Source organism: Amblyraja radiata, chromosome 29, assembly GCF_010909765.2.
Source record: "Amblyraja radiata isolate CabotCenter1 chromosome 29, sAmbRad1.1.pri, whole genome shotgun sequence".
Taxonomy (NCBI): domain Eukaryota; kingdom Metazoa; phylum Chordata; class Chondrichthyes; order Rajiformes; family Rajidae; genus Amblyraja; species Amblyraja radiata.
Genome location: NC_045984.1, coordinates 24,103,506 through 24,175,594, shown reverse-complemented (window position 1 = coordinate 24,175,594; position 72,089 = coordinate 24,103,506). Strand labels below are relative to the sequence as shown.

Sequence of the window (72,089 nt, the reverse complement as noted above, 5' to 3'; positions counted from 1 at the left end):
TCTTCCCTAAATAAAGGTAAAAATGAACAGATTATTACTGACCTTTGAATTTTGAAGACGCAAGATGCTGGTATATTGCATAGAATAGATCGCTGGTGCAACACAGTTGTTCAGGCAGTATCTTTATAGTCTGAAGAAAGGTGGCACAGTGGCGTAGCTGATAGAGCTGCTGCCTCACAGCGCCAAAGACCCAGGTTCGATCCTTCACCTGTCTGCGTGGAGTTTGCACGTTCTCCCTGTGATGGTGTGGGTTTCTTCCAAGTGCTCTGACTTCCTCCCAAGGCGTGCAGGCCTGTCAGTTTAATTGGCCTCTGTAATTTGCCCCATGTGTAGGGATTGATGTGAAAGTAGGATAACATAGAACCAGTGTGAATGGATGGTCAGCGTGGACTTGGTGGGCTGAAGGGCCCATTTCCATGCTGTATCTTTAGGAGAGCTCCCCCTCCCCCTCCCCTCCCCCCCACTCACCATCAACAACACCACAATCACATCTGTGGAGTCATTTAAGTTTCTTGGAACCATCATCTCCAGGGACCTTAAATGGGAGGCCACCATCAACTCCACAGTGAAAAAGGCACAACAGAGGATGTACTTCCTGCGGCAGCTGAAGAAACACAATCTGCCACAGGCAATGATGGTCCAGTTCTATACGGCCATCATAGAGTCTGTCCTCACCTTCTCCATCATGGTCTGGTTTAGCTCAGCCGCCAAGCACGACATCCGGAGGCTGCAGCGCATCATTCGATCAGCCGAGAAGGTTGTTGGCTGCAACCTTCCCCCCCCCCCCCCATTGACGAACTGTACACTGCAAGGGCCAGGAAGCGAGCGGGTAAGATCATCTCTGACCCCTCTCACCCTGGCCACAAACTCTTCGAAGCACTTCCCTCTGGAAGGCGACTCCGGACTGTCAAAGCTGCCACAGCCGGACATAAAAACAGCTTTTTCCCCCCACGAGCAGTAGCTCTACTCAACAGCCAAAAGTCTGTAGCCTCTTGCCCTGGTATTTCATTTCATTCTTCACATGTTTAAATTATAATATTTTATTTTTAATTGTCTACTGTATATCATGTTGTTACTTGCGAGCAAAGCATCAAGGCAAATTCCTTGTATGTACTGTATACATATTTGGCTAATAAAATGTATTCAACTCAAATCAATTCAATCTCTAAACTAAAATGAAAGGGTCCCGAACCAAAACGCTACCTATCCATGTCCTCTAGAAATGCTGCCTGACTCACTGAGTTACCCCTGCACTTTGTGTGTGTTTTTTTAATCTTTATTTTCTCAGGCACTCAACCTTCTTTTGAGATATTTATATCTATTGCTCCCGGTATCTTTTCCCAAGCCGCTGTTACGTTAGGGAGCAGCTGCTGTGGATTTATTTATAGCTCCCATCCAGGCTACCATGCAGCCTGCATTCGGAATGTAGTCCACACTCCAGATATTATTTTTAAATCTCATTTAATTCACTTGCATTCAATCCAGATTTGAATTGCCTTTCACTATAGGGGGAATAAGGTCACAAATCCCATCTGGTTTATTATACTAAGCCACAAAGCTGTAACTTCAAACAGAAATAAACCATGCGTCTCAAATGTCTTTTAGTTACCAACGGGGAGAGAAAGTCGCACATTTTGATATTACTGTCATCTCACTGCCGTCTTTATTTTCTTATTAACGCCTTGTGGAAAACGATATAATTTGTCCCCTGTACAAATGTTAGAATCAGATGGTGACACAAGAAACTACAGATGCTGGAAACTTGAGTAAAACACAAAGTGCTGGAGGAATTCGGCAGGTCAGACAACATCTGCAGAGGGAATAGACAGGCTGCGTTTCTGGTCGGGACCCTTCTTCACACCAACTGGAGTGGAGGGGAGAGAGCTGGAAATGAGAGGTGGGGGGTCAAAGCCTGGCGAGTGATGGGTGGATACAGGTGAGGAGGGTTTGACTATCAGTTTGGTGGAGTAAGTGACAAAGGCTTGAAATGAAAAGAAGACAAAAGGGTATCAGGTAAGGAGAGCAGAGGAGTGAGATGCAAAGCCAGAGGGATGAGGAGGGAGATGGGGTTAGGAGGGAGAGATAGATCAGCCATGATTGAATGGTGGAGTCAACTTGAATGGCCGAATGGCCTAATTCTGCTCCTATCACATGACCTTATGACCGAAAATGGAGGTGGAAGGGGACACGGGTCAGTGAACTGAAAATGTAATGCATGAGTGGGTGGCACAGCTGGGCAGTAGTAGAGTTGCTCCCTCTCACTGCCAGAGACCTGTCTATGCTTGCCCTACCTGCCTGCTTTTGGCCCATATCCATCTAAACCTTTCCTCTCCATGTACCTGTCCAAATATCTTTTAAATGCTGTTGTAGTACACGCCTCAACTATCCCATCTGGCACCTCGTTCCATATACCCACAAAATGTGAACAAAATTGCCTCTTGGGTTCCTATTGAATCTATGTCCTCTGGGGAAAAGACTCTGTGCATTCACCCTATGTATTCCCCTTATGATTTTATGTACCTTGATAAGATTACTCCTCAACCTCCTACACTCTAAGGGATAAAGTCCGACCCTGTAGCTCAGGCCCTCAAGTCCTTTCAACCCTGTAATAAATCCTGTAATTAACTCTTCATTCCAAATGCAAAATAGGCATCATTTGCTTTGCACATGAACAATTACAGAGCAGTGATGAAGATTAGAAGATAGCTTTTAGTTTAGTTTGAATATGCAGGCCCTTTGGCCCACCGAGCCCACGCTGCCCATCCATTCCCCCATTCTGTGTTATCCCACTTTTGTTGGAACTCCCTACACACTGGGGTCATTTTACAGAGGCCAATTAATCTGAAAACGCGCACGTCTTTGGGAAGTGGGAGGTAAATAGAGCAAACATAAGCTGTCAGAGAGAGAACGTGAAAACTCCACGTAGACAACACCTGAGGTCGGGATCGAACCCGGGTTTCTGGCACTATGAGGCAGCAGCACTACCAGCTGCGCAACTGTGCCGCTCTTAATTCTTGTCTCTTGATTTTTTTGGACTTTTTTTCTGCTTTATATTAATTCTTTGCTGTCAATATTGCCTATGTCTTAACAATGGCTTTACAGAACCAATTCAATTATATGATGTTATGACATTTGGGGTGAATATTGGGAAGAATGTACTCTAGCTGAGCCATAACATTGAATTTGCCTGTTTCAGTCTGTTTGCTTTAATGAAGAGACAAAATACGTCATTCTGAGCATTCGAGGAGCGGCTGGCAAATGTGAAGAAGGGCTGCTGTGTATTGATGTATCTCTGAACATCAGACGTCACTCAAATGGTGAGTTATTTGTTTCTGCCAACCCATTGTTATTTTTAATGCTCCAATAATTTGAACGTTTCTTCACAGCTGTTATCAGGCAACATAACCATCCTCTCACCAACTAGATAGCGGTCCTGACCTACCAGCTACCTCACTGGAGATCTTCAAACTATCTGTAATCAGTCTACTGGACTCCATCTTGCACGAAACGTTATTCCCTTTATCCTGTAATCTGTACATCTGTGGATGGCTTGATTGTAATCATGTATAGTCTTCCTGCCAACTGGATAGCACGCATCGAAATAGCTTTTCACTGTACCTCCGTACACGTGATAATAAGCTAAATTAACATTAGTTGAATAAAACTAATGCCCAAAAATTCTTGCATGATATAATGTAACAAAAAAAACAATAAAATTAAATAAAGCAACAAAATAAAAATAATAAAAGAGAATATTAAAAAAAACTCATTCAGAGGGTGGTGGAGTATATGGTGGTGGAGTAGGTGAGGCAGGTACTATAGAGGACACTTGGACAGGTACGTAGGTAGGAAAGGTTATGGGCCAAATGCAGGGAGTTGGGACCAGCTTAGATGGGGCATCGTGGTCATTGTGGGTACGTTGGGCTGAAGTACCTGTTTTTTGAGTGTGTGACTATGACTCTCGACCCTCTGTCCAGACCCTCTATCTAGACCCTCTGTCTAGACCCTCTATCTAGACCCTCTATCTACATCTTGATCAGATCTGCGTTGATTTCTTTATTAACTACAGCTTCAATTTCAGATCTGGCATAATGTTATAATTGCTTTCCTAAGAAACTTTGTGTTATAGAAAATCATTTTAGAAAAACACCTGTGGTCATTAAGGAAAAGGGGGTTAGGGGTAAGACACACACCACCAGATTCATGGACAGTTTCTTCCCAGCTGTTATCAGGCAACTGTATCCATCCTACCACAACCAGAGAGCAGTGCCGAACTACTAATTACCTCTGATGTCCCTTGGACTATCCTTGCTGGATTAACCTTGCACTAAACGTTATTCCCTTATCATGTATCTATACCCTGTAAACGGATCGATGGTGATCATGTATTGTCTTTCTGCTGACTGGTTAGCACGCAACAACAAGCTTTTTACTGTACCTCTGTACACGTGACAATAAACTAAACTGAACTGAGTGTTTTGGACTTACAATAACAGTTAGTTTTCCTTGCAAGACTTTCAGAAATTAAGGTCCTTTTAATAACTGTAATGTTACGTTTGTTACGGCAAGCTAAAAGAACAGAGGTTATATGTTACATTATTTAGTAGAGTAGCATAATAGGTGATCAGCCTTGAGGTGAGATTGATAAAGTTTAAAGGAGATCAGTGGGGCAAGTTCTTTGCACAGAGGGTGATGGGTGCCTGGAATGGGCTGTCAGGGGTAGTGGTGGAGGCAGATACGATGGTGGTGTTTAAGAGGTTTAGATAGGTGCATGGAAATGCAGAGAATGGAAGGATATGGATTATGTGCCGGCTGAGGAGATCAGTGTAATTTGGCATCACATTTGATATTGGATGTTGTGGGCCAAATGTCCCTACGCTGCACTGTTCTATGTTCTGTTAAGTGTCAATAGAAGCAATTGCAAGGGGCACCCATGCAGAAAGTGGCAGCTGCGTTCTTCAGAGGCTGAATACTGCAGGAATGCAACATGGAAGCAGTTTTTTCTTGAACAGCTTTTTTTCTGCCTGTCAATTTCCAAAGTTCTCTAGTTTCAGATTGAAAATACGTTATAACCAATTAGTAATGCAACTAGTGTTCCCCAATTCATCGAGTGCATCATATCTAATTGTGCATCAGTTCCCTCTGCCCTCCATTTTATCCAATAATCTCTTCTCTATACCCTCAATATAGTGGTGCAGAGGTAGAATTGCTGCCTTACAGCGCCAGAGATCCAGGTTCGATCCTGACTAAGAGTGCTGTCTGTATGGAGTTTGTACGTTCTCCCTGTGACTGCATGGATTTACTCCCGGTGTTCCGGTTTCCTGCCACATTCCAAAGACGTACAGATCTGTAGGTTAATTGGCCTCTGCAAATTGCCCTAAGTGTGTAGAATAGACTAGTGTACAGGTGATCATGATCTATGCAGACTTGGTTGGCCGAAGGGTCTGTTTTCACAGTAACTCTAATCTAAACTCTCTCCCAATCTAACGGCCATTCGCATCCACCTGTCCAACCAAAATGGTTCCTCATCTCCTCTGCACTTAATTAAAATACTCGTCTTGCTGTTTAACATCCATTGCACCATTCCCCTCTCAAATGTGTGAGATCCCTCGCTTTGTTCTGGCCAGAACGCCTACAGACGTTTCAGATTTAGTTCCACAGCGGTGTCTGGTGTTATCAGCAGCTGTGGAGAGTGCCTGAACAGTTTATTCTGGGTATTAATAGAAAACAAACCCAAAGTAACGTTGTTCTTTGATATATTTTGAACGCAATCCATTTGGCATACAGTTATCTTTGAAAAATGATGTGACACTTATCGCTGTTTGTGCTCAGTGCCCCGTGTATCAAACTTTGAAATGACTTTTCGCAGACAAAACAACAGATGTGCAATGAGATCTCTTATAGTGGTTTGCCAGGGCTACGTATGACATGGGACTGCAAGTCAAAGGTATCTATAGGAGGTGCTGCCTCAAAAAGGCAGCCAGAATCATCAAAGACCCAGACCACCTTGGCTACACTCCCTATTTCACTCCTACCATCGGGAAGAAGGGACAGGAGTTTGAAAACTCTGACCACCAGCTTCAAGGATAGCTTCATTAATTTAGTTTATTATCACGTGTGCCGAGGTACAATGAAAATATTGTTTTGTTGAATGCTACCCAGTCAGCAGAAAGATTATACATGATTACGATTAAGCCGCCCACAGTGTACAGATACAGGATAAAGGGAATAGAGGTTTAAATGAGTGGAGCGAGTGTAATGAATGATTGCAAATCCACTTCTGGGACTAGCATGCAGAGAGTCGCCTGACCGGGGTGACTTCTTCCCAACCACCATCAGGTTCTTGAACACCACACAACACTAACCTCAACAATACACTTCCATGGGCTATCTTTGGTTGCACAAAGGACTGGGGGCATTTTATTTTGTTGCAAGTTTCATGGTTATTATTTTATTACAAGTTTGTTTATTATATATTACCACTTACACTACCAAGGTCTTGTCTTTCTGATTGCGTTTAGCACTCATGTCTTTCCTTGAACATTTTTTTTCTTTTAACTGTGCGCAGAATATATACAGAATTTAGGGGAATCACGAACCAGAGGACATACTGTAGGTTTAAGGTGAGGGGGGAAAGATTTAATTGGAACTTGAGGGGCAACTTTTGTATACAAAGGGTGGTGGGTGTATGGAACGAGCAGCCGGTGGAAGTAGTTGAGGCAGGTACTATCGCAACATTTAAAAAAACATTTAGACAGGTACATGGTTAAGGTAGGTTTGGAGTGATATGGGCCAATTGCAGGCAGGTGGGACTAGTGTAGATGAAGCATGTTAGTCGTCATGAACAAGTTGGTCCGCAGGGCCTGTTTTCACGCTGCATGACTCGATGATTCTTCTGACATGGTCAAGTTGGGCTGTAGGGCCTGTTTCCACAATGTATAACTCTATGCCTCTATGTTTTTGTGTGTTGACTGAGTCTATGTGCTGCTGAATAATATTTTCATCGTATCTGTACCTCACTGCATTTGAGCACTTGCACTTGCCACAGAAGGTAGTTGAGGCCAGTTCATTGGCTATATTTAAGACGGAGTTAGATGTGGCCCTTGTGGCTAAAGGGATCAGGGGGTATGGAGAGAAGGCAGGTACAGGATACTGAGTTGGATGATCAGCCATGATCATATTGAATGGCGGTGCAGGCTCGAAGTGCCGAATGGCCTACACCTGCACCTATTTTCTCTGTGCACTTGCGCTTAAATCTCACCCACCCCCCCTCACCTTTAACCTATGACCTCTGGTTCTTGATTCCCCCAAATTCCCAGTACTTGTGCATATGACCATAACCTTGACTTGAACAGGAGTCACGAAAACTGGCAGAAAACTGGCAGGAAAGTGTCCAGGTCTCTTCCTGGACTGGGCACAAATCTGCAAATGCATCCGATCAATGTTGTTTTACCTTTAGCGATTCCTGTAATAAATTGCATGGGTTATGACATGGTGAAAATGGTGTGATGTGATGCATCCTACATAGTCCATATTAATGAATTTTCCAATTTAAGTAACAGCCCCCCTGTTTCCCCACCCCCCAACCACTCCCCTCCTTTCTGTGCCCCTCCCCCCAACCCACCCCAGGCAATCCAAATTGTTCCATACAAATTAGAGACTAAAGCCAAAATAATCCCAGTCCTTGGATACAGAAGGTGGATTTATCCATCCAAACATTTGGAGCTCATTCTTCATTTCCTCTTGAAATATTAAATATTTACAGCGCTTGGTGGCAGTCTCACGCAAAAGCTGACAAACAGCACGCGTCTGTTTTAAGCGAACCTTATCATTAGTGCTTTGCTGGAAGTGCATTCACACGATATGATCATATACCATTGATTTTAATCATTTATCATGCAAAAAAAATGCTTGTTGTTCCCTCGATATTAACATCTCGCACAGAAAAAGTGGTCAAGCTGTGGCTAAGAAGGAAAGTTCAGAATATTATCAGATGAAAGCTGAGGCTTGCGATGTTGAAACTAGGAACTGCAGATGCTGGCTTACAAAAAAAGGAGCTGGAGTAAATCAGGTCAGGCAACGTCTCTGGAGAAGATGAAGAGTTGACGTTGTCAGCATTGAGGATTGGAATAATTTTAGAATATAGCCAAGGATTGCAAGAAATTGATGGAAATGGAGAAAGATAGATGTGAGAGTAATATATTAGTTACAAAACAGCTTATAAATGTTGCAGGTAGACACAAAATGCTGAAGGAACTCAGAGGAACAGGCTGCATCTCTGGAGAGAAGGAATGGGTGATGAAGATTGAAGAAGGTTCCCGCATTCCTTCTCCCCAGAGCTGCTGCCTGTCCTGCTGAGTTACTCCAGCATTTTGTGTCTACCTTAGATTTAAACCAGCATCTGCAGTTCTTTCCTACACATCACAAATGTTGTAGCCTGGATAGATTGTGGACACGTTGATTTTGATCTACCAGGATTTAAGGCTATTCGCTATAAGGAGAGGCTGGACAAAGTTGGATTGCTTTTTCTGGAACATCGGAGGCTGAAGGGAGGCCTGATAGAAGTATATAAAATTAGTAGACCCATAGATAGGATAGACAATCAGAACCTTGTTTCCCAGGGTGGAAGAGTCAAAAACACGAGGGTTTAGCTTGAAGGTGGGAGGTTTTTAGGTGAGAAATCTAAAGTTTAGAGGCAATGTGCAGGGCAAGTGTTTTACACAGAGGGTGGAGGGTGCCTGGAACATGCTGCCAGGGATAATGAATAGTGAACATCTCAGATGCTTTTAGATGGGTGTGTGGAAATTACAGGAAATGGAGTGATGTACATCAGAGGAGAGGTGATTTAATTAACTTGGCATCGTGTTCGATACGGACATTGTGGGCCGAAGGATCTGTCCCTGTGCTGTACAGTTCTATGTCCTATGTAATATTAACAGTGAAACAAGTACAGGCACCTCCCGTTCTAGTCTTGAAAAGCAGTGCTTAATTCAAATACGTGTAAATTAAACATATACTCGACTTCTTCTCTTCTTGAGTATGGCATGCACAGGCTAAAATTGGTAAGACAGCTTGTTCTGTTTGATCTTCTGTTTGTGCACGCCAGGTTGATTCCATTTGTCGAAACAGGGTGGACCATGTGAAGGTTGCAATCTTCCACCCCATATACTCGACTAAGCTGCCAGGTGTAAATTTGAGCACATTATTTCAAAAATAAGAGCGCGTAAATCAGTCTTTAGTATTAAATGAACAGGTGCGTTATTTCAAAAACACAAACGTCATAAATCAAACTGTAGAGGGCATAAAATATATTTTACCCGAAGGGCCTGTTAACAGGCTGTATTCTTCTACGTAATGATTCTCCTCCTAATTACTTAAGCCCCTGTCCCACTGTACGAGGTAATTCAAGAGTTTTCCCGAGTTTTCCCCTGATCTGAACTCGGTGAATGTCCGTAGCGGGTCCATAGGAGTTTGTGGATGTCTCGTAGCGGCTCGTAATGCCAACGGTAGGTACTCGGGACATCCGTAAACTCGTGACATTTTTTCATCCCTGCAAAAATTGTCCACGAGTAAAAAAATACTTGTGATGAAGAAAAGTGTTGCTTTTTACTTGTACGAGCCGCTACGAGACATCCACAAATCTTTTGTTGCGTGCTATCCAGTCAGCGGACAGACGACACGTGATTTCATTCGAGCCATAATTTACAGTGTATAGATACACGATAAGGGAATAACGTTTAGTGCAAAGTAAACCCAGCAAATCACCGACTCTTTCCTTTCCTCCACATTTGCTGCCTAAATTGCTGAATGTTTTCTTTATTTTTTTGATGGTTACCATAAAATGTTCTGTTAGCAGATGCTGACCAGTGGAGTGCAGCAAAGATCAGTGCTTGGGGCCTCAGCTGTTTACAATAGCTTATGGGGAGGACACCAAGGATAATGTTTCCTTTGCTAAAGAATGTCAAATGAGTTGGGAAGAAAATGCAAAGAGTTACCCGAGAGAGGCAGGCCGTGAGTTGGCAAAGATGTGAGAAGCGGAAAATAGCACGAATTATAATCTGGAGACACAACGAACTGCAAATCGAAGGGCCGAATGGCCTCCTCCTGCACCTATTTTCTATGTTGCAATCGTGAGCGAAACACAAAGTGCTGGAGGAGCTCAACAGGACGGGCAACATCTGTGGAGGGAACGGACAGGTGACGTGAGGGGACATGGTGATTGCCAGATGGGCGGAGTAAGTGGAAAGTAGACAAAAGAGTCAAGAGTGTTTTGTTGTCATATGTCCCAGATAGAACATTGGAATTCTTACTTGCTGCAGCACAACAGAATATGTAAACATAGTACACTGTGAACAATATGATAAATGAGAGGGGGGAAAAAAGTTCAGTGTGTATATATACACGTATACTCATAAGCACACACACATATATACTTATCCTGTGTATATATATATATATATATATATATATATTCTTATAGATTCTTGATTAGTATGGGTGTCGGGGGTTATGGGGAGAAGACAGGAGAATGGAGATGAGAGGAAAAGATAGACCAGCCATGATTGAATGGCGCAGTATGTGATAGGAACAGAATAAGGCCATTCGGCCCATCAAGTCGGCTGCGGCAGCCGACTTGATGGGCCGAATGGCCTTATTCTGTTCCTATCACATATATATATACACACACACACATACACACATACTCAAAAAACAAACAATAATAATAGTCCATTGTAATTCAGAGTTTATATGAGGTTGTAGTGTTTAATAGCCATACGGCTGCAGGGAAGAATTCAGATAAGGAGAGGAGAGGTGTGAAAGCCCTGCCAGTCTACTCTATCTATGCCTCTATCGGGTCACTCCACAACGTCCATCCAGAGAAAACAATCCAATGTTGTCCAGCCTCTCCTTGTAGCTAATACCTTCTAATCCAGGCAGCAGTCTGGTGAATCTCTTCCGAACCGTCTCCAAAGCCTCTGTAATTCTTCCAATCTAAGGTCCTGCATTCAACGCTCACAATGCGGTTTTCTCTATGTCGGAGAAAACAAATGCAGATTGATGGGGCATAGGCACTCCGTCAACAGCAACGACTCTGAGCTTCTGATTGCCTTCTCCATTCTATTCCCATTCCCACTATCTGTCCACAACCTCCAATGCAGTTACAATAAGGGGGCAACATAAACTTGAGAACAACACCTCAATAGTGAAAGGCCTGGATAGAGTGGATGTGGGGAGGATGTTTCCACTACTGGGAGAGTCCAGGACCACAGGTCAGAGCCTGCGAAGAAAAGGACGTACCTTTGTAAAGCAATTGAGGAGGAATTTCTTTAGTCAGAGGGTGGTGAATCTGTGGAATTCATTGCAGGCTGTGGAGGCCAAGTCAATGGATATTATAAAGTCAGAGGTAGATAGATTCTTGATTAGTATGGGTGTCGGGGGTTATGGGGAGGAGACAGGAGAATGGAGATGAGAGGAAAAGATAGACCAGCCATGATTGAATGGCGCAGTATGTGATAGGAACAGAATAAGGCCATTCGGCCCATCAAGTCGGCTGCCGCAGCCGACTTGATGGGCCGAATGGCCTTATTCTGTTCCTATCACATATGAACTTATGAACCTTGTCTTCTGGGTACATTGTGGCCATTGGAACTTAATACTGAACCAAACAACTGTTGGCAATTGAAGTTTCTCTGCCGAGTTTTCCCAAAGTGGGAATGTCAAAGAGGGAGTTAGATGTGGCCCTTGTGGCTAAAGGGATCAGGGGGTACGGAGAGAAGGCAGGTACAGGATACTGAGTTGGATGATCAGCCATGATCATATTGAATGGCGGTGCAGGCTCGAAGGGCCGAATGGCCTACTCCTGCACCTATTTTCTATGTTTCTATGTTAGAGTGGAGTGCATAGCTCTAAGGTGAGAGGAAGGAAATTTTAAAGAGATGTGCGGAGCATGTATTTTTACACAGCGTGGTGGGTGCCAAGGGTGGTAGAGAAGGCAGATACAATAGTGGCGTTTAAGACTTTTTAGATTGGCACATGGATACGCCGGGAATGGAGCGATATGGATCACGTGCAGGCAGAGAGATGAGTTCAAGTTCAAGTGAGTTTATTGTCATGTGTCCCTGTATAGGACAATGAAATTCTTGCTTTGCTTAAGCACACAGAAAATAGTAGGCATTTACTACAAAACAGATAAATGTGTCCATATACCATGATATAAATATATACACACATGAATAAATAAACTGATAGTGCAAATAACAGAAAGTGGTTGGTAATAATCAGAGTTTTGTCCGAGCCAGGTTTAATAGCCTGATGGCTGAGGGGAAGTAACTATTCCTGAACCTGGTTGTTGCAGTCTTCAGGCTCCTGTACCTTCTACCTAAAGGTAGCAGGGAGATGAGTGTGTGGCCAGGATGGTGTGGGTCTTTGATGATACTGCCAGCCTTTTTGAGGCAGCGACTGCGATAAATCCCCTCGATGGAAGGAAGGTCAGAGCCGATGATGGACTGGGCAGTGTTTACTACTTTTTGTAGTCTTTTCCTTTCCAGGGCGCTCAAATTGCCGAACCAAGCCACGATGCAACCGGTCAGCATGCTCTCGACTGTGCACCTGTAGAAGTTAGAGAGAGTCTTCCTTGACAATCCGACTCTCCGTAATCTTCTCAGGAAGTAGAGGCGCTGATGTGCTTTTTTGATGATTGCATTAGTGTTCTCGGACCAGGAAAGATCTTCAGAGATGTGCACGCCCAGGAATTTGAAGCTCTTGACCCTTTCAACCATCGACCCGTTGATATAAATGGGGCTGTGGGTCCCCCTCCTACTCCTTCCAAAGTCCACAATCAGTTCCTTGGTTTTGCTGGTGTTGAGGGCCAGGTAACTTGACACTATGGTTCTACACAGACGTTGTGGACCTAAGGACCAGTTCCTGTTTTGTACAACAGTACAACATAGGAACTGGTCCTTAGATCCACAATGTTCTGTGAATTCCTCCAGCACCTATGTTCAGGCAACCTGCTTCCTCTCTCTGACTCAGAGCTGGCTATTTCTGCTGTCACTAATCCATCTGCGATACTTTTCTCTCTCCTTTAGCACAGTCTGATGTGCTGGCCATTTCCCACATCTCCACCCTTACCACAGGTTCCTCCGCCTGTGCGTTCCCACAGCCCTTGTTAATTTATTTGAAGCAGATGGCTTCACCAAAGGCCCGTTACCACGGCAACCACGGGCCACACCTCAAAGATATAAATTTAAAAAAAATATTCCCTTTGTCTCATCCAACCCTCCCCACCCCCTCTGCAACTTAAAACGTACATGTTTGTCTCACTTATCCTGTTCCAATAGAAGTTGTTGCAAGATCACATCAAGGTGATCTGCTTGCCAATGCATGCAGCCACAGAGTGGAAACTTGCCGAATATGTTCTTACATGGAGATCTGAGTACTTTGTGAATATGTGAGATGTCCTAGCCAGCCTTTAACTTAAGGTTTAGGTTTTTTGTTATCACTTGGACTGAGAAGCAGTGAAAATCTTTTGTTTGCATGTTATCCCATCAAAGACAAGGGCCCTGATCTTAAAGAAAGGTCAAGCCAAGTCACTTTTATTTCTATAGCATATTTAAAAAACAACTCTCGTTGACCAAAGTGCTTTACATTGGTGGAGGTACTACCGTTATACAACAGTGGTTCATAGATTAAGTACATACATAAATACATACATATAGCCCTCCCTCAGAGGACGTCAAGAAAGGCTGGAGAGTAAAGAGTAAAGATGAGTTTTAAGTCACGACTTAAAAGAGTCGATGCAGGGGCCAGTTCTGATGGGAAGAGGGCTGCTGTTCCACGGTCTCGGAGCTACAACAGCAAAGGTGACTTTGATGGTATGAGACGGGAATTGGCTAGGATAGACTGGCATATTGTACTTAAAGGGTTGACGGTGGATATGCAATGGCAGAGATTTAAAGATCCCATGGATAAATTACAACAATTGTTCATCACTGTCTGGCGTAAAAATAAAACGGGGAAGGAGGCTCAACCGGCTAACGAGGGAAATTAGGGATAGTGTTAAATCCAAGGAAGATGCAGATAAATTGGCCAGAGGAAGCAGCAAACTGGAGGACTGGGAGAAATTTGGAATTCAACAGAGGAGGACAAAGGGGTTATTTACGAGAGGGGAAAATAGAACATGAAAGACAGCTTGTGGGGAATTTACAAACTGACTGTAAAAGCTTCTTTAGATATGTGAAGAGGAAAAGATTAGTGAAGGCAAATGTAGGTCCCTTACAGTCAGAAACAGGTGACCAATTAAACAACTTCTTTGGTTCTGTCTTCACTGAGGAAGACACAAACAATCTCCCAGAAATACTAGGGGACTGAGGATCTAGCGTGAGGGAGGAACTGAAGGAAATTCACATTAGTCAGGAATGGTGTAAGGTAAACTGTAGGGACTGAAGACAGATAAATCCCCAGGGCCTGATGGTTTGCATCCCTAAGTACTCAAGGAGGTGGTCCAATAAATCGTGGATGCATTGGTGATCATTTTCCAATCTTCTATGGACTCTGGTTCAGTTCCTGTGGGTTTCTGGTTTCCTCCCACACTCCAAAGACGTACAGGTTTGTAGGTTAATTGACTAGGTATAAATGTAAATTGTCCCTACTGTGTGTAGGATAGTGTTAGTGTGCGGGGAACGTTGGTCGGCGCGGACTTGGTGGGCCGAAGGGCCTGTTTCCGACTGTTTCTCGAAACTAAGTTAACTTAGACTGAGGTCAGGCAGTCAAGAAGTTTAGAAGCCAGTTGTAGATGTAGACCCCAAGGCCCAGACCCACAGATTTATAGATGTGCTCATTCAGTGTTATTGTTCATTAGTAAATAATTATTCATGCTGATAATGAAGTGAATATGCTCTCATTTAATGAGTTACGCAGGTGCTCTAACGAGGAGAGATGAGCTCCAGTCGTTGCTGTTTGGCTTTGATGAGAAACGCTTCACAAGGATGACTCCAGCCTTGTTTTTTCTGATCAAAGAGTTGAAGAACAAACTGATGGAGCCAAGCTGCACCTCAGTCCAGGAAGCAGAGTCACCTCCAGCCATCACCGAGTAAGTATCAAAGTGCTGGAGTAACTCAGCAGGGTCAGGCAGCATCTCTGGAAAACATGGATAGGAGACATTTCGGGCCGGGATCCTTCTTCTGTCTGAAAAAGGGTCCCTCCCTGAAATTTCACTTATCCATGTTCTCCACAGATGCTGCCTGACCCGCTGAGTTTTCAAGCTTCCATTTTTGCTGCCCGACAGGAGTGGGGAGAAGGAGGAATGACTGGGGTGGGACATGTTTTTGATTTATTTGACTGCTTTTCTGAGGCAGTGCGAAGTGTAGATGGAGCCAATGCTGGGTAGTCTGGGCTGTGTGATGGATTGTGTTGTTGGCATGAGTTAAAACAGACTTTCTTATGGGGCTTGAGACAAAATGGAGAATATTAAATGGAGTTGTGGGCTGACGCTCGCATGCAGACAATAAGAGGCAAAAGTCTGAGGCAGTCAAGATTTGAGTATGGGAGTCAAACAGAAATAGTTGCAATGATGTATACAATACAATACCAATACCATTTATTTGTCATTTGAACCTCACACTTTGTGTGTGACCAATGAAATTCATATCAAGTGGTATATATAGAGATACTTTTTGAATATATGAAGCCTAATGCAGTCAATTGTGCTTCTAGTGAAACCTCCAAGATGGTTAAAAGATCGGAGAGTGATTATTTGGAAACGTTGGACGTTCCAATTCATTCAACATCTTCAAGCCATGGGTCCCCACGCGCATTCTTGCAACAACTCAACAGATTTCTGAATGTAGTATTAGATTACTCCACCGACCAAAATTCCCGATCTGTGCTTCACCTGGACAAAGAAACCATCGAAAGCCTTCCCCATCACTCACTGAATATTTCAAACGCCTACGTCCTGGAGCTGTTGGTTCAGTCAGAAGAACCTCTGGTATTTCTGTTGCCGGAGAATGCGGAGAACTTTCTCCAGCAGATCATAGAACACGGAAACGTCGGGGAAACCGAGGAAAAGATACAGCAGCTTTTCCTCACCAAACTGAAAAACACCGTCAGAAAAGTGTTGGAAATACCCATTTTCCAGAATGAGAAGGTCCTGAAAAAGCTGATTCATCTTCTGAACGAGTGCAACTATCCCTTTCCACTTCCCGAGTTCCCTCAAGTCAGCATCTTGCCACAAGATGACCAAAAGAATGGAAATCGCAGGCAAAAGACCTACTATACCTTCTTGTTGCTGAAGACTTTGCAAACAGTGAAGACCTTTTGGGAGAAGAGGCAGAAAATTTTTCGGCAAAATAGGAGTGCGACCAACCGATCCATCTGCAAATTGGAGGAACTCAGCATTGACTTTGAGCGTCTGTCATACGACTGGATCTTGGTCCCGAAGTTGTACAATATACATAATTGTGTTGGCTCTTGCAGGATTCCCTTAACAGGGAATGTATCTAATCATGTTGTCTTACTTATTAAAATGCAGGAACAAGGGCTTCCGACAAAACGGGAACCATGTTGCGTTCCGGTGGAGTATTCTGAACTTCTGCTGGCTGTGGTCAATGATCAAAGTAGCATGATCACTGTGTATAAGAACATGGTGGCAGAGGAATGTAAGTGTAGATGACCCAGGCGTGTAGCCATCTCAGGAGTCAAATATCGTCAGGAAGGACCAACATACAACTTAGAACAAAAAACAGTGCAGCACAGGAACAGGCCCTTCAGCACACAATGTCCATGCCCAACATGATGCCAAGTTAAACTAATCTCCCATGCCTGCACGTGATCCATTTCCTTACATTGCCTGCCATATCCATGCGCCTACTTAAAAACATTACTCTGACATAGAAGGGTCTCGACCCAAAACGTCATCTGTCTACAGTATGTTCTCCAGAGATGCTTGCTGCCTGGCCTGCTGAGTTACTCCAGGACTTTGTGTCCTTCTGCCTACTTAAAAGTCTCTTAAATGCCACAATTGTATATGCCTCCACCACCACCCCTGGCAGCACGTTCCAGGCACGTACCACTCTCTGTGCAAAAATTCTTGGCCCGCACATATCCTTTAAATTTTCCCCTTCCACCTAACAGCTATGCTAGTCGTGATATTTCCACCCTGGGGAAAAAGGTTCTGACTACCCTATCTATGCCCCTCATAATTTTAGATACTTCTATCAGGTCTCCCTCTATCAGGTCTCCCCTCAGCGTCCGTCGCTCCAGAATAAACAATGGAGTTTGTCGAACCTCTCCTTATAGTTAATACTCTCTAATCCATGAATATTTGTGGTTACACATTTCGTAGCAAAATCATGTCAGCATGAACAGATTCTGTAACCGATTCGATTTACTTCATCTGTTTTCAAATGACCCAGAAATGGAAAATTTCCAACATAATATCCAACATAGTATCTTTAATGTTGGATTGAACCTGACTGCCTGAGTGGAAAGTTGATAACAATGAAAATTGTTGGAGTAAGCGAATTTGTCTCTCATTTGGTTTAGTTATTTTTTTAAACAAAATACTTATATATTCTCTTTGGAAAGTAAGCTGCAACAATCTGTTACATACAACATGCTAGTGAGAAGTTTTTAATTACTACTTGAGCCATAATCAAACCAATACAATGATGATCAGAATTCCCAAAACCAATGAGAATCAATCAATTTATTTCCATTTGCTGAAAAGTACATGACTAGTCTGAAGAAAGGTCCCAACCAGGAACTCCACCTATTCATGTCCTCCAGAGATGATGCTTGCCCCGCTGAGTTACTCGAGTACTTTGTGTTTTACTCAAGGGTGCATGACTAGTTGCAGGCAAGAACGTTTCAATTCCTAAGAAAATTTGCGTGTGTGTGTGTGTGTGTGTGTGTGTCTAATTCACATACAATAAGGCTCAACTGAATACTCTAATAAATGGCATGTTGAAACGTACAAAAATCAAAGGAGAATTTTGCTCGATTAGAATAATATCCTTAATGTTGGATTGAACCTGACTGCCTGAGTGGAAAGTTGATAGCAGTTGGTGTCACCTTGCATGCAATCCATTAAGAAGTAGCTCAGAGCAAAGGATTTGAATATATGACGATCTTTTAACTGAAAATACAGATTAGCAATCAGTTATGGGCTAAATGTATTTTATGTACTTGTATATCATGTAATCGCTCTGCAATTTCATGGCGTATTTATTGGCGTATGAATTGCGGAACAATTTATTTTAAATTAAGTATTCATATTAATCAGCTTTCTTTTCTGGACTAGCCCGTGGATTCTCTTCCAATAAGGTGTCATTTAAGAGAACGCCTTTGAATCTATGAGATGCTATTCAATAGTATCCTTGAAATAGAATGAAGGTGGAAAACTATAATACGAGTTTGTGATCTTGTCACCCACTTCATGAGAAGGCAACTTAATGAGATGCCTTCTGTCAGGAGAGAAAGTGTTGCTCTTTGCTGCTCTCCAGTGATCATCTCAGGATGAGCAATTACAGACATTACTCAAGAAAGGAAGAGAACAATAGTTTAAGTTGGGAAAAGTTTCTTAAATATTCTACGGAAGACAATATGACCTTCTGCTAATGATACCAGACACTCTCTTATTCTCTGTTGTTATATTTGCCTTGTATTTTACATTATCATCCAATAATTAATAATAAAACTTTACTTGTATAAATCTCACTGCCTTCTGGAGTTTTTGTATGGTCACACTAAACATACTGCAATAGATTAACGTGCGAACATTTAAAATGAACAAACTTTGCATAATAATATACTTAATCTTAAAAGTTGGGGGGAGTCCAGAACCAGGGGCCACAGTTTAAGAATAAGGGGTAAGACATTTAGAACGGAGATGAGGAAAAACCTTTTCACACAGAGGGTTGTGAATCTGTGGAATTCTCTGCCTCAGAGGGCAGTGGAGGCCAATTCTTTGGATGCTTTCAAGAGAGAGTTAGATAGAGCTCTTAAAGGAAGCTGAGTCAGGGGATATGGGGAGAAGGCAGGAACAGGGTACTGATTCTGGATGATCAGCCATGATCACAGTGCATGGCGGTGCTGGCTCGAGGGGCCAAATGGCCTAATCCTGCACCTATTGTCTATTGTAAGCAAAGCTAAAAACAGAAAATATCTATGATTCAATGACTTACATGCCCTTATTTGCTCTTCTGATTTCCATTTGATAATGGTTGAAACATTCAGCAGGTCAGGCAGCATGTGTGGAATATGAAACCGTGTTTATGTTTCAGATTGAAGACACTTATGGATCTGCAGAATATTTCCAGCATTATCTGATTTTATTTCAGATTCCCAGATTTTGCATCATTTTGATATTCATTAAACCTTTAAAACTATTCTTTTAAACTTTTAGCAAGATAAATTCATAGCTTTGTCCTTCATTAATACATCGCTTGTCATAGTGTCACCATAGCACGTTGCTCATCATTCAGTGACACGATACTGGGCCGGCACAGTGGCGCAGCTGGTAGAGCTGCTGCCTCACAGCCCTGTGCTTGATCCTGTCCTCGGGTGCTGTCTGTATGGAGTTTGCACATTCTCCCTGTGACCATGTGGGTTTCCTCCGGGTGCTCTGGTTATCTCCCACATCCCACTGACTGTGGTTTTGTAGGTTTAAGAAAGAACTGCAGATGCTGGCAAAATCAAAGGTAGACAAAAATGCTGGGGAAACTCAGCGGGTGAGGCAGCATCTATGGATCGAAGGAATAGGTGACGTTTTGGGTCGAGACCCTTCTTCAGACTGGTTTTGTAGGTTAATTGGCCTATATAAATTACCCCTAGTGTATAGGGTGTGGATGTGAAAGTGGGATAACATAGAACTAGTGTGAATGGGTGATCGATGCTCAGCATGGACTCGCCGAAGGGCCCGTTTCTATGCTATATCTCTAAACTAGAGTATTCACAGAAAATTATGATAGTAATCTGGTTGCCATGATTAAAAAATGTTGATGCCTTGACATTAAAGTACGTAGTGATAATCTTCATAGAGAGGGGGATATTTAACCTGAATACATGGGCAGGAAATCTAATAATAAGACTGACAAATGGCCCTTTTCAATTCACCCACTGACCCAATAGTTGAAAAGTTGTGACTAGTTTTGAATCAGTTTGGAATTGATGCAAATGTACATTGCTTTCGCCTGTATAGAAATTTACCACTCAGATCATTAGGGTTCAGGTGATTGTTGGGTGAGAGAGAAGCAGGTCCCCGAAGTCCAGCAGTGGACATCTTTATTAGGGAGGGCCAGATTGACAATCCCATCTAGAAGCCCCACGCAAGCTTGAAAAACAGTACATTGTCTCCCAAATGCTTCCTTCTGAACTCAAGTTTGAATGTTACAACTTCAGGTGAATTGGTTTCTTGGTCTGTATCATTTCCAAGGTTATGGAAATCAGTGTTCAGTGCAGAAAGCTGCAAGGTGAAACCAAGAGCTGCAGATTCTGGTTAATACTCAAAAGGATACAAAGTGCTGAAGGAGGTCAGGCAGCATTTCTGGAGAACATGGATAGGTGACGTTTCAGGCCAAGTCCCTTCTTCAGACTGGCGAAGGCTGCAATGTTCTCAGTGCAGGTGAGCTGCTATTTCATAAGTTTGAATTGGGGCTTCATTGTAACAGTGCTGGAGGTCACCGACTGATAGATCAGAGTTGGAGTGGGATGGAGAATTAAAGTGGCATCAAAAGGACACCTGTGGTCAGACCCACAAAGTGTTTACCCAATCTGCATTTGGTTTCTCCAGTGTGGGCACACACCAGATTGGAAGAAATGTAATTGAAAGAATCACTACTTCCCCTTGGGACTCTGGATTATGGGAAGAGAAGAGGTAAAAGGACAACAGTTGCAGGGGGAAAGTGGGGTGGTTGGAGGGAACAGAACTGTGGACTGCAAAGTTGTGAAGAGAACACGAATGCTGAGAGGGGAAGATGTATCTGGTGATGGAATCGCTTTGAAGATGGCGGAAATTGTGGAATAGGATCTTTTGAATGAGGAAGCAGGTGAGAACCAAGCAACGTTTTTTTAACTTTGTTAGTTAACTATAGATTGGTGTTATTTCTCATTGGACTACACTGAATATCTGCTACTGCATTCCAATCACCTGTTCCCTTAACCATGACCCTCCAGGTTCAGGATCAGCTTCTTCCCAACAACCATCAGGCTCTTGGAGACTACAAACCATGCATGTTCTTGGTTGCACATCTGACTTAAGGCTTTTGTTAATTTATTGAACTTTCTATTGTGTTATCTAGGAGTACTGTATTTACTGACCTGTTTTGCTGCTGCTTCTACTTTTGGTACACATGGCAAACACTCTTCACTTTCTTGATCTTAACCCAATTTTCCCGTTCACTTAAGCCACCTGTTTTCAGGCTCTTGTCAGTGTCCTTATTTAGCTTTCTCTCCTTTATATTGAATGTAAAATCCAATCATCTTATGACTGCTACCACTAAAGAGTATCTTCATGTTGAGATCATTAATTAAAACACTATTTCCGTACAATACTAGGTCTAATATAGCCTGCCCACTGATTGTATCAGGATCAGCTGTTCTAAGAAACTATTCTGGGAACACTCTATAGACTCTTAATCTAGATTTATTTGTCTAACAATTAATCTGATATTTTTAGTCCATACATAGACTAAAATCTTCATGATTATTAAATTAAATATATTTGTTTTAACTCTGTGATGGTTTCTGTTAGGGGTCCCATATTTTACCCCAAAGTGCCTTTATTACTCCCCATCTCATAGTCAATGAATCATAGAGAAGATACAGTTGGGCAAGAGGTCCTTTGATTCCTACGCCAGGCCTTTTTATTGTCCCCGTATTCCCATCGCCTCCCCAAGATTCCATCACTCACCCACCCACTTGAGGCAATTCACTTACTCAGAATATTTATGTTGAAAAGTACAACACAGGGGTGGACCCTTCGGCCCACGATGTTCAGTTAAACTAATCTCCTCCACCTACATGGGATCCATATCTCTCCATATCCATATGGCTATCTAAAAGCCTCTTAAACACCGCCATTATATCTGCCTCCACTATCGCAGCACGTTCCAGGCACCCACCACCCTCTGTGCAAAACAACTTGTCCCATTCTTTTCTTTTAAACGTTCTCCCTCTCAACTTAAATCTATGGCCTCTAGTCTTTGATATTCCCACCCTGGAAAAAAATCAACAGAGCCCCTCTTATCTTAAAGCTATGGCCGCTAGTCTTTGATATTTCCACTCTGGGGAAAAAATGTTCAGACTGTCCACCCTATCTATGCCACTCTCATATATATTATCCCTACATTTTCCCCTGGTGTAAAACAGTTGCCAGAGACACACAGCATTGACGGACATAAAGTGCTGGAGTAACTCAGCAGGTCAGGCACTTGAGAACTTGGATGGGTGAAGCTTTGGGTCGAGGCCTTTCTTCACCCCTGACCCAAAACGTCACTTATTCATGTTCTCCAGAGAAGCTGCCTGTCCTGCTGAGTTACTCCAGCACTTTGTGTCTGTTGGTGTATAAAGCAGCATCTGCATTTCCTTGTTCTACACACAGCACAGAGTTATTGCTACTCATTCTGATTTTGCAGTGCACCAAATACTATGCCACCCTGTGAACTTATTCTATGAGACCCAGTCTGAGTGTAAAAGAAAAAGGGCATTACTCAGAATATTTACTTTGTTTAATCCACCAAAGAAAATACGAGAACACAAAAACACATAGTATAATCTATTATACTATAGTTTGGTAAACAGGGATTCAATCATTTCCTTGCGATCTTTCTTCATTCCTTATTCCACGTCGGAGATTCCCAAGTTAGGCAATGTTTTCCATCCCCGTCTAACTTATTTTCCAAATGACTTAAAAACACCTTTGTGGCAACATTTTATTAAAAACAGTTTCACTTCATATTCCAGCAAATCTATTTTTTTCTTATAAGGAGATTTTAATTTAGTGCACCAATAACTACTTTTATTTAGAAATGTTACACTTCACTGATATAAATAAGCATTACTGCTTGGAAGGTTTACTGGAAATACTTCTAGACATCGCGGGGTCGTAATTACTGCGTTCAATTTGACCTTGAACCTAATTATTCGTGTTTTCGACTCTCTTTGAATTTATTTTTACCAAAGTGTTTTCCCATCCCACTCTTTTTAAAGATTTTTTCGATTCCATAGTGTTTACCACGCTTGCCCACTCTGTACTTGGAATATTCTTTATGAACTTTGTAATCGTGTTTTTTGTTGTCGTTTTGCTTGAAGTAATGCTTGTGCTTTTCAAAGTCTTTGTACCGGCCTTGGTGTTTGCTGTGTGTTTCTTGTTTAACATTTTTATCTGGTCGTCTTGGAAAATGGTGCTGATTAAATTTACTCCCCTTATCGCATCCCTCTTCTTTGCCCTTGGACAACTTCTTGCTGTCTCCTCCTTTGAAGTGCTGCTCAAGGTGGCCCCTGTGTTTATCCTCCTTTTTGAAGTGCTTATCATCTTTCTTTTCAACTTCGATCTTGTGATCTTTCCTGTCCTTGCCCGATCTGGGTTCTGAGTCTTTATCTCTTGGCTTATAGCTACTTTTAATGCTTTTGATCTCTTTAATGTGAGGAGAGATCTGCTTTTTGTTGGCCATCTCAGCATTGCAGCCTCCTGTCTTTCCCTTCAGTGTAATACATGGCTTTTTCAATTCAGTCCAGGCAGGAGTCCCAATAACAAACTTCTCAAGTTCACTGATGGCTTCCTCGGCATCTGAAGTCAGATCTGGATTCTCGACCATTGTTCTTTCTGCCTAATGAAAGTAAATATATGCCAATGTTATTATGCTTTGATCTGGAGAGTTTGTATTTATTATTAAAAGTCTCTTAAGCAGGTTATTGCTGTTTGTGAAAGCTTGCTGTTCAAAACCTGATTGCCACGTTTCATGTAGTCAAAAAACAGAGAAACAGGCCTTTCACCCCCAACTCATCAATGCCGACCAAGATACTGCATAAGGGGGTCCCATTTGCCCACATCTGGCCCATATCCCTCTGAACCTTTCCTCCTCATCTACCTGTGATACCATGCCACACATTTAGTGCAGTGCCAGGAAGGCAGCAAGTTTTCTCGTGGAGTTTTATCCTGCTGTGTCCTGCAAGAGTTCAACAAACAAGCAAGCTTCATCACTATCTCCTTTCTTCCTATTTGACAGCAGAGATTCCCATCTCTGACAGCAGGGATGGGAATCATGCCGCTTCCTATTTGACAGCAGAGGAACGATGGGGTTGAAACCCTAATCTTATCCCCCTTCATTGTTCCCTTCAAATTAATTCCTCTATCTATTCAAACTTTACTTTCCACAGTTATTGATCTCAACCTTGCACTGATGTCTTGTCTTTTTTTAACAGTCTACTTCATTTTAGGAATTTTACATGTAATTTGTTTTGTGTGTTTATCTGCATCTGTGCCTGTGATGCTGCTGCAAGTAAGGTTTCCACTGCACCTGTCCTTATGACAATAACCTTGACCTGACTTAACAATTAGCCACCAGTTTTACTAAGCAAAAAACCACTCTGTTTCCTCCTTGACCAGCTGCAAACATGACCCTCCACCATTTTAAACTTATTTCATATGGTTTTTCCCAATGTCGCTCGAACAATCTCTGCTTTTGCCACTGCCAGTCTGTGCCTTATCGCCATGAGATACACGTCTCTCTCATATCAACTCTCCTTGTTCTCTGTCCATTTTAATGTTATAGTTTGCCAGCCACTCAAAAGATAATTGTCAACTGATCAACTCCATCTGTACTTCATGCTATCTCAGGAGATCAACCAACATGATCAAGGACACTTATACCCCAGTTAGTATATTTTCTTCCTTCACCTGTCTGGCTGAAGATACAAAAACTTGAAAGCACATACTACCAGACTAGGTACAGATTCATTCCCACTGTTGAATGTACCTCTCATATGCTAAAGATGAATTCTTAATCTTCCAATCTACCTCGTGCACTTTTTTGTTGCCTGCACTTTCTCTGTAGCCATAACACTATCGTCTATACTCTGTTCCTTTTCCCTTTTGTACTACCTGATGTACTCATGTGTGAGAAAACTTGTCTGGATTAATGCAAACCAAGATTTTGTTTGTTCTTAATCAGCAAGAAAATGGAATTTAATAGCTAAATTCTGAAAAAGAATTAAAATTTTGAATCAGCAAATATACTTTTTGTTTAATTAATGTGTTGATGATTCAACAGATGCTAAAATTATTATTTTTTTAAGCTATTGACAGTGCTAAGATATAATTTAATTCTAATTAATAGCATAGTATTGTTGGTTATTACAAAGTTCAAAGATATTTACTAAGAAATATCATTTGGGACGACAGATGGCACAATGGGCTAAGTGTTCGGCTGGCAACCGGAAGGTAGCCGGTTCGAATCCCGCTTGGAGTACATACTGTCGTTGTGTCCTTGGGCAAGACACTTCACCCACCTTTGCCTGTGTGTGAATGTGTGTGAGTGATTGGTGGTGGTCGGAGGGGCCGTAGGCGCAGATTGGCAGCCACGCTTCCGTCAGTCTGCCCCAGGGCAGCTGTGGCTACAGAAGTAGCTTACCACCACCGAGTGTGACTGAGGAGTGAATGAATAATGCGATGTAAAGCGCCTTGAGTATTAGAAAGGCGCTATATAAATCCCATCCATTATTGAAATAGCAGCATCTTTTTTTTCGCACATTGAAGATTTTCTATTAAAAATACAGCCAATATGGCAATCAATTAAACTCTTACATCTCATGGCTGATATGTGTTAGTGAATTTAAAACCACAAGCTGGAATATGGAGCAAAAACACAAACTGCCTGAGGAAGTCAGTCGGTCAGGTAGCATCTGTGGAGGGAAAAGGACAGTCAGTGTTTTAGATAAATTTCCATTCCAGATGAAGGGTCCTGACCTTAAACTTGGACTATCCATTTCCCTCCACAGATGGAACCCAACCCACTGAGTTCCTCCAATAGTTCATGTTGTTATGCTTAAAAATCCAAGACATCAGCTTTCATTCATTTACGAACACTGTGGAATGTTGCAGAATCTTTGACAATTATCCAAAAACAGCACAGCATTATATTGCATGAGCCTTCCTACCAATTTCAAATCTTCATCATCGAGCAGCGTGTCAGAATACGCCAACACTGTTGAATCATCCACATCAAAAATACCTGTGAACATATAATTTGTGTGAGTCAACACGTCTGGATCAAACAGTGTAAATAGTGACGGTGTAATAATTATGTAAGATTTAGCCTGCAGAATAGTCATTTGCACTATTATTTGATCTGTAGAAGTTCTCCTCTTGAAATTATTGTTTATGTTTTGTTAAAGGAAGCTTTATGACAAAGTTGATTAGATCATTCAAATGACTAGAGGGTATAGAAACATAGAAATTAGGTGCAGGAGTAGGCCATTCGGCCCTTCGAGCCTGCACCGCCATTCAATATGATCATCCAACTCAGTATCCCGTACCTGCCTTCTCTCCATACCCTCTGATCCCTTTAGCCACAAGGGCCACATCTAACTCCCTCTTAAATATAGCCAATGAACTGGCCTTAACTACCCTCTGTGGCAGAGAGTTCCAGAGATTCACCACTCTCTGTGTGAAAAACGTTTTTCTCATCTCAGTTTTAAAGGATTTCCCCTTTATCCTTAAGCTGTGACCCCTTGTCCTGGACTTCCGCAACATCGGGAACAATCTTCCTGCATCTAGCCTGTCCAACCCCTTAAGAATTTTGTAAGTTTCTATAAGATCCCCTCTCAATCTCCTAAATTCTAGAGAGTATAAACCAAGTATATCCAGTCTTTCTTCATAAGACAGTCCTGCCATCCCAGGAATCAGTCTGGTGAACCTTCTCTGCACTCCCTCTATGGCAATAATGTCCTTCCTCAGATTTGGAGACCAAAACTGTACGCAATACTCCAGGTGTGGTCTCTAGCTCTAAGGTAATAGGGGTCAAGTTTAAAGGAGATCTTTTTTTTAACACCATGTGGTGGATGCTTGGAGCAAGCTGCCAGGTGTGGTGATGGAGGCAAATCATTTAGGGTACTTAGGAAGCTTTTAGATGAGTATGGATATGCAAGTAATGGAGAGATATGGATTATGTGCAGACAGAGGAGATTACTTGGCATGTTCTGCAGAACCATTGTGGGACAAAGGCCTGCACTGTTCTATGTTCTAATATGGAAATTATTTTGCGGGCATTATTTATGATATCCTTTTCCTGCATCTACTTCCATGTAAATCTTCCAAAGACTGGATAGACTCGGTTTGTACTCACTAGAATTTAGAAGGTTGAGGGGGGATCTTATAGAAACTTACAAAATTCTTAAGGGGTTGGACAGGCTAGATGCAGGAAGATTGTTCCCGATGTTGGGGAAGTCCAGAACTAGGGGTCACAGTTTAAGGATAAGGGGGAAATCTTTTAGGACTGAGATGAGGAAAACATTTTTCACACAGAGAGTAGTGAATCTCTGGAATTCTCTGCCACAGAATGTAGTTGAGGCCAGTTCATTGGCTATATTTAAGAGGGAGTTAGATGTGGCCCTTGTGGCTAAAGAGATCAGGGGGTATGGAGAGAAGGCAGGTACAGGATACTGAATTGGATGATCAGCCATGATCATATTGAATGGCGGTGAAGGCTCGAAGGGCCGAATGACCTACTCCTGCACTTATTTTCTATGCTTCTATGTAACAATTTGTTCAAAGGGAAGGGAGCTTCAAAATTCTGAAAGTCTCAGTGTGTGATCGTACTTACCCACAATCAGCTGGACACCCATGCTGAGAACCACTATAACAGCAGCGGCAATGATGCACCTATTCAAGGTGATGTACACCCAAGGATCCTCATCACCGGTGTGCTTCGCCTGAATTCTTTCAATGGGCACTTTTTGCAATTTCACTAATAAAGGAAATGTGAAAAAAAAAACATGATTTCCCCCATTCATTTCTTTATTGTACCACTATATTTTTGTTATTACTGTCTTTCATAGGGATAGTCATAGTCATACAATATAAAAACAGACCCTTCAATCCACGCTGAGTCCATGCTGATCGTCTAGTGCTTGTTTGCAATGACTCTACACTAATCCCAGATTTCACCATTCACCTGCACCAGAGGGGCAATTTACAGTGGCCAATAAAGCTATCAACCTCTTTGGGTAGTACCAGGAGGAAACCCACATGGTCACAGGGAGAACATGCAAACTCCACACAGACAGGTCAGGATTGAACTCTGATCGCTGGAGCTGTGAGGCAGCTGTGCCTCCACGTCAGATAGTACCGGCGGTCACAAAATTATTTCCTGAAGTTAATGAGAGAAATAAATTAATCTGTTCTCAACACAAAGTACAAATGAGATAAGGAACAGTTTGGAGATCATCAATGGAGCAGGCAGCATCTGTGAAAGGATAAACAGAGGCAACGTTTGCAGTCACTCCTCTGTTGAATAGTTGTTTCAAATACACAGAATCATTTGTTTATACATAACAGAAAATTATAACAAGAGTTCTGTGCTCTCGTAACACTACAAAATTAAATCCTTCCCTCCGTTATATCCAAATATTATCTAGTTGGAAATGTCGGCGTGTGATTTGTAACATTTGATAAGAACTAGTTTTGTGACCCGTTCGTTTTTCTGGCTGTTTTGTATTGCCATGGGAAGCACTGATTATTCTGTAGCTAATTATTATGTTAAAATTAGTTTCTGAACATTTAGTTGAGAATGGAATTTCCCATGTGGTACAAACTCAATCATCTATCTATTCAGATGTAATGGATGCCTTGGGCAGGAAGAGTGTGCTTTTTTTATGTCATTGATGGCAGAATCACATGGTCCGAACCTGAAACGTAGTCTGTTCATTCCCTCCCCGGATGATGCCTGACCCACTGAGTTCCTCCAGCACTTTTTGTTTTGCTGAAGTATCTAGCATTTGCAGTTTCTTGTATGTCCACATGTTCAGTCTCTTTGCTCGGGTAATTTATTTCACTGGGGTGATGAAACTGAACACAATGTGCTTAAATTATAATCTAATAGCAACTCGGACATTGAGGCCAAAATCAAGGTTTCAGATCTTTGGGATTTGTTGTCCCTGATCATCATAAGAATAATTTGTTTAGAGAGGAACCAGACCTATCGAGTTGGGTTTGATTTGGGATATTGGAGTCACTGGCAAGCCCAGTATTGATTGCCCAACCATAACTGCCATTGAGAAGGTTATGGTGAGCTGCAGCTTCTATGGTGATGGTGTTCCCACAGTGATGGTGGAGAGGGAGTTCCAGGATTTAATCTTATTTGGCCATTAACCATGTCTGAATGTTGACTTGGTCTTTTTGCACGAATATGTGGAATGGTTTATTTGCTGATGAGATTTGAGTGGAATTGATAATTGTGCAATCATCAGCAAACATCCCTACTTCTGATCTTATGATAGGTGAAAACACATTGACCATACAGCTGAGATGGTTATGCCCAGGAATTTGCCCCACGAAGACCTTCTAACGCGATGTTCTGAGGTTGGGGTGATTAATCTCCACCCACTCCAATCATCTTCCTCTGTCAGGGCATGACTATACACTGGAGTATATTCTTCCTCTGATGTTCATTGCATTCAGCTTTCGCAGGTTTCCTTGATGCCAACCTTAAGTCAAGTGCTGCCTTGATGTCAAGGGAAGTCACTTTCGTTGCCCATCTGTAAATCAGCAGCATGGTTCTGATTAGATCTGGATACGAGTGGTTCTGACTAAATCCAAACTGGACATTGGTGAGCGGGCTGTTGGTGAGGAAGTACTGCTTGAAAGCACTGTTGACAACACCTTCCATCACTTTGCACGTGAGGGAGACTGTTTTTGTTTCTCCTGTTTTATATGGGCGGGACCTTCCTGGGCAAGCTTCCATATTGCTTGGAGAATGTCAATATATTGGACTGGGACTAGTTGAATGTTTGTGGATTGGACATTCACCACTCATCATCAAATGAACCAGTTCTTGCCAGCATGCTGCAAGTCCTAGACAACATTCAGGCATGGTCAATTCTGGAGCACAACTCTTCCGAACTATAGCCAGGATGTTGTCCACTTTCATAGCTAATACCTACACCCTTTTTTTGACATCACATGGAGTGAAAGGAATTGGCTGGAGACTGGCTCTGCGATGGCAGGATTCTCAGGCGTAAATTGTGGTGCTTAGGTTTAGGTTTATTATTGTCGCATGTACCGAGGTACAGTGAAAAGCTTTGTTTTGCATTCTATCCAATGTGATAATACTATCCAATTAGATCAGATAATACTATACATAAATAGAATCAAGTCAAACAAGTATAATAGATAGAGCAAAATGCACGATGCAGAGTGCAGAATATAGTGCTAAACATTGTGGTGCATCAGTTCCATGGATAAAGATTGCTCACTCAAAACCTCTGACCAAGCAACGTTGCCAAGTCTGTATGCACCCTGCTGTTTAGCATGCTGTCCTCAATGAGGACAGGAAGTTTTCTGGAGCTTTTTAACTCCTATTAGGTTTAAAAATTGATATTAATTGGCATAATTTAGGATGTTCCAAACCTGTTCAATTTGCACTTTACCATGCAACAATTTTTATGTAGCCATTTTACACTTCTGTTCTTAACTGCCAACATCCTTCTTTACAATTACCTTCCTCAGTCTTCTTGCCGCTGAGTGTTTTCTCCTTTGGCGCTTCAGTACTTGATTTCTGACATGCCTTTGGTTTGTCCCTTGCGCCTTTGGATGTATCTGCCGTTATCTCCTCGATTTGCAATTCATCTTTCTCCTTCTCTGTGTCCTGCACAATACACTAAAATGAATCATACTGTCTCAACAGCACTTATTATTACATGTAGCACAAGAAACTGTACATGTTGGAATCTTGAGCAAAACACAAGAGTGCTGGAGGAACTCAGCTGGTCAGGCAACATCCGTGGAGGGAATGAACAGGCAGTTTTGGTCAGTTTGAAGAAGGGACTGACCCATAACGATGTCCGTCCATTTTCTCCCTAGATACTGACAGACCCGCTGAGTTCCACCGGCATTTTTTGTTATGGTCATGATTCTGGTATCTGGAATTTGCTTCTTAGTAGGTTTTATAGTTTTTTGGAGGGTAGATATAACAGGGGATGAGGAGAGGGAAAGTGATCCAGGGAAAGAAAAGATAGAGTGGATGAGTAGAGGAGAGATGGAAGGTTGAGATAGACATTTGGGTAGATTGTAGGTTTTGGTTACAGTGGGAAGACAGTGGACAGAGAAGATGGTAGAAACAGGGTTTGGGGGAGTTGGAAAGAGGTTGGTGTTAGGGACCAGGGTTAAATTGTCAGTCACTGATAGGGGATTGGTGGAAGTTATGGATGGTTATGGGTGTGGGGGGCATCAGGAGAAAACCAGATATGCTGTGGTGATCTTACAGGTCAGTTTCATGTATCATCACATTGCTACATCCATTTTTCCCTGTGGTATCATTTTGTGCGCCAAACTACATTCTTGAATATAAAGAACGATCACTTACATCTAATTTTTCACTGATCTTTTTACTCATCTTCAAACTAGGAACATCTGCAATGAAAGAGTGAACTGTTAAATAATTCAGGAAGCTGTGTGCCGAACCCTTCCAATGTGAAGCTAGCCTTCATTATAATCATTTACCCTTGTCCATTTGTACTGTGATAAAACTGCAACTGTGTGTTGGAGAGGAAAATGGGAACAAAACTAATGCGAGGAAAATATAACAAAATGTTAAATGGCAGATATGATAGCAAAATATAAGAGGCGTTTAGACAAATATGGGCAAAGATGGAGGGATATAAACCACATACAGGAAAATGGGGTTAGTTTGAATTGACATCATGCTTGGTACAGAAAATGTGCGCCGAAGAGCCTGATCATGTGCTGTACTGTTCTATGATCTTATATTGTGAAAAAATATATAAAGACTGGGCAATTTCATGGGCAGAACCAGATAAAGGATCTAAAATGTATCACAATTATACAATGTACATTATAAATTTCCAATATAAATTCTTATGCAACTACTTATAATTTAAACCACCTATGTAAATAATTATTTACATCACAATAAATACTAAACTCTTGTGTCAGTGCTATAGGGCTTGGTTTCAAACTTCCTTAACCATCATAAGTTCATAAGACAGAGGAACAGAATTAGGCCATTTGGCCCATCGAGTTCAATCACGGCTGATCGATTTTTCCCTCCACCCCAATCTCTTGCCTTCTCTCTGTCATCTCTGACACCCTTACTGACCTATATTGAGCTGGACTATAAAGAAGAGGGATAAAAAACAATGGTGAGGTATTCTAATGCACTTCTTCTTCTTGCCTACAGCGTGCACAGCCTAAAGTTGTAGGTCAACTTGTTCTATTTGATCTTGTTTGTGCACGTCGGGTTGATTGCATTAGTCGAAACAGGGCGGACCACGTGAAGGTTGCAATCTCCCACCCCTCTAATGCACTGATAAATGTAAGAGCACATGTCCAATTACTAATTTCAACCAAATAAACTTATAGCGTGTGGAGTGAAGGTGTGTGCAAGAATGGAGGCAATCATCAGTGGGCGAGTTACTTGTAGCACCATCTTCACACTTTTCAATAGATTTAGGTTTATTATTGTCACGTGTACTGAGGTGCAGTGAAAAGCTTTGTTTTGTATGTGATCCAAACACATCTTTGATTATGTTGGCTATAGTATGTATAGTGGTGCAAATGTATGTTTGTGCTCTGAGATTGTACCACCATTACTTAAACAACTGAAACCAAGTCAATATTTTCTCTTCCTGTCATCGTTACAGTCAAACAAGTATAAATGTTTAATGTTCCAAAAATTCTTCCAGAGGCAGAGAGCCTTGTAAGCTGTAGCTACCACATGTAACACACTTTGACTTTAATACACCTGAATTTAGCAGCGTTTCATCTTGTGGTGTTATCTCTTGTATTGCCTCGGCAAGGTCTTCCTCAACTGATGCAGAGATGTCTTGTTCCATGTCAGGTCTTTGAAAAGATAAAGCAAATTTTTTTAGCTCCATTCCTAACTTGAATTCAAACAAATTTACTGCAAAGTCTCGTCACATTAGGCTTCACGTTTAATGGTGAGAATATCAAACTGGCGAGGATTATTTGTTAGGGGTTTTATGATAAAATACATATCAAGAAACAGCATGATCACCAGAGGCACATAAATCTTTATTTAATTTGTTTTAAACTGATTAATTTAACGTTAATGCTGGAGAAACTCAGCGGGTGAGGCAGCATCTATAGAGCGAAGGAATGGGTGACGTTTCGGGTCGAGACCCTTCTTCTAAATTTAATGTTTAGAATCTGCATCCTTCAGCTGCTTGAATCCATGGAGTACGATTGTGAATTTGGAGAGCCTTTATAATGAATACTGCTGAGTTGATATGCTGAAAAAAGATTGAAGGAATAACAAACTGTCTTAGAAAGAAAGTATTATCTTTCATGGAAAAAAGTTGGTTGAAAGAAGATGAATAAAAGATTTCTGAATCTTCTGTTGAGCTGAACATTGCTATCTTCCGTACCTTTGCTGTCTTTATGTTCCTGATTCTGCTGCTTCTCCTCTTGCTCTGCCTCACTATACTGCTTTTTTTCCCCCTCATTCTCTCTCCTCATCTTATGCTTATGGTTCTTCCTGTGCTCTTTTCTATTTATCGTGTTGGTGGAGGCTGCTGTGTAGTACAACATAGTATAGTGAGGAAAGAAGCAATTAAGGGGTATATGCGATTCTATCAAATTATATGGCCTTAAACAAAACAGCGACACAGCTGATAGAGCTGCTGCCTCACAGAGCCGGAGTCTTGGGTTCGATCCTGACCTCGGGTGCTGTCTGTGAGGAGTTTGCATGCTATTCCTGTGGCCGTGTGCGTTTCCGCCTGGTGCTTTGGTTTCCTCCCCCATCCCAAAGATGTGCGGATGTGTAGGATAATTGGCCTCTGTAAATTGCCCGTAGTGTGTCGAGATTGGAGGCAAAAGTGTAATAACATAGAACTAGAGTGAACTAGATCCTCGGCATGGACTCGGTGGGCTGCAGAACCTGTTTCCATGTCATATCTTTCAATCAATCAAAATTTACAACCTTAAGTACTGTAGTTGACACCACATGATATTTATAATTTCTAAAATCTTGGTCAATGTCATCTACATTACTAAATAATTAACTTTGCACAGCTTGGTCCCCTAACAATCTGGAATATTACCAATTATTTTTATCTCTTCCTCCTTGTGCGCTCTTTTTGGTTATATTTTCTTCAGCAACATTAACTAAAATAACTTGCTGTTAATTGCATCTGTCTCATTTGCAATTTGGTGACCTGTTCTGACCTCCTACAGTTCCCACGCCCAATTGTTCATACCTGCCCAACATCCCTCCCTTATCTGGCTCCAATCATCACCTTCTTATCTGATTCCACAATCTACAGCTCTTTGTGGTGTCCATTTATCACCTCGCAGCCTTCATTGCCCTCCCCATCCTCCCTCCCCCATCTAGCTTATATCTATCAACTAATCCTCATCTGGAACCAGCTATCGCTTGCCAGCTCTTTGCAACCCCCCCCCCCCCCCCCCCCCCCCCCCATTATACAGACTATCACTCCTCCACACTCTCAGTCCTAATGCAGGGTGCCAACACAAAACATGGACTATGCCTTTGCCTCCACAAATGCTGCCTGATCCATTGTGTTCCTCCAGCAGCTTGCTTTGTTTGCTCTGGGAATTTAGAGCACATCAAGACAATTGATTACAATTTCTGAAGTTCAAAATCTGCACAGGAGAGTGAAAACTTTGGAAACAGGCCCTTCGGCCCACCGAGTCCAAGCCGACCATCAATCACTAGTTCAATGTTATCCCACTTTCGCACCCACTCCCTACACACTGGCAAAAATGTACACAGGCAAATTAAACTACAAACCCGCATGTCTTTGGAATGTAGGAGGAAACCCACAAACTCACAGGGCGAACTCTATATGGACGGCACAAGGTCAGGATTGAACCTGGAGCTCTGGCTCTACCTACTGTGCCACTTTATGCCTCTATGTCAAGAAAATATATTTCTATGAAGTATTTAAGGCACTATATTGTGCCTTAAATACTTTAGGTCGTGAAAGATAGGCTTTATATACTTTTAATAGCAAGAGGTTAAACAATGGAATTACAAATATTATTACACTGTTAATGCAGAGTGTAGACACGAAAGTTCTTTCATTCCCAATATCCCAAAGCAAGTGTGTCCTTAATTTCAAATAATGGGTTTTCCTTAATGAGAATTGCAGAGAATCAGGGATAAAACCACAAAGGAAGAGGCCTACATCATAATTGCCAGGGTGATTCAGTAAGCTAAATGATTGTTAAATTAATCTAAGTTCTAAGTGTTGTACTGATGATGCAGTTCCAGCCAGTTAACTAGATTCTCATCCAAAGATGTTTTACAAGAAATAAGGGCTGGGTTGAAGAAGGGTTTTGGCCCAAAACGTTGCCTATTTCCTTCGCTCCATAGATACTGCTGCACCCGCTGAGTTTCTCCAACACTTTTGTTGACCCTGGGTTCCATTTACGCTTGAAATGTTGTTTTGCAGGTAGCTTAGATTTAATTTTAGGTTTGTTATTATCATGTGTACCAAGGTACAGCGAAACTTATGTTTGAGTGCTATCCAATTAAGTCAGGTGATTATACATGAATACAATCAGGCCGTATACAAGTACAACTGGTAGAGCGACGAGAAAAATACCAGAGTACAGAATATGGATGGTAGACAAAAATGGTGGAAAAACTTTCGAGGCAGCATCTATGGAGCGAAGGAAATAGGCAACGTTTCGGGTCGAGACCCTTCTTCAGACTGATGTGAGGGTGGGGAGGGGGCGGGAAGAAGAAAGGAAAAGGCGGGGACAGTGGGCTGAGGGAGAGCTGAGAAGGGGAGGAGAAAGCAGGTACTACCTGAAATTAGAGAAGTCAATGTTTATACCGCTGGGGTGTAAACTGTCCAAGCGAAATAGGTGGTGCTGCTCCTCATATTTCGTACAGAATACAGGATATAGTTTCTTAGCATTGCGGCATAACAATTCCAGAGAAAATGTCTAATGTCCACAATGAGGTAGGCTGGAAAATCAGGCAGTATCCTGGTTTATGGAAGGACTGTTCAGAAGAAGTACAATCGAGAGTAAGCCTTTCATTAGTTTTCCTTTAAAAGGTTTCCCGCAGCATATGAAGCCTTGGACACTCGATCCGGGAGCTTATTTCTAAATGTGCATACACATGAATTGTTCTGCGTATTTGCTTTGGTGACAAGAGAAACCCATTTTTATGAGATACAAAGAGCTTAGGATGGAATTATTAGCAAATAGGTGAAGCAGCAAAGAGTAATTAAAATGTCATCCTTCTCAGGAAAGCATGAATATGGTGACATTTTCAGAATAACTTTATATTTGGACAGCATCTAACATTTCATTGTGCTCAGCAGTCAATCCATGCACACATTCAGGACAGATTTACACAGTAGGGTTTTCCAGGTGAAAGAGTTTGTGGATACGGAATAATTAAATTTTATCAGCAATTTAATCACCGTTTTAAAGTGAAAATCCAAAAACTGCAGATGGTTGAAGACACTTTCTCAGAGGTATAATGTCTATCACCAAAAACAGTTAATTGTTTCACTAATGCTGCTTGACCTGCTGAATTTCAAGAGTTAAGAGTGTCTTATTGTCATATGTCCTGAAACAGAACAATGACATTCTCTTTTTATTCCCATTTTAAAGTTGCATCTCCTGGACTTTAAATAATTTCTTAATTTGATACCATTATTTAGTTTCAAAATATTCAGTCAAAGTAGCAAACAGAAAAGTTATGCTGGCTGGAATTCAGACAGGATGAATTGGTTTACTAATCCAAGGGGAAAATAACTCCCTGGAGAATTGCCAATTCCAGTGGGAAGAGATCAGAGACAAAATGCTGGAGTAGCTCAGTGGGACAGGCAGCATCTCTGAATAGAAGGAATGGATGACGTTTCGGGTCGAGATCCTTCTTCAGACTGAGAGTCAGGGGAGAGGGAGACACAGAGATACGGAAGGGTAAGGTTTGAAATCGAGACATCAAATAGGACGACGTTCAAGGAAAATGTTGAATAGATGATCTGTTAGCTAGGGGAAGGTGACAACGATGTATACAAAGATACCATTTAATCAGGGGGACAGTCAGACTGGTTGGAGAACTAGGATGGGGGAGGGATGGAGAGAGAGGGGGAAAGCAAGGGTTACTTGAAGTTAGAGAAGTCAATATTCATACAGTTGTGTTGTAAGCTGCCCAAGCAAAATATGAGGAAGAGATCAGATCTCTCTTGGTAAATTGAAATCAATGATTGGCATCGTGGTTGGCACAGACAGCATGGGGTCAAGGGCCTGTTAGTGTGCTCTAGATTTGAAGAGCTTATTCCAATGGAGGAAAAAAGGACACGGCATGGAAAAATTGGAATCAAAGCCTGGTAGGTAAAACTGTGGAACAATGGAAAGCCTTTTTGGAAATGTTTCAACTGAGGTCTACGTAGATTAATAAGAGGAAGGGTAGAGTAATTGAAGCTGTGACTAAAACAGAGGAATAAGAACAGTTGCCAGAGCAAGGGGAGCAGTTGCCAGGCTCTTAGTAAGAGTGAAAATTAGGTTGGTTATAGAAACTTCAGAAAGGAAGATGAAAAGGAAATAAGCGAGGCAATGAAAGGTCAGAAAAAAATATCATCAGCAAACATAAAAATGAATCTACAAATACTAAACAGACATGCGAAAGGAGAAAAGAGAATGGTCCATTCAGAGACCAGAAGGAAATCTCCTCTGACACCAAGAACTAGCTCAGCAGAAATGTTCTCCAACTAACTGCTGAGAAGCAGCATTTATCTTTGGTCTCCATTACAAACACCAATCCCCACCTGAAATCTTGATAATTGTTTTGAAAATTACCAGAATCTTCACAAATATTCGAGTGACATATTTGCAGCCTTTTTCTAAGGCAGCCTATATACATCGCCTAATTCCACCCAGACCTCATCCATGTCTTCCCTCTAATTCCATCCCATCCCAGTCAATACCTCTCAGATTCTACAATGTCTCAATATAATTACATCTTCTAAACTCCAGCAAATACAGGCCATTTTTAATTATTCCTTGATGTTCATTCAAGTAGCACTGCTGAGGATTTTTTCATGCAATTAAACAATGTGTTCAATTTAGCATGATTAAGTTATTGGCTGTGTGATGCAGTTGTAAAATGGCGACAGCTTCAAATCAGTTGCTCATCCTTTTCTGAGATCGGCTGTTCCTCACAAAGATCCTAGAGCACTCCAGGATCTTTGGTTCCTCCTAGGCCTTACTTACAAGAATTTGTCGTGAGGCATTTAACAGTGATAGGTGCACAGCCAAATCCTTGCTAGGCTTAATCCCACTAGTCTTGCACTTCTCAGGAGTGTGCAAGTGCAACTCAAGTTAACTGACCCGAAAGTGGATTCTGAAGGTTATCTGTGGGGCTTGACAGAATGTGGAGAATCTCCTCTGAAGAACATTAATTTATGAATATTATGTAGACAAAAGTGCTGGAGGAACTCAGCGGGTGCAGCAGCATCTATGGAGCAAAGGAAATAGGCAACGTTTTGGCCCGAAACGTCGCCCATTTCCTTCGCTCCATAAATGCTGCTGCATCCTCTGAGTTCCTCCAGCACTTTTGTCTACCTTCGGTTTTCCAGCATCTGCAGTTCCTTCTTAAACCCTATGAGTATTATGTTCTGGTTTCAATTACTTTGAGAATGCAAACATTCACAAAAGGCAGATAAGCAATTCCAAACTTAGAAACGGCATAATGCTAAAGGCAGATAGTAACTGAAGTGTTATAATGTGGATAATGATTGGTATTTTCTCATGCTAGATATTATGAAATATTTTGCTCCTTATAAATCCATAATTTTATTCAAGCATGCATGGGTTTTCAAAAATCCTAATTCCAACAAATTATCTGAATTTTAAGTAGTTTGGCAAAACTGTTTGTGTAGGAACTGCAGATGCTGGTTTAAACCGAAGATAGACACAAGAAGCTTGAGTAACTCAGCAGATCAGACTACATCCAAGGAGAAAAGGAATAGGTGATGTTTCGGGTCGAGACCCTTCTTCAGACCCTGAAAAAGGTTCTCGACCCGAAACGTCACCTATCCCCTCCAGATTCTGTCTGACCAGTTCAGTTCAGTTTATTTGTCACTAGACCAAGTGCAGACCCATTTGCGGGGCAGGGCGGGGGGGGGGGGGGGGGGGGGGGGGGGGAGGGAGGGCTCATATGTCGGTTAACACAGGATCAACGGTACAATGAAATGTGTTTGACAAGACAATGGGTCACCTCAGCAATGATATTACAGAGTTACTCCAGCTTTTTGTGTCTGTCAAAACAGTTTATTGGACTTAATCCTGTTTATTTTTCTTGAAGGTGTCCTGTTTCTCAACATTATTTTCCCACCAATGATTGTGTTAAAAAAAAGGCTCTCACCATTAGGGAATTGTTCCTCCCTTGCTTGAAGTCAGAAAGCAACTGCCACCAGTCATTCCGGTTAGGTTAAATTGTAAAGAAAGTAACTTGTTTACGTAGCATCTGATCTTATCTCTGGGAAACAGTTCAAAGCATGACTTACTTGCCTGAAATACAATCACCTTTTTTCCAAAGAAGCCCCAATTACATAGCAGTGAGATAAATTACACGCTAATCTATTTTTGAATTAGTTAAGAGCTAAAAATGCAATGGATAACACTATTTTTTAAATGTCATATTTTAATATCTACTTAAACAGTAGTATAGATATCATTTAACATCTCATTCAAATTAGTACTACACTGCAGGTCCACGATACTGCATCACCCCAATAAATTATGCAGTCAAATACTGGAGAGGTGTAATTGAGAAACTTGAAATATAATCTTCTCCGTTTTAAACACAACTCCAACCAACATTGTTAGTGCCCTCACTTAGGGATTTTTTTCCCTCTTTTATTGCAGCCAATTGTTCCTGGTGTTTAAAAGGGAACATTCAAACATTAAGTTGTGAGAGGCACGGATAGGGTAGACAGTCAGACAGTGGGTCTCCTAGCGTCAAGGACTAGAGGGCATAACTTTAAGGTGAGAGGGACAATATCGCACAATAAACTGGAGGGTCAAGTGATACTGGGATCTAGAATAACAAATAATCTGCTGTAGAATATCAGTGGGTTGAGCGGCATCTGTGGAGGCAAATGGACATTCGTCTCCCCATTTTTCTCTGCTCGACCACCAATTTCCTCCAGCAGATTGTTTGTTACAGTAAAATGCGGTTACTTTTAAATTCTAACAACTTTGAAATAAGATTAACATGTAATCCCACCACTGCTATTTTCTATATCCTCTATCCTCATCCATCTTTTAACTCTGAAGAAACTACAATTCATAGTAAATCTATCTGTGGAATCTTTGAGATCACAAATGTTTTTTTTTGTAGCAGAATCTACATAAGATGCTCAAATGTTCATGATGCTCAAGAACTTCATGCTCTTTCTCAGCAAATCTAAACTTCCTTGTTTTACATTGTGCCAAAGCTTATCAGATACCAGTCTTCAGAGAGCTTGTATATCTGCACATAGCAACACTTTTCACAAACCTTGCAATAAAAAAAATATTATTTTACATAGAACTACATGGAATGTACGAACCATTTCTCCCAACCCACCCATGTCAGTGTTAATATTCCATTTGAGCATCTTCTTTCCTGGAATAATTTGATGAGCTTTGCTCTCACTGAATGACACCCATCCTGTTCACCTGAACATCAACATCTTAGGTGTCAGAAGATTCAGCACATCCCCAAGGATGCCCTTGGATTTTTACAGATGTGTTGTAAATAGATAGACAGGATGCATCTCAATCTGATATATGAACTGCACGGCTCTTGATGCCTTAACCTGCAAAGAGTGGTGAACACAGCACTGATCATCACTGTGGTCACTTCTTTCCATCCAGCCCATCTTCAAGACATGTAGCATCAGCAAGGAAGTGTCACTAAGATGCCCAACACCTTGGACAATCTCTATGGTTTTTTTGTTCTACCTCAGATTGCACTACACTTGTACTATTCTGCCGTTTTGTATTCATCAGTATATTCATTATTATATCTATCAGTACGATGTAGACTCCTACTCTGTGATCTCTGTGCAAACGGGAAATTTAATTGCACCCTGGTGTATATAACAATAAACTATCTAAACTTAAATTTGAATCGCTTCCTGTGCTAGCAAAGTTCCACCTCACCTCGTCTCAATAAAGTCATTTCTGCTTAATTCCGTATTTGAATTATCTTATATTGATGGCCTTTAATTTTTCTCTTTCCCGATGTAAAAATACATGCAACTACTATGTCAACTCCTCTGATCATTTTTAAACCTCTATTAGATTATCCTATTCATACTTTTTTGTTTGGTAAGTTGTAAGATTTCTGCTATTATCCTCTTTACTGTCCTTTCATTAATGTGGTAAAATTGTACATGGTGTTCCATCAAACCAAAGTCCAATTCCAGTTTGTGAAATTGACACAGATTTGGCAGTCATATCGTTGGCAATAGTCTCAGAGTTCACCATAAAATGCTGCAATTGTCACGGAAATGTCAAGTGGACAGATGCTTAGTGAAACATGGAGATTGTAGTTGACATTTCTCACTTTGTTACATATACTGTTTCTCAGCCTCTCTAATACAAACTTCAGAAATCAATGAATTTATGAAAACTTGAGGTGCTAACTACTTTCACGCTAAACTTTACTGGATGCAATGTCTGCATTGAAAAAATATATATACACAGTATTTCTAAAATTATAGCTTCCATCTTGATCACATTTGTACATTTTAATCTTTACTTTGGTCTCCGTAAGATGTTTAAAATAATAATCTTGCAATTTACTTCCAGGTATGTTGACAATGTGAATCATTTGCTCAATTATATTGATGGATGGTTAATGATGCTGTAAATCCCAGAACATAATCCCATGATGTTGAAAAAAGGGACACCACATTAACAAGATGTCTGTATTTTTGTGAGTAGCTTTCTATGGGGTCAGCTGTGATCACCCCTATGCTTTCTTATGCTTATGTCGATTGGTTCTATCATCAATCTGTGCAGAAAGACACTTTCCACTTTCTGCCATCAATAAGTTTCAACTCTTCACCACTACTCCCTGCTTTCTCTCTTGAAACCAGCCAGTTAGTTTTTCTACTGGGTCTGTATTCATTGATCATATTTATTCATCTATTATGTAATACCTCAAAGAAAAGGTCTTCTAAATATCTAGATATTACATCCACTGCATTACCGGCGTCTACTCTCTATGTTGCCTCTTCACAAAGAATTCAATGAGATTCGTTAAGAAAGACTTACCCTACTGAAATCCATGATAGTTTTGATTTGTAGCTTTTGTTTTTTTTTATAAAATTATAAACATTTTGCTCGAGTATTAACTCAATAGTTTATCTCCTACTAATATTAAGCTGATAGTTCATTAGTTCCCTGCAATGTTCTAACTCTCCTTTGTATTGTTATTATGTTAGTTGCCCACCAGTCTTCTGGAACTACACTTCCTGCTAATAATTATTATACAGTACATGTATAACACTGCCTCTAGTATCTCTTTTAAAATGTAGATATGTAATCTTTAACATGTATTATTCTTTTACATTTGCAAATGTGATTATACAATTTGTAATTTAATCTTCTGATGACACATCCATCTAATTGGTCTCCATGATAAAAACCAAAACAAAATGATTATCTAATGGCGTGACCATTTTAGTATCACTTTAATACATTACAACACCAAGCAGTTATAAAACAGTTCATTGGAGGTCAAATGCCTTGGATTTCCAGAGGGGGACATGCAAATGTCACAGTAGTCTCTCTAACAATTAGTCATCCTTTAGTCTGCCGGTAGGATATTTTTTTTCAATCTTGCCTTAGGTTTCTTGGGTATTGTTTACCTTACTTTTTTTTCCTTGTTTCTTTTAATTCTTCGTTATGTCCTGTTGCAAGTCCTTCCCTACTGTATATCTCTCTGCTCAGTGAATTCCTCTTTCCTTATCCCCAATGTTTGCCTTACATTGATAGTCAGATGTTGCTATAATTTTACAGCACAAATGTTGTCTATTCCCAAGCTCATTCCTCAGAACATCAGAATCATTTTTTTCTCCATTTCAATACCCAGATCTTCACAATACCTATTCTTGTCCTGAAAAATGAATGTTTTATATTATGGTTGTTATTGCCTAAATGTTCCTCTTTCTGACCTCTCCACCATCGAAGGGATCTACAGGAAGTGCTGCCTCATGAAGGTTGCTAATATCATCAAAGACCCACATCATTCTGGCCAAGCATTCTTCTTGCTGCCACTGTCAGTAAGCCTGAGAACTGTTACCTCCAGATTAAAGAACAGCTTCTTCCAAACAGCCTGAATCACCCTGCACAACGCTAACCACATCCCTACCTCAACCATTCTGAACCTCTATAGACATTTTATTACTAGAGTTGCTCTACGTACTTTGATTTTTGCACTATCATGGACTAGCTTATTTAGAATAACATAATCTTTTGTACACGTATCGTTGTTCTTGTATCTAATATTTCTATAGAGCTGCAAAATTTCATTGTTCTGGTTCATGTTAGGTGCATAATACAATTAAACACCCTTGAGGCAGGTACCATGACAACACCTAGAAGACATTGAACAGGTACATGGAAAGAGAGATGTGGGCTAAATGCGGGCAAATGGGAGTATCTCATTTGGGAGTAGATGGGGCATCTTGGTTGGCATGGACGAGTTGGGCCTAAGGGCCTGTGTCCAATCTGTATGACTCTGTGACTCTTCACATACTTGATTCTTGACTATCTTTACATTGTTTATCTGTTAGTTCTGTCTGGTCAGGTTTTTGTGTAGTGATAAAGAAAGGAATCCTAAATGTCTTGCATTCCACCCCATTCCACTGTCCTCTTTACATATCTCTATAATATGTCTGAAAGTCTAAGAAAGCATTGTGGCTAATGTGTCTAAAGTCGAAATTGAGAAAGTCATAAATGTCAGTAAATAACTTTGAAAGAGGTCTACCAAGGGTCAGAGTGTAAAGGAAGTGGTGATGAAAAGAAGATTCTTGGTTCTCTGTGCTTGAGATGATGGATTTAGACAGCGAGATGGTGAACATGTGGCCATGAATATTAGAGGGAAAATAATGAGAGAACAAGTAGAAAGTTGGTGAACAGCGAGAAAGGTTATTTGAAGTAAAGGATGAAATCAAAAGGAATAAGATGTTGCTTGGCAGAAAGTCAGAGGAAGGAAACATTAGGGCATTCAGTGAGAAACTTAACATAGGACATGGTAGAGATGAATATTTTAAAGGTGTTGGAATAGAGATAGGAGAAAGCTAGCTGCTTAAAGAATAAAGCAAGGAGGGATAGTGGTGGCACAGTGGCGCAGCAGTAGAGTTGCTGCCTTACAGTGCCAGTGACCTGGGATTGATCCTGACTACCGGTGCTATCTGTACGGAGTTTATACATTCACCATGTGATCGCGTGGGTTTTCTCCAGGTGTTCAGATTTCCTCCCACATCCCAAAGACGTACAGGTTTGTTGGTTAATTAGCTACTGTAAAAATTGTTCCTAGTGTGTAGAACAGAAGTAGTGTATGTATTTGAGGCACACCTCAAAAGCTGCCTACCCCCCACACTGGATCCCTATCAGTTTGCCTACCGCAAGAACAGGAGTACGGAGGATGCCATCTCAACGGCACTTCACTCCGCCCTCTCCCACCTCGACAACAGAGACACTTACGTAAGAATGCTGTTCATCGATTACAGCTCAGCATTCAACACCATTATACCATCAAAACTGATCACCAAACTCGGTAACCTGGGCATCGACCCCTCCCTCTGCAACTGGATACTGGACTTTCTAACCAACAGACCCCAGTCTGTTAGGTTAGACAAGCACACCTCTTCAACCCTCACCCTGAACACCGGCGTTCCACAGGGCTGTGTGATGAGCCCCCTCCTCTACTCCCTCTTCACCTATGACTGCACACCTGTACATGGTACTAACACCATCATCAAGTATGCAGATGATACAACGGTGATTGGCCTCATCAGCAACAACGATGAGTCGGCCTACAGGGAGGAGGTCCAGCACTTAGCAGCATGGTGCGCTGACAACAACCTGGCCCTTAACTCCAAGAAGACCAAGGAGCTCATTGTAGACTTCAGGAAGTCCAGGGGCGGCACGCACATCCCCATCCACATTAACGGGACGGAGGTGGAACGTGTTTCTAGCTTCAGGTTCCTGGGAGTCAACATCTCCGATGACCTCTCTTGGACCCACAATACCTCAACTCTGATCAAGAAGGCTCACCAGCGTCTCTTCTTCCTGAGGAGACTGAAGAAGGTCCATCTGTCTCCTCAGATCCTGGTGAACTTCTACCGCTGCACCATCGAGAGCATCCTTACCAACTGCATCACAGTATGGTATGGCAACTGCTCTGTCTCCGACCGGAAGGCATTGCAGAGGGTGGTGAAAATTGCCCAACGCATCACCGGTTCCTCGCTCCCCTCCATTGAGTCTGTCCAAAGCAAGCGTTGTCTGCGGAGGGCGCTCAGCATCGCCAAGGACTGCTCTCACCCCAACCATGGACTGTTTACCCTCCTACCATCCGGGAGGCGCTACAGGTCTCTCCGTTGCCGAACCAGCAGGTCCAGGAACAGCTTCTTCCCGGCGGCTGTCACTCTACTCAACAACGTACCTCGGTGACTGCCAATCACCCCCCCACCCCCCGGACACTTATTATCACTTATTATTATTTATTTAAATCATTTGCTATGTCGCTCTTCCAGGGAGATGCTAAATGCATTTCAATGTCTCTGTACTGTACACTGACAATGACAATTAAAATTGAATCTGAATCTGAATCTGAATCTATGGGTGATCGCTGGTCGACGTGGGCTCGATGGGCTAAACTAAACTAAAACTAAAGTAATTAAGTCTCGCCACCATCACTATATTGGTTGGAGAGGGCGAGTAGATAAAAGAAGACCAGCTGAGGAGGCTTCAGTCAGACCCTTGCTACCCATACTAAGATGGGTTTCAAGTAATCACATTCTAGTTTGAGTTATGAGAAGGAACAATGAATCATCAGGATGCAGGGTCGGTAGTAGGTGGGATGAATGAAGATTGACAAAATCCAGCAGAAAGGTGGGTTTGGAAATTGGCAGAAGCGAAGCCGCTGATGAGTTCTGAAGGGAAATATAGTGAGAGGCACAGAAGGAAGTGAGTGAAGCCAGAAGCTGCAGCAGAATAGAGAGGTTGAAGAATAGTGATTAGGTGTGAATTTGTGTTTATGAAAAAACAGACATGAACGAGTATCTGGAAGGAATGGACAAGGGATTGCAGAGCCCGAAGGAAGGGAAGAAATTAGGACAAAGAGAGTTAGAAATATTAGTGTCAGAACCAGTCAGCAGCCAAAATGTCTGCACCAGTGAGGAATTGCAGGGAACATTTCGTTACACTGACATCACGACAATAGGTAGGTAGATACATTCTGGGGGCAAGTATAAAATGAAGAGTAAATAACAGTTATGACGGAAGGTCTTTGACCTGAAACGAACCCTGTTTCTCTGTCCACAGATGCTGCCTGACCTATTGAATATTCCAATCATTTTCTGTTTTATTTTATATTAGCGAATAACGAGATAGCTACTGTAACGTGATCAGTTTGGGTTAAAAGCAGACCATTGCTAACTTTGACCTATATAATGTATACATTCTCTGTATTAAGATCCTCATTAATGCACCTTCTACTGACTTGACACCTTGAGCTAACTGATTTTGATCTCAATCACAAAACCGGCTGGCCATCTGGTTTATTGTACAGTTGGAGATGACATTCAAGTATTCATGATAAAAATATTTAGAACCAAAGTCATTGGGTTTATAGAGACACTGAAACAGTCACAATTTAAATTTAGTAAGATAATCATACAGCTCTTACCAAAGGGCAAATTACCTACAGCTCCCGCATACTCCACAAACTCACATACAAAAAGATACTCTAGTATCAATTGGAAGAAAAACCTACACGAAACATAAATCAGACATTTACTTGACTCTAATTGCTTCGTTCCTTTTGTCAAAATTCTGTTAAGTCAGCAATAATATGCCGGATCTTCAGACTCATATCGTAACACTTCCAGAAATAGGAATAGACTCCAGGGGCAATAAAAATTAATGACTAATAAGCCCAATAGCAGTTGAATTATTAAATCAAAACCAGATACAGTATCGAAAAAGGCTTACTTACTGTCTGTAGTAAGGCTGCGGTGTAGGAAAGTCCTGACTTTATGCAGTGCTGAGGTCTCCGGCTGCCCCTCGCGTCTTCTCTGCCTCAGTCCGGGATTGATGGGATACAACAGGTGCCCGCTCCGGTAGTCAAAATATCAACCAATCATGCGTGGTAACGATCGACAGCACAGCCACTAACGAAAGCAACACTGGGATTGAACAGTAGGACGAACTGGCCTGGAATTAAAGTATGTATTATTGGCAGCAAGATCTCCAATTCCATCCTCACTTGAAACTGTTCACAATAACGATGACTGTGTTATAAATAGATATTAGTCACTTCAGTTCCAGGTTTTTTCCCCCCTCTACTGCGATAAATTTATCCCTAGACCGAAGCAAAATATTATAGAATTCTTTCAGGGATTTCAGCAGCTCCTGTAGCGATTCCAGATATTACGATTATGGAAGAAATTGTAAGACACGGTTGTATTTTAAGATGGCTGCATCATAAGTTTCCATTTAAGATTCCCCCAAAATGGAAAGCAGGCTGCAAACTTTGGATCATGTCTTCAGGATATGTCTCTAACGGAATCAATTTAACGTTAAAGATTTTCACTGAATGCTAAACACCCGTCTGATTTCATTTTTTAAGAAAGAAAAGTAGATAAAATTAACAATTATTTTCCCTTGAGTTTTCCCTTAAATGTAAAAAGATGGGAGACTTCGCCCCTTAACAAAGCAGGAATTGGCCATTTCATTGAAATCGCCTATCCAGACTACTTGGAATAATCTTAGGTTATTTGGAGCATTGCGTGTAGTCTGCTCGCCCTAGATAGGAAGGGTGTGGAGGCTATGGAAAGGGTGCAGAGGAGGTTTACTAGAATTATGACTGGATTTGGGGGTATTCGGTACAGGGAGAGGTTGAACAGACCTGGATGGTTTTCTCTGGAATGTCGGAGGTTGCGGGGAGATCTTTTAAAGGTATAAATAAATTATGAGAGGCATAGATATGGTAGACAATCAGAACCTTTTTTTCTCCAGGATGGAAAAATCAAATACTAGAGGGCATAGCTTGAAGGTGAGAGGAGTAAAGTTTAAAGGAGGTGTGTGGCGTAAGGTTTATTTTTTACACAGATGCTGATGAGTTCCTGGAACATGCTGTTTGAACATGATGGTTGAGGAAGATACAATAGTGGGATCTAAGAGATCATTGGACAGGCACATGAACTTGCAGGGAAGGGAGGAAAACAGATTATATGCAGGCAGATAAGATTTGATCTTGGCATCATTCTCGGCACACACATTGTGGTCAAGGGGCCTGTTCTTGGGCTGTACTGTTCTACGTTCTATTACACCCTGTGATTAAAAAAGAAAAAAGAAAATAGATATTGAACTGCAAGGGATGCCATGTGCCCAGACAGAAGGTGAAATTGCTGTTCCTCAACCTCTTGTATATTAAAGATGTATTCCATATCCACCAAATTACATTGTTTTGGTTCTTGTACTTTTTTGTAGCTGTAACACTATATTCTACAGAATGTTTCCTTCCTCTTTTTGCTTTATCTGCTATTCCCATGTATGGTATGATTGCATCCGTGAACGGGTTCATCTGCCTGGATAGCACGCAAAACAGTTTTTCACTGTATCATGCAGCACGTGAGAATAATGAACCAATACAAAGCTTACATTGTGCCTCATTGGAACAGTGTGGAAAGTCAAATATAGAGGTCAAAGGTAGAGTGAGAAGGAGATTTAAAGTGATGGATAAGTGGTTACTCATGGTCACTCTTGCAAGGTGATTGGGGCTATTCTGCAAAGCGGTCACTATGCTGTATGTTTCTCATGCAGTAGAGATCACATGGTGAGAACATCTTTCCTGTAATGTATGTATTTTCCTGTAATGTGACCACAACTATGTGCAGTGCTCAAGCTGTGGTCTAACTGCTGTTGTGTGCATCCCAGCAAATCTCCGTTATGCTCCCATTTCACCTCTCAATATCCTTCAAGTTATTGTGTATTCCCTTGCCTTATTGCATCTCTCTAAATGCATTACCTCACTCTCCTCTGAATTAAATTACATTTGTACCATCTGCTCCAGCTGATAACACCTCCTGCAAATGTGTCCGTCTAAGACATGGGAAATATCCTGCCCTGCCACACTCCACAGATCTGACACAACTTGCCACATCACTATTTATTGGATCAACTCCCTTCGCAGAAATGAATGGAAGTTAAAAAGGCATTCACTAGCAATTCATTAACTAGCTCCTTCCCTTGTAATTAACTCAATTAGCCAATCACTTCCTGTGATAAAAGACAAAATGCCAGAGTAACTCAGCGGGCCAGGCAACATCACTGGAAAATATGGATGGATGACGTTTCGGGTCGGGACTCTTCGTCAAACTGGCCAGCGTTCTTCAGACTTCTCCAGGGATGCTGCCTGACCTCCTGAGTTACTCCAGAATTTTGTGCCTTTCCTTGGTAAAACCAGCATCTGCAGTTCCTTGTTTCTATACTTCCTGTGATGTTTTTTTGAACCTCTGTGTTTTCTGTCTTATTCTTTTATCCTCACTCTGTCAACTTCTTCTCTCTCTCCCCCTCTTTCTCTCTCTCTCTAATCCTTGTTTCTTTAAAGTATGAAAATCACGTGTTTTTTTCACCCTGCAATGAATCTCCACACTCACCAAGATCCAGAGTTGTGTTCCCTGCAGGAGTATTCCATCAAACTGACTTAATACTGCTCATATAGAAGTGACAAATGACTAATGCTTATGGAGCAACACATGACAACACTTTGGCACAGTTGTGGAGTCGCTGGCTCCCAGCTCCAGTGCAGTCCAGTTTAATTTAGCATTGTCATGTCTACTGAGATACAGTAAAATAATTGCTATCCTGTCCTGAAACAAACTATACATGAATACAATCAAGCCACCCACAGTGCAAAGATAGCAGATACAACATTTTGTGCAAAGATATAACATTGAAGTCTGATTAAAGAAAGTTCAAAGGTCTCCAATGAGGTAGCTGGGAGGTCAGAACTGCAATCTAGCTGATGAGAGGACTGTTCAGTTGTCTGATGACAGCTGGAAATCTAGAGGTATGTGTTTTCAATATGGATGATGGAAGAGGCCAGAAGAGGGAGTGACCGGGGCAAGACTGGTCCTTGATTATGCTGGCGGCCTTGCCGAGGCAACGTGAAGTTGAGTCCTGACTTCCAGTGTTGTTTCTGGGTCCTCCCACATCACAAAGACATGGAAGTTCACAGATGAATTGGCCACTGTACATTACTCCTTATGTGCAGGTGAACGGTAGAGTCTGGGGCAGAATTGGTGGTAATGTGTGGGAAATGAAATGGAAACAGCACAAGATTAGTGCACTTGGATGCTCGATAGTCAGTGTAAACTTGGTGAGCTGCAAGACCTGTTTCGATGCTGTATTCCTTTATCTTTAGAACCATGCCACAAAATCCTTGCATGTTTTTAGATTGCATTTAAAAGTTTATATGGCTTGTCTGGCGCCTCGGCCCAAACACAAGTCAGTCCAGGAATCTCCTTGGGCAGTTTTGGTCTGGGTCCCTAGTAATGGCATCACTATCCAAGTAACCTAACCCACTGTGTGGGATGGAACTGCAGATGCTGGTTTAAACCAAAGATACATACAAAAAAACTGGAGTAACTCAGCAGATCAAACAGCATCTCTGGAGGGAAAGAATAGGGGACATTTTGGGTTGAGACCCTTCTTCAGACTGAAGAAACCCAACCCACATATCGTTTTGGTTCTGAAGCCCGACTCGAATTGCAGAACATTTTCTTACATTACTAATTGACATTCGAAGTAAAGATAGTAGTATTATGCTGCTTGTCAACGTAGAGTGTTATATGAGTGGTAGAAACCATTAGAATTATTTATAAACTAGAGGGGACAGTTTTAAGGTGAGAAAGGAAAAATAAAATTAGAGGACCATAGGGGCAACTTTTTTCCACAAAGAGGACAGTGCCTACATGCGATGAGTTGCCAGAGAAAGCTGTAAAGTTGGGTACAATTACAATGTTGCAAAGATTTTAAAACGTTTATTCATAATAAAAAATATATACAAAACAGAAACTCTGGAAAAACTCTTCATACATTCTCAGTGCCTATACATTCAATACCAGCATACTCAGTAGTTTTCACAAAGGTATTTGCACAGGCACATGGATAGCAACGGTTTAGAGGGATGTGGGCCACAGGCAAATAGGACAAACTCAGTTAGACAGTAGAAACAAAGAAACAAGCAGATGCTTGTTTATGCCAGCTTGTTTGTAAAATGGTGAACATTTTATGTAATATTCCTTACAATGTGGATAAAAGGAACTGCAGTTGCCGGTTTACAAAAAAGACACAAAGTGCTGGAGTAACTCAACGAGTTAGTCAGTATCTCTGGAGAAAAAGGATAGGCGACGTTTAGGGTCTGGACCATTCTTCAGACTCTGACGTTTCAGGTCAGGACCCCTCTTCAGACTGCCATCCAGCTCTAGTTTATCTCTAGCTCAGTTAGACAAATTGGTTGGCATGGTCCAATTAGACTACAGGGCCTGTTATTTTTACTATTTTCATCACAACAAACTAAAAGTTAAAAATGTTTGGGTATGGTTTCTTCCTACTCCAGACACATTTAATGTAAATAAACTTAATACACTTGTGTCCTGTGCCCTCAGAGAGTGCCCAGAAGTTCCATGACTGGCTCTGGAAATGAGACATGGCAAGCTTGGCATATGGAAGCAGAAGTGCAGCTGCTAGAGGTGACAGATGCTGTGTATGCGCTGGTCATGGGTCCTGGTGTCAGCGGAGGTGGCGGAGAGAGACCTACAGCAGCCGGGTGAGTGTGTGGATCATGTGCTGCTTGCAGCAGCTGCACGGAGCGGCAGTGGAAGGAGCCAACGGCATTGTGCTGGGCCAGATCCAATGCAAACAGGACACTGGACCTTAAAATAATAAATTACAATCGACAATAGACAATAGGTGCTGGAGTAGGCCATTCGGCCCTTCGAGCCAGCACCACCATTCAATGTGATCATGGTTGATCATCCCCAATCAGTACCCCTTTACTGCCTTCTCCCCATATGCCCTGACTCTGCTATCTTTAAGAGCCTTATCTAGCTCTCTCTTGAGCTAAGATTGGACTTTTCAGAGACTTGGAAGTTGCAAGATGGCACCGGAATATGGTGACTCTTTGATTGTTCTTCCAGAAGAGGATCTATTATTCTCACTATGGTACGGTTTGACTGGAGAGCATAAGGAACAAGCATTTCACTGGATCTTGGGCAATAAATGAAAGTATATGGCCACTGGATTAATACAATTTTAAACCCATTTTGAGCATGCTTGAATAATAGTGTCTGAACTAAATATATAGTTTAGTGTTTTAGACCCACCAAGATTTGCACAATTTCTCCTGATCTTGCCAGTGGCAAGACATACCATTAGCACACTTAAACTGCATGAAACAAGCGGTAAGTAGTGTATATAATTAAAGCCACAGGCACACATAAAAACATGCCAATTTCTTTTCTGAATATCTCAAGGCATGAAAATTAAATTTTGAGGTCCTGCTCATGTAAATTAGACACAGATGCTTAAGAAAATGCAACAATGGAAAGTTTTGATTTTTAATTTAAAGCACCCCAATGTCAGTGTTTCGGAACTCAATGAGAGGCAATTTATATTAACACAAAATCATTGAGACAAATACATAGAAATTTTCCCAAGACTCTTTTTTACCCAAGCCAACATTTTTCTGCTTGCCGATTGCCAATGTAACTTCCAGTCAGAGTCATACAGCTTGGAAACAGTAAAAAAAAAAGGAACTGCTGGTTCTGGTTTATACCAAAGATAAACACAAAATGATAAGAGTAACTTGGTGGGTCACGCAGCATCTCTGGAGAAAATGGATAGCTGACATTTCGGGTCTGGATCCTTCTCGAATCAGAGATGCTGTCTGACCTGCAGTTATTCAGTATTTTGTGTGTTATCTTCAGTATGGAACCAGGCCTTTCTGTCTCACTTGTCCACGCCCACCAAGATGCCCCATTTGAGCTGGTCCCATCTATCCCCGTTTGGCTCGCATTTCTTTAAACCTTTTCAATCCACATACCTGTTCAAATAAGCGATTCTCCAGTTCCCAATAAAATAACCACAACGCCAGACTCAGAAACAGCTTCTTTCCATCTGTTATCAGGTTTCTGAACAGTCCTTCGGTAAACTATGGTACAGTCTGATTCACCTCTATTTCAATGTGGACATTGGACTTTGTCTCTGGAACTGTTGTGCTGCAATGCTGTGAACTATATTCTATACCTTTCCCTTCACTCTACCTATTGCACTTGAGTTTGACTTTATTGCATTTATGTATGGAACTCCTAGTTTGGATAGCATTCAAAACAAAGTATTTGATTATACCTCGGCACACATGACAATATTAAAACGTGTTTCTTACTTCGTGTTGTAACAGCAGTCAGCCAACCTCCCCATCCAATCATGTGAACTCACGGGGCGCCGAGTGGCCGGGGTGGAGCTGCCACCGCTCGGCCCTCCCTCCTGATCCTAGCCCACCAATTGGAAGCATTTAAAGCGCAAATCATCCCTTCCAGTGATCTAAGCGTCACCATACATATCAAACAACAGTGTCGCAGTACCAAACACCGTGACGTAACTGGTTCAGTCTGCAAGAAAGTTTAATTTGACAACAATATATTTTTTAGAAAATAAGACATTTTAACGGGGTACTTCCCACAATACACCGGTAGCAGCACCTGTGCCAGACTTTGTTTCGTCTCCACTGTCGTTTAAAAAATATATATTATTGCTGTTTTAAATAAAATAAACATTTTTAATCACGGCGGTGTTAACCGTATAAAGACCGCGCACGCGCACACACGCGAAAGGTGGGTGCCTCACTTCCCATGAAGCACTGCGATCCCCACTGCCCATGAGGCAGCGCGGCGGCAGGCTATAAATACCCCCGCCCCACGGCCGCTGCGTCACAGTGAGCTCTGTTGGCCCGGCGTTGCGCGTCAGGCGGCGACTCCTACACAACCCAACCCCCTCTCCTCCTCCGTTCACACCAGCGCGCTGCCACCACACAGCCTTTCAGCTGGTGTCCCGTGGAGCAACCTAAGGCCGGATGGTCAAGATCTCCCTCCAGCGCATTTTGAATAGTCACTGTTTTGCTAGAGAAAAAGAAGGAAACAAAATGCCCTCCATGACGTTTAGTAGTAATACTAGTACCGAAAGGTAGGCTCTTAATGCATCGAATGAAACGGGGTTGGTTTGGCTACCTTTCCTCCCCCCCCCCTCCCTCCCTCCCTGCTCCTCTTCTACTGCCATCCTCCATCTTCGCTGCCCCACTTCTTCTGCCCTCCCTCCCCCCCTCTTCTTCTGCCCTCCCTCCCCCCCCTCTTCTTCTGCCCTCCCCCCCTCTCCTTCTGCCCTCCCCCCCTCTCCTTCTGCCTTCCCCCCTCTTCTTCTGCCCCCCCCCGCCTTTTCTTCCCCCTCTTTTGCCTCCCCCACCCCCCCTCTTCTGCCCTCCCCTCCCCCCCTCTTCTGCCCTCCCCTCCCCCCCTCTTCTGCCCTCCCCCCCTCTTCTGCCCCCCCCTCTTCTGCCTCCCCTCCCCTCCCCATCTTCTGCTCCCCTCCCCTCCCCATCGTGTGCCCCCCCTCCCCATCTTCTGCCCCCCCCCCGCCTTTTCTCCCCCCTCTTCTGCCTCCCTCCATCCTGCTCCCTCTCTTCTGCCCTCCCTCCCCCGGCCCTTTAATAATTATTCCATGTTTTAAATCGCATCCAGGCTATGAACCATTTTGTATGTGGTCACTCGGCTCTCTACCCCCGGGCATAGGCCCCACGCTTCCTCTCTCAAACGTGTAGCCTCTTGATTAATATAATCATCCTGCGGTTGAATCCTCTTAATCCCATCTCTGCTCGCCTCACCCAACCCAACCCCGGGAGAGGGGGAAATTACTTGCAGTGAGAGATAAGGTGGAATTAACATTGAGGAACAAAGGTCTGGTTGTTGTGGCTGCAACCTGTGCGGGTAATGGAGGGCGTAAAAAGTTCATAAAATGGCGGCTGCTGGGGTGGGAAGGAAACAAACAAAAAAAAAAAAACAACATGCTTCCCCTCCTCCCGCTGATGTATGGTGAGCAGATGGGTAGAGAGGAAAAAAATATGGTTTGATAATTCCCTCAGGCTGCATCTGCTGAGGTGACGTGGTGTGTGGGTGTGTTCAACTGGGGATACAGTTGGAAGTCGGTCTGGCTTCGGAGGGGGAAACAAGGTGGCCTTTTCATTCCTTTACCCGTTCTACTGCCCTCCCTCCCCCACTCCCTGTCCCTCTTCTACTGCATCTTCCCTGTCCCCTTCTACTTCTTGCCCTTCCTCCACCTTCACTGCCCCCCGCTTACACCCCTCTGCTCCCCCTGCCCCTCTTTAAAAACTGCCCTTCTGCATGGGGTCTTGTAATGTGCACCCCCCCCCCCCCCCCCCCCCCCCATGCCATTTCATTCACCCCCCTGTTTTAAATATCAGTCAGGCTGCGTGATTCTGCTTGTGATCACTCCCCAAACGTGAAAAAAATAAATTGTGGTGACACGAGAGATTGCAGGCACTGAAAACTGGAGCGAAAAAACAAGTTGCTGATGGAAACGCAGTGGCCTGGCCTGCTGTGTTTTTCAATTGGATATGTGTTATTTTTGCTGATGAAATGCTGGCATTTAAATGTTTAACATAATAAGGAAGTGCAAGGTAAACGATGTCCAAACAGTGTTGATAAATACATTTTGGAGTGAGAATAAATAAAGGTTTAAAATAAAATGCCCACACCGTTGTGATTTAAGAGGCAATTTGTTATAAATTTGTAAATGGTGAATAATCAATTGGCTTCCAGCTTGATTTCTCTCTCTTCCCACCCCCCCCCCCCCCCCCCCCCCCCCCATCCCATGTGACATGACTTCATCTTATTTGGTGTTATATCGATGCCAAATGATAGCAAAGTTTGACTTATCTGCAGCCCATGACTAGCTGAACTACTTGTCTTTGGATACTAATGAAGTGGCAGAATCCTTGTGATCACTGATTTGAACTAAATTTTAATTGACAATTAATTTTGGTGATTTGAAGTAGGCCAAATTTCTGTCCACTTAATGCTGGGTGTTAATTACTTGCCATATTTGCAGCTCCAGGATGTCCTCCACTTCCTGTCGTAACCCTGGTCCGGGGCCTCTGTGGTGTTCCTGATGTCCCTCACCCACCCTTGAAGATCCCAGGTGGGCGAGGGAATGCTCAAAGGGATCACAATCTTGCAGCTAATATACTGTATTCAGTAAGTATTAAACTATCATGTTAAATCAAAATATGAATCTGAACTTGCTAAGAAATTCCTCAGACAGATAAATGCTTGTATCAGAGGATAAAATTCGCAATTTATTTGTGAAATGGTGACAATTGTATGTAATATTCCTTAAGATATGTGGATGCAAGGAACTGCAGATGTTGGTTTACAAAAAGGCCACAAAGTGCTGGAGTGATTCAGCTGGCCAAATCGCATCTCTGGAGAACATGGGTAGGTTGTTTTTTGGATTGGGGCCCTTCAGAGCTGAAGGGTTGCGGCCTGAAGCATCAGTAATCCATGTAGTATTCTCTGGGTTAGTAGAGCTGTGGTCGCTCAGAGTCAGACACCTGGGTTTGATGCTGCCCATTCATGTTGTCTATATGGAGTTTGTATGTTCTCCCTGTAACTGCGTAGGTTTCCTTCGTATTCACGTTCTTATGTTTCGCCTTTATCCCAAATCATGTGGGTTTGTAGGTTAATTATCCCACAGGGAAAAAAAGGAAATTGCCCCACGGATGTCGGGAGTGGATGAGAAAGTGGGATAACATAGAACAAGTGGCCAGCGTGGACTCTGGGTCAAAGGGCTTGTATTCATGCTGTGTCTTTCAATCAATCTGTTATTTTTTTTAATGGTGTATATTTACTAATAACCTTCAGTTGTACAAGTGTATAGTTAAGAAAAAAGCATCAAAGGGCAAAATGTTGGCAAAAGCAGCTCAGTGCACAAAGGTAATCAAGGTTCTTGAAAGATGATACTTGCCTATGTCAATGGGCTATGGATTTTGGGCAAAATACAAATCAATTGCTATTTTAAATACTCAAAAAACATATTTAAAATTTAGTTTTGGAGTGTTTACTTAATTAAATGTATGCTTGGAAATTACAACATAAATATTTTGTTATTCCAGGATAATCGGTTGAGTGTAACAGAAGATTTGAGTGCAAGCAGCAGGACTAAAATACTTCACTTCCAGTCCAAGCTTACTGATACAAGATTTGTTCACTGGAGAACTGTACTGAACAACAACAATCTGTATATTGAACTCCCAGGTGGGGCATTGCCTGAAGGAAGCAAAGAAAGGTATGTTGAGCAAATTCAGTAAATCATTGTTCCAAAGTTCTGCCTTTTATGTGGAGTGCGTTTTTTTGCAGTATGCAATGGGAGGCAATGAGATTGGTGGAGACTAATTCTACAATGTAATAGGGCAGTTGTCATCATTCTTTAGTTGAATTGATCAGTTAATGCATTCAATTCGCACTGCTAGAGCAACAGAGACTATTTTTAATGTCTTTTTTGTTAATAGCCATTTTGTACAATCAATCTAGCATCAAATCCTAACTCGTCCATTACTTTCAGCTTTACCATCCTGCTTGAATTTGCTGAAGAACATCTTCACGTTGAACATGTCTTCATTTGCTTCAACAAGAACAGGGACGATCGAGGTAAAGTTATAATCTGCTCTGTTTTCAGTTTAGTGGGTACTTTTAATGTCACCGATTCTATTTGGCAATCACCTTTTTAATATATCATTTTAAATGGTCAGTTAAACTGTTTTTGAGATTTTCATGAATCTGCAGTCAAATTGAAATTCCCTACTTATGAATGTCATTGTATAAAATAGTGCTGCAGGTATTCAGCTGAAGCATTCAGTCGTGGAAACGGTAACAATTAGCTTTTCGGGTTGCACTTACAAAATCTTTTTATACCACTGAGATAACTATTTAGGAGGAACTGCATAGAGCACTGAAGTACCCACTGTCAACTTGTGTGACTGCAGTTAATCTTCACAAGGGCAGGAGAGGAGTGTGTAAAATGGCTTGTTTAGGCTGGCTGTCTTAAGGAATTGTGAATTTCCTGCAAATTTAGTTGTTGCTTTTACAGTGGAATAAAATAGGCGAGGATGGCAATTAGAGAATGTTATTTGTCCCTTAGTAGGGAACAAAATATTGTCTTTTCCAAACAGTTCAATAGTATACATGTCAAATTCTTGTGTAACTGAACTTGATCAAGCTGTGAATTGAAGTACATTCCCTTGGTCTCTGTGACTGTTCTAGATTTGATAGGTATTGGAGGTTTCAAACTTTTCAGGACTACGTGCCTGATGATCAAATCTGCTATATTGGACTGGGCAAAGTATAATCGAACTGCTACATTTCAGACGTTTAATTCTGCCATATCTCTCAATGCAAATATATGGGGTGTTTGGGAGAAGTCAGCACCAGTCTTACCAGTAGCTGAGCAATGATTTAAAAAAATCTTGAGGGGAAAGACTTTAACCCCTTCAACTTGGTGGTAAACCAAGCATCTGACGTGATTTTATTTTCTCTATAGTCAAACCCAGTTATGTTTACAACACAACACGTGATTGTTTACAGCAGTTTTTTCAGATTAAAAAAAAAAAAAATTATTTCTAGAAGACAGAGCTCGAAGGAATTATGACCCTTGTTCTGTTAGTATAATGTTGAAACTGTTTACTGATTGTTATGTATATTTCAATCCAAATTTCATTGGGAATTAAACATTTAACTGTCTTTGGTGTGGAGCTACGTTTACTCTTCTGACTCTTAAAATTGTATAGGAAAAATATTTAACTAAAGAGGCAGACATTGGAGATAACAGATAATAAATATTTGTTGTTGAAATAGTGTTCATCTATCCTCTGAAACTGCAGGTTTGACCTATAACTTGCAGACCTATTGGAAGTAAAAAACTTACAAATTCTGGAAATGTGCAATAAAAACAAAGTATTGTGAACAGCATCTGTGGTTTTTTGGGCAGAAAAAATGGACAAAGGCCCTTTTGTCAGTAATTTCTTTGACCCAGTTTTAACAAACGGTCCTCAGCCTGAAATATTCCCTAAATGGTGCATGACCTCGGTGGTTATAGCATTTTCAGCCTCTATTATGGCCATCTTCAATCAGACCAGCACACTAATAAACATTATCACATCATTGATCATTAAGACTTAGAAGGTTAACACTTTGCCTACATGAACTTTGTGAATGAGCTGAGCTTTGGATAAGTTTTACAAGAAAGAAACATTATGGGAGCTTGTAGCCATATATGGTACGACATTTGTTTCATGTACTTTGTACACGTTTCCCAACTAATCTACTTCTATAACCAGATATGTTGATTTGGATTGAAGTGAATATTTCAAATGGTGTTGAAAGTTCAGTTGCCAGGCAATCTCATGGAAATAGGCACCACAGAGCTACTATGACTGCATAAGTAAACCTGAGGAATATATTGCTGACATTTTGTGCGTTTAGCAATCAAGCTGTTGAATGAAGAATTTTCTAGTTATAATAATTAATTGCGCAGTGCAATTATTCATTGTATTTTAAGCAGTCCACCAAGCATATTTTTCATGTTGACAATGTTTTGAATTTAAATTTCAGCTCCACTACTTCGCACATTTAGCTTTCTTGGCTTTGAGATTGTGAGACCTGGGCATCCCCTTGTCCCAAAAAGACCAGACGCTTTCTTCATGATGTATACATTTGAAAGAGACTCATCTGATGAAGAATAAACGTGTGCTTTTATCTTAGCGCTTTGATGTTCTGGGGTTTTATTTTGTTTCATCCATGAAGGTGTATTAGTGAAATTCTGTCATAGGGCATCGCAGCCTCTGGAGAATCGTAAGGTTCAGTGGTTGATTAGATAATTTCACTTGTACTGTATCTCTATTTGCATGTTATGATTATAGCAAATAAATTGCTTGCCATGAAATTAACTGCATACTTTTTTTAGTTTTGAAGCTAATGTTGCAATAATAAAATTTATTTTACTGTTGAATTGTTTATCTTGGACTGAATGCAAGTTTGCTCATCTGTTTTTGTGTTGTTGAAATTAGTTGACATTTAATGGGTTTTCACTTGATTATTAAAAACAATTTCAGATGGTTATTTTTCTCAGCAGTCTGCATTTTTAATATCTGGTTTTGCAAAATTTGTGGCCAATCTGAAATTTGCATCCCTGCCCTGTTATGTTTTAACATTTTGGGTTATCCTGTATCGAGGGGTGGGTGGTGGGGGGGGGGGGGGGGGGGGAGGGGAGTGAGGTTTCCATAACTGGGCAGCATGGTGGTGGAGCAGTAGAGTTGCTACCTTACAGCACCAGAGACCCGGGTTCGATCCTGACCTTGCATGAATCTTCTCCATGTGACCTCCGGGTGTTCTGGTTTTGTCCCACATTCCAAAAATGTGCAGGTTTGTAGGTAAGTTGGCTTCTGTAAATTGCCCTTGGTATGTAGGATAGAACTAGTGTACAGGTGATGGTTGGTCAGCGTGGACTCGGTGGGCCGAAGGGCCTGTTTCCACGCTGTATCTCTAAACTAAAATTAAAATAGATCCGTAGTATCTGGTTATAATTCAACTTGTTCTGTGGCTCCAAGTTGCATTCTTGCTATCTAATCACTTAAATGTTCCAGAATTACTTTTAGATGGGTTGTATCTGTTGATATGCTTAATCAACATGCCAGTGTCATTGGTATTGTCACAGAATAAATAGGAACATAGACAAGTTGCACTCACTACTTGGGTTCTTGCTTTCTGCTGTGCACATGGGTTGAAATTTGTTCGCCCTAAATGGACTTGTCTGTGAAATGCAAATACACACATAAAGACATACACGAAGATGCAAATTCCATATAGTTGGTAGTTAGTTGATTGTATTGTGTATACAATCATGAGAGGTATAGATGTGGTCGATCCACAGTCTCTTGCCCAGAGTGGGTGGATCGATGACCAGAAGACATACAGTGCCCTTCATAATGTTTGGGACAAAGACCTATCGTTTATTTATTTGCTTATGTACTCCACAATTTGAGATTTGTAATAGAAAAAAAGCACACGGTTCAAGTGCACATTGTCAGATTTTATTAAAAGGTATTATACATTTTGGTTTCACCATGTAGAAATTACAGCTATGTTTATACATGGTCCCCCCCTCTTTCCTTCCCCCCCCCCCCCCCATTTTAGGGCACCATAATGTTTGAGACTCATGGTTTCACAGGTGTTTGTAATTGCTCAGGTATGTTTAATTGCCTCCTTAATGCTCTCAGCACCCAGTCTTTCCATCACCCTTGGATACTTGTATTACTGTTTTATCAACATAAGGTCCGAGGTTGTGCCAGTGAAAGTCAAAGAAGCCATTATGAGACTTGAGAAACAAGAATAAAACTGTTAAGAGACATCAGTCAAACCTTAGACTTACCAAAATTAACTGTTTGGAACATCATTAAGGGAAAAGAGCACTGGTGAGCTTACTAATCGCAAAGGGACTGGCAGGCCAAGTATGACCTCCACAGCTGATGACAGAATTCTCTCTAATAAAGGAAAAAAAAAACGAACACCTGTCCGACAGATCAGAAACATTCTTCAGGAGTCGGGTGTGGATTTGTCAATGACCACTGTCCGCAGAAGACTTCATGAACAGAAATACAGAGGCTGCACTGCAAGATGCAAACCACTGGTTAGCCGCTAAAATAGGATGGCCGGGTTAGTTTGCCAAGAAGTACTTAAAAGAGCAACCACAGTTCTGGAAATAGGTTTTGTGGACAGATGAGATGAAGATTAACATATCAAACCTATGAAGGGCAATACTTTTTTGACCACCCTATCTACCTGCGACTCCACCTTCAAGGAACCATGCACCTGCACTATTATATACCTCTGCTCTACAACATTCCCCTGCGCCCTACAATTCACTGTGTATGCCCATGCTAGACTTTCCAAAATGCAACATCTCGCATTTCTCTATTTGCTCTATTTGCTCTATCTACATTTATTGTAATGAGATTTTTGTACATTTGGACAGATATATGGAAGGGGGGAGTTTAGAGAGATATGGGCCAAATCCAGGCAAATGGGTCCAGCTTAGAATGCTAACTTAGTCAGCATTGACAAAGTGGGCTGAATGGCTTTTTTCCCATGCTGTGTAGCTTAGTGGCTCCATGAGATAAATAGCAGAATATCAATTAAATGCCCAAAGTATTAAAATTGTTGCTGACTGAATCTCTGCTGATCTTAATTAAATCACCTCATAAAACAGCCGTTAGCTTTGTGCAATCTGCGATGCTCATCCTGTTTTGTTACACAACTGTCCAATGAAATTATAATTGTAATTAATTTATTAGCCAAGTATGTTTTGCAACACAAATAATTTGAGTTTGCCTTACGATCATACCAAAAAATGCAACAAGACACAACTACATAAAAATTAACAAAAACATCCACCATAATGGCTCCACCACATTTCCCACTGTAATGGAAGACAATAAAGTCTTCATCTTTTCTCCCGCGGTCGGGGCAGTCGAACCATCCGCAGTCGGGGCTGTCGAAGTTCCTGCGGCTTGGAGCACCCAAAGTCGGTCTCTTACCAGGGACCACGAGCTCCACGATGTTAAGTCCGCAGGCTCCCAAGGTCGATCCCTGGCAAAGGGACCGCCAACTCCGCGATGTTAAGTCCGTAGTGTGGACGGAGATAGGGTACGAAAAAATGTTGCATCTCAGTCGACGAAAGAGATAAAAAAATGTTTCTCCCACTCCCTACATAATGCAAAACTAAAGGTACACGAAACCATACATTTAACAACAGACTAAAAACAACAAAGAAGAAAAAGACGAGACAGACCGTTGGCAGAGGCAGCCATTGTTTGGCGCCACTGCTAATAACATTTAACAGATGGGAAGTCGCAAAGTCATACCCAGTCTATGTAAAGACTGGATTTATTAAAAGTGTTGAGATTTTATGCCAATAACATGTTTCTCACTACTCTGTATTTAGCCAGATTAACCCTGTATACATTGGAATGTAAATATTCCAAGTATTTTCTGAGCTGCACACTGGAAATTTGCCAGTAAAATACCAGGCTCTAGAAATGCAAATGTTTGGTTCATTCTGACAGATTGAGGTGGATAAATCCTTTACTAATGCGTTTAGCACTTCTGAGCGAGCACAGCTTTGAATTGTGTATTTCCCCGAATAGCGACAACGCAGCATTTGTTACCTGGCACGTGATATATGTGTGACATCACTCCCATGCTATTGGAGCACAAATGCAGTGGGAAAGGCAACCCTAATAGGAAGTTGTTCCATTCTAAGCTTCCTTAAGTAGAGATGAGTAATGGAAGCAGGAGGCTCCAGCAACTATAGAGCCCACTCTTGCTTTTGTTCATACCTCATCAGCATCATGGAGACGTAAGGAACTGCAGGTGGAGGCAGGTTCGATTTTATCATTTAAAAATAAATGGGATAGGTATATGGATGGGAAAGGAATGGAGGGTTATGGTCTGAGTGCAGGTAGTTGGGACTAGGGGAAAATAAGTGTCCGGCGCGGACTTGTAGGGCCGAGATGGCCTGTTTCCGTGCTGTAATTGTTATATGGTTATGGTTATATGCTGGAGTAATTCAAGTTCAAGTGAGTTTATTGTCATGTGTCCCTGTATAGGACAATGAAATTCTTGCTTTGCTTAAGCACACAGAAAAATAGTAGGCATTTACTACAAAACAGATAAATGTGTCCATATACCATGATATAAATATATACACACATGAATAAATAAACTGGTAAAGTGCAAATAACAGGGTTCATCAAGGGACAGATGACTTTTCAGGTTGGGACCCTTCAGCCTGAGGAAGGGTCTTGTCCTGAAAAGTCATCTGTCCATTCCCTCCACAGCTGCTGCCTGGCCCACTGAGTTCACCCAACGCTTTGATTTTTGCTTACCTACATCATGGTTAGGCTGTCCACTATGATGGGTTCTTGTCCAGTGATAGACCAGAAAAATCACACGTTTGGTAAGACTTTTTATTTCCATCTAGCAGTGGGAAAGCAGTTACCCAGTTGAGTTCAAACTGACTACTATCCTGGCATTCTTTATATCAGGCAACATTAAGTGGCTGCTGTAAATTGGCAAGACCTCGGCATCTGTTTCGATGAACACATACACTCTGTCCGCCGAGACTTAAGAGATCTCCCAGTTGCCATTAAAGTTTACAATTTTACAATGTTGCAACAATTTTCAGGAATCTAATAGCTGGAAGTTCTCCTTGGATAAAAACGAATCCAAATCCATGCTAAAATGGTGTTGGGAGGTGGACTCGTTTACATTTCCAGGGCCCTGAACTGTGATTATATTGCAAGCACATTAATGGCATAGTAGACAAATGAAAAACACAAATTCACATCCCACCATAATGGCCAAAACTCTTAAGCAAGTTCTCAATAGAACCACCAGTTAAGGAAATTGTGCAAAGATAGACACAAACTGCTGGAGTAACTCAGCGGGTCAGGCAGCATCTCTGGAGAGAAGGGATAGGTGACGTTGCGCTGGTAGGCCCGTAGTTAGCTTGGGAAGGTGTGATCTCAAGAGGGATATAATGTGGTGAATTGTGGAACTGGTGGAGGAAGGTGGACTAGGGTTGAGGAAGAGGGCAAGGAGGGAGGGGGATGAGAGTTTAGTTTAGAGATACAGCGGGGAAACAGGCCCTTCGGCCCACCGAGTCAGTGCCGACCGGCGATTCCCGTACACTAACTATCCTACACACACTAGGGCCAATTTACAATTTTACTGAAGCTAATCAACCTACAAGCCTGTGCATGACTTAATGTGTCGTAACATATCTTCCTGCAGGGTCCAAGTCTGATGGTTATATAATAACATCTATTAAGACACTCAAATGTTTCACCACCAGCAAAGTGCATTCTATTATACAAGAGAAGATGACACACAATCTCACTCCGGCAGGGCAGACCGTGGAAAGTTGCGGCCTGCTGTGGCTGCTAAAAGGTTGTTGGTCTACAGTCAAGGTGTCCAAGTGTTTTACTGTCTTGGGGGGGGGGGGGGGTTCATTCTCAAAGGTGAGAGGTTGGGCAAACTTGGATAGTTTTCTCTGGAACATTGGAAATTGAGGAGAGCCCTAACGGAAGTTTAATAAAATTGAAAGGTGTAGATAGGTTTCCAATTTAGATTCTCCAATTTACCCATACAAGAGGGGATATTTACAGCGACTAATCTGTAAACGTAGTCCCAAGGTTGAACCCGACTCTTTGACACCGTGAAGCAGTGTCCCTGTGCTGCCCATTGCTAGGTACCTGTGCTTCATTACCAAGCTCGGGCACAGTTTTCTTTGCTATAACTTACTGCCAAGTAATTATGCCAAGCTTAGTGTTTCAGTTCGTTAACAATTGTGAATAACTGGTTGTGACCAGCATTGACTAAGGAATGCATGTTTTCATGATTGATGCATTGATTGGAAGTTGCAGCATGGAAACAGGCTCTTTGGCCTACCAAGTCTATGACGACTATATATTCACATTGATTCTATGTTATCCCTCCACTCCGTACGCACTAAAGGCAATTTTCAGAGGCTGATTAACTAAACCTGCACGTCTTTTTGGATGTGGGAGGAACCGGAGCACCCAGAGGAAGCCCACACAGTCACAGGGAGAACGTGCATGCTCCACACAGGCAGGATTGAACCTGGGTCTCTGTGCCGCTGAGCCCACAAGCACACGTGCAGATGAACATTAACACAGTATGTCTGTCTGAACCTGAAATCCTAGAATAGACAGTGTTTTGCATCAGAGGCCCAAGGTCAAAGCGCACATTTGGTGAACCAAGAACACTCTGTCCTGGAGAAAAAGGAGTCGCTTACTGAAGTGTGGGGGGAATGCAAGAATAATCCTGTGAAGTTATTGTTCAAGGCGGTCCTAACAGCCGAAAAGTGGTTTCTTTGTAACTGGGTAACCTTCAGAGCAAATAGGTCACAGCGGACATCAGTCTGGAGTGAAATACTTGTTCCAAATCTTTGCTAGGGTCAGGCAGGTTGTGTGGTTTGCTGAGGATAGGTAAACTACACGTCTATATGAAACATGCTGCCTTTCATTAAATTTCATTTCTTTACGTGACTTAATGTAAATTTAACCTCCATTTGGCAGCTCGGACTGGACCACATTCCTCCTCAAATTTTTAGCACAACATTTTACTTTGCACATCAAAGGCTAGACCTTTGATCAGCAAAGTTCACTCCACATTCCTGCCAGCGCATTTTTTTGTTGTTGTAGAGAGTAACTCTTTAATATGTGTATAGTAAATATTTACACAGAAATTGAAAATCGAAAAACCTGCAGATGCCGGGAATGTAAACTATAAACATCCAACAGCCGTGCGCATTGTAGATTAATGTGAATTTACCCTTGTGTGTAGGTGAGGGGTTGAAATTAGAGGGAGCCGATGGACTGGCAGGGATAGCAATAAAAAGGTGGGGTCTATGTAGGCTTAGGGTAAATGGGCGCTTGTTGGTTTTCACAGATTTGGTGGGCGGAAGGTCCCATTTCCATGTTGTGTCTCACTATGACCAGTCTTTGATAAGGAAGTGAATGTTGTAAATGTAGCCTACAAAGTTATTGGCAAGATACTTTGGGCGGTACAGTGATGCAGAGGTAGAGTTCGATCCTGACTACGGATACTGTCTGAATGGACTGTAAACGCCTATCTCACCAGGGACTAACTCTACTGAACGTTTTTCCTTCCATTATTTATTATGTAAAAGAATATGTGTGTTATGATTGTGTTTATAGTTTGTTTGGTTGTTTGCCTTTTGCACAAAAGTCCGCGAGCATTGCCACTTTCATTTCACTGCACATCTCGTATGTGTATGTGACAAATAAACTTGACTTGAGTTTGTACATTCTCCCTGTGACCATGTGGATTTTCTCCAGGTGCTCTGGTTTCATCCCACATTCCAAAGATGTGCAGGTTTATAGGTTAATTTGCTTCTGTAAATTGCTCCTTGTGTGCAGGACATAGAACTAGTGGACAGGTGATTGGTGGTGCCTTGCACATCACCGTTAAACTTTTCTTCTCTCACCCTAAAGCTATGCCCTCTAGTATTTAATTTTTCCATCCCTGGGAGAAAGGTTCTGACTGTCTACCCTATCTATGCCTCTCATGATTTGATTTACTTCTATCAGGTTGCAGAGCAACCTCTGGCATTTCATAGAAAACAATCTTGCCCTGGCCAACCTCTCCTTGTAGCTGACACATTCCACTCCAGGCATTCTGATAAACCTCCTCTGCACCCTTCCCCAAGCCTCTATATCAAAGATGTGTAGGTTTGTCGGTTAATTGGCTTCTGTAAATTGCCCCAAGTGTGTAGGTAAGTGCTAGACTCTGTGGGAAATCCAAAACAATATAAAGTGTATATAGGTGGATTAGATTAGTGTAGGATTAGTGTAAATGGGTGATGACCAGTTTGTGTGGACTCAGTGGGCCAAAGAGCTGTGTATCGCTATTTCCCCAGTAATATTAGAGCAAGCAGGGAAAGTACTGAAAACAGAGACCAATTGTGCCTTGCAGATGATTAAAATGAAACGGCTTTCCCGCACAACAAATCCTTTATAATCACAATCCATTAGTCTTCTCCAAACATCTGAACAGACATTCCCTTAAACACTTGGATTATTCTTAGACTCTGCGCAGTGTAGCTAATTGTCAATATGTTTAACAGCCCGTGATACTGTTTGTAATGCTTTATTAACTTGCTTGCTCACTTCCTCTGTCCACCTGACAGACCAATATTTTGAAATTCATTTATTTGATGTGGATGCGATCAACATTCATGTCAGGTTTGTGGGGACATGGGTTCCCTCCGGGTGCCCTAGTTTCCTCCCACATCCCAAAGACGTGCAAGTTGGTAAGTTAACTGGACGCTGTACATTGCCCAAGTGTGTGGGAGAGCGGGAGTGTTTAAAGGGGGGAGGGTGAGGGGATTAATGGGAATGTGGGGAGGATAAAATGGGGTTTATTGTAGGATTGTGGAATGGTTGTTTGATGGGCAACATAGACCTGATGGGCCGAATGGCCTGTTTCCATGACGTATCACTCTACGAGTCTACAGTTTATACTATTCCATATTTATCGGTACTGAGAGCGATTTAATTTTAATAAGTCAAGATTCATTTCACTGCTTGAATTGAAATCCACAGTTGCCATGGTGAGATTAGAATCCCTGCCTCTGACTTAATGATCCAGCACTCTAGCTATTGGTTCAGAAAATAGCACATGGATCAGCACAGCTCAGGAACAGGCCCTGTGGCCCACAATGTCTGTGCCAAACATGATGCCGAATTAAATCAGTCTCCCCTGCCTGCACCTAATCTACACGTCCATATTTCCATTCTCTGCATATCTAACACCATCTTAAACATCACTTTTATATCTGCTTCCACCACCATCTCTTGCAGCATGTTCCAGGCACTCACCACCTTCTGTCTGAAAACTTGTCCTGTAACTCTCCTTTAAATTTGGCCCTTCTCATATTAAAGCTATACGGGTGAGAGGGAGACAAAAATGCTGGAGAAACTCAGCGGGTGAGGCAGCATCTATGGAGCAAAGGAAATAGGCGACGTTTCGGGTTGAGACCATTAATTCTAATCTCACCATGGCAACTGTGCCATTTAAATTCAAGCAGTGAAATGAATCTGGACTTATTAAAATTAAACCACTCTCAGTACCGATCATATTTGAATCTGAATCTGAATCTGAAGCGGATATTTAATTTACACCCCAGCGGTATGAACCAAGGGTCTCGACCCGAAACGTCGCATATTTCCTTCGCTCCATAGATGCCGCCTCACCCGCTGAGTTCCAACAGCATTTTTGTCGACTTCGATTTTCCAGCATCTGCAGTTCCTTCTTAAACAGGTGAGAGGGAAATATCTTTGACATTTTCACACTAGGATAAAGGTTGTGACTATCCTATCTATGCCTCTCATAATTTTGTATACTTTCATTAGGTCATCCCGATCAGCCTTCGACGTTCCCGAGCAAACAATCTTTGTCCAACCTCATCTTATTGCTAATTCCCATCTAATACAGGTAATTTTCTGGCAAACCTCTTCTGCGCCCTCGCTAAAGCCTCCACATCCTTCCTGTAAATGGTCGACTAGAACTGCACGCAATACTTCAATAACCAAAGTCCTATAAAGCTGCGTCATGACTTCCTGACTCTTGAACTCAATGCCTTGGCCGCTTAAGGCAAGCATACCATACATCATTAGACTTTAAAGATACAGCCCTTTGGCCTGTCGAGACCATGCTGACCAGCATTTTTGTCTACCTTCGATTTTTCCACCATCTGCAGTTTTTTCTTAAATTTATATTCCTGAAGAATGTTCATTCCTTTGCAATGTCAGCATGGGTGGTTGCTTTCAAGTAATGCATTTTTTTTGTTGCAAAATTGGGTGAATGCAAAGCCTTCCCATTTCCTTGGATGGTTGTGTTTGTAGATGGATAGTCAATTTGTTTTAAATAGAAAAGGATTAGCACCGCAGTTTCACAACATACCGTTACTGAGGCTGGTTCTTTAGGTGAGAGACAATTTGTGAGAGAAGTGGGAAACCACATGAATGGTAATGTCTACACTTGTTATAGAGCAGAGAAACAAGAGTCTAGACACTGGCCAGGCTCACTGTAACTCCAACCTGCTGCCATTGCTATGACAGTGGGCCTTTGTGGCTAAGTTAATTCTCGACATCTTTAACAACTTTGGACTTGACCCAGACAAAATAGCACCAGAAAAGTGGCGACTATTAATGTATTGCCTCAGTGTAATCTAATTTTCCTACACCCTTGCACTTAAGTATGATTGTGCCTATGTGTAGTAAGATGTTTACTCAACCATAAACACTTGGTCTTGGCATTATGTTCGGCACAGACATTGTGTGACCAAGATCCGGAGTGGATGAGAAAGTGGGGTAACATTGAACTTGTGTGAAAGGGTGATCAGAAAAAGACACAAAGTGCTGGGGTAACTTGGCGGGTCGGGCAGCATCTCTGGAGAACATGGGATAGGTGACATTTTGGGTTGGGACCCTGCTTCAGACTGATTGTAAAGGGGGTGGGGGGGCAGGAAAGAAAGCTGGAAGAGAGGATGGGGAGTACAAAACGTTGCAGGCAACAGGTGGACACTAGTGAGGTTTTTGATATACTTTGTCGTGCTCCTCCTCTCTTCCAGCTTCCTCCCCCTCTCCCCACAATCAGTCCGTAGAAGAGTCCAAACCTGAAACGTCAGTTATTCATGTACTTCAGGGATGCTGCCTCACCCGCTGAGTTACTCCAGTACTTTGTGTCTTTTTTTTTTGTAAACCAGCATCTGCAGTTGCTTGTTTTTGCATGAATGGTTGTTCAATGGTTAGCGTGGACACGGTGGGCCGAAGGGCCTAGCTCCATGCTGTATCTCTAAAACCAGAACCTAAAATTTTCCAGCATCTGCAGTTCCTTCTTAAACACTAAACAGGTGTCATGGATTCCCGTGTATGTAGTCAGTAAAGAGAGAGGCAGTAGCTTAATTACCAAAACTGGTCGCAACTCCGATCCAGTAATATCCATGGTCCAACATGTTTTGAATCTGTAGTACTGATCTGTACTAAGTAACTAATTCTAACTGAGATGAAAAATTAACGAAGGTCTGAAATAATCTGTAGCTAATTAACCTACCAATGTGACTTTTACAATCTCAGCCGACAGTGGTTTGACTGTGAAACGTTTGTTTACAGATTATTCTCGGAATTCTGGCGCAACACCCGGAATAACTAAAATGACTAAATACACTTTCCCGCTAAGAGGAAGATTATCGGGGAGATACCTTCCGTGGTCTGCCACAGGTTAAGTCCCAAGAGCACCGGACAAGAGTGTTTCAAACTGGATCATTTTCCCCTGCAGGGTTCATTCTGAGGCTGAGATAATAATAATAATAATAATAATAATAATAATAATTCCTTGCAGGAATCTGCCTCCTTGTCGCTCGATTGCCCACAGCATTTTGTTTCTTGATGAACAACAGGGCGGCACGGTGGCGCAGCGGTAGAGTTGCTGTCTTACAGCGCCAGAGAACCGGGTTCGATCCTGACTACGGACGCTATCTGTACTGAGTTTGTACGTTCTCCCTGTGACTGCATGGGTTTCCCCGGTGTGCTCCGGTTTCTTCCCACACTCCAAAGACGTACATGTTTGTAGATTCATTTGGTTTAATTGGTTTTGGTTTGTAAATTGTCCCTAGTATGTAGGATAGTGCTGCTAATGTATGGGGATCGCTGGTTGGAGCGGACTCAGTGGGCCGAAGGGCCTGTTTCCGTGCTGCACCTCTATACTAAACTAATCTAAACTGGCCTATCGGCCTATCGTATCCATGCTGCCCCTCATTAATTGTATTCCCTCACTTTCTTTTCCCTATTATCCATTATCTTTTTCGCGCCCCATCCATTCCCTTCCTC

General features: G+C 41.9%; 3 protein-coding genes across 6 annotated transcripts; 2 read left to right on the top strand and 1 right to left on the bottom strand.

Annotated features, from left to right (window-relative positions):
• Positions 1-15,643: 15,643 nt before the first annotated feature.
• On the top strand, positions 15,644-16,780 carry amh (anti-Mullerian hormone). The gene has a single exon (XM_033046906.1). It carries the CDS (start codon positions 15,683-15,685, stop codon positions 16,670-16,672), a length of 990 nt encoding a protein of 329 aa, XP_032902797.1. The 5' UTR covers positions 15,644-15,682; the 3' UTR covers positions 16,673-16,780.
• A 5,929-nt stretch (positions 16,781-22,709) lies between these two features.
• On the bottom strand, positions 22,710-54,321 carry LOC116989480. Of its 4 annotated transcripts, XM_033046905.1 has the most exons (9): positions 53,574-53,722; positions 47,460-47,677; positions 39,606-39,719; positions 32,979-33,076; positions 31,581-31,627; positions 30,716-30,863; positions 27,822-27,965; positions 26,158-26,231; positions 22,710-23,828 (listed from the first exon to the last, which is right to left on the bottom strand). In XM_033046905.1, exons 4-9 carry the CDS (start codon positions 33,067-33,069, stop codon positions 23,139-23,141), a joined length of 1,194 nt encoding a protein of 397 aa, XP_032902796.1. In that variant the 5' UTR covers positions 33,070-33,076; positions 39,606-39,719; positions 47,460-47,677; positions 53,574-53,722; the 3' UTR covers positions 22,710-23,138. The 4 variants fall into 4 exon arrangements, with proteins under 4 accessions (XP_032902796.1, XP_032902793.1, XP_032902795.1 ...); XM_033046902.1 differs by lacking the exons at positions 39,606-39,719; positions 53,574-53,722 and adding an exon at positions 54,232-54,321; XM_033046904.1 differs by lacking the exons at positions 39,606-39,719; positions 53,574-53,722 and adding an exon at positions 53,916-54,202.
• A 135-nt stretch (positions 54,322-54,456) lies between these two features.
• oaz1 (ornithine decarboxylase antizyme 1) lies at positions 54,457-60,714 on the top strand. The gene is given in 6 exon segments (XM_033046907.1): positions 54,457-54,712; positions 56,651-56,708; positions 56,710-56,796; positions 57,714-57,886; positions 58,163-58,248; positions 60,208-60,714. Coding segments are annotated over 6 exon segments (645 nt in total). The 5' UTR covers positions 54,457-54,602; the 3' UTR covers positions 60,339-60,714.
• The last annotated feature ends 11,375 nt before the right edge of the window (positions 60,715-72,089 follow it).

Excerpts from the sequence above, each read along its gene's own strand:
- amh (XM_033046906.1), top strand. The coding sequence starts at position 15,683 with ATGAAGCCTAATGCAGTCAATTGTGCTTCTAGTGAAACCTCCAAGATG.
- LOC116989480 (XM_033046902.1), bottom strand. The coding sequence starts at position 33,069 with ATGGAACAAGACATCTCTGCATCAGTTGAGGAAGACCTTGCCGAGGCA. Across the intron at positions 31,628-32,978 it reads TGAAACGCTGCTAAATTCAG|ATGTTCCTAGTTTGAAGATG; the intron begins GTGTATTAAAGT and ends CTTTCATTGCAG. Across the intron at positions 30,864-31,580 it reads AGATCAGTGAAAAATTAGAT|GACACAGAGAAGGAGAAAGA; the intron begins GTAAGTGATCGT and ends TGTATTGTGCAG.